The sequence below is a fragment of the Hypanus sabinus genome, chromosome 22 (assembly GCF_030144855.1).
Source record: "Hypanus sabinus isolate sHypSab1 chromosome 22, sHypSab1.hap1, whole genome shotgun sequence".
NCBI lineage: Eukaryota > Metazoa > Chordata > Chondrichthyes > Myliobatiformes > Dasyatidae > Hypanus > Hypanus sabinus.
Window position 1 is genome coordinate 37547094 of NC_082727.1, and position 72089 is coordinate 37619182.

The 72089-nt window shown below is 41.2% G+C and overlaps 1 protein-coding gene across 1 annotated transcript; it reads left to right on the forward strand.

The window, feature by feature from the left end:
• The first annotated feature begins 9288 nt into the window (after positions 1–9288).
• On the forward strand, positions 9289–54238 carry LOC132379533 (5-hydroxytryptamine receptor 7). The gene is made up of 2 exons (XM_059947524.1): positions 9289–10516; positions 44174–54238. The coding sequence occupies exons 1-2, from the start codon at positions 9969–9971 to the stop codon at positions 44925–44927; spliced, it is 1302 nt and encodes a 433-aa protein (XP_059803507.1). The 5' UTR covers positions 9289–9968; the 3' UTR covers positions 44928–54238.
• The last annotated feature ends 17851 nt before the right edge of the window (positions 54239–72089 follow it).

Genomic DNA, 72089 nt, shown 5'->3' on the forward strand with positions numbered 1-72089 from the left:
TTTCTGTAACAGTAGCTCTTTAATCTGCATTGTTATCGCTTCCCTTGTACAACGTCAATGCATTGTTGTAATGAAATGATCTATAGAGATGGCATGCAAATCAAATTTTTTTTTACTTTACCTTACATTAATAAATCAATTTACCAACTTAATCACATTCAGCTATGAGCCATCTGTTCGGGGAACTCAGTGGATCAAACAGCATCGATGTGAGGAAAGGATTGTCACCATTCGGGACAAAACCCTGCAACAGTCCTGATGTAATGGTTCAATCCAAAGCATCAACTCAGTCTCTTGTGTCTCCTAGTTACATGTATCTAGTTATATCACAAGTGTCGCTTCACTCTTCAAGAAGGGAGGGAGGCAAAAAACAGGAAATTATGGTTCACTTAGCCTGGCTTCAGTGGTTGGCAAGATTTTAGAATTCATTGTTATGGACGGGGTTTCAGAATACCTCAAGACACATGATAAAATAGGCCCAAGTCAACATGGTTTCCTTGAAGGGTAATCTTGCCGGACATATTTGTGGAATTATTTGAGGAAATAAAAATTAAAGATTAGATTAGCTTTATTTGTGCAACACACAAAATGCTGGAGGAACTCAGCAGGCCGGGCAGCATCTATGGAAAAGAGTACAGTCGTGGTTTCGGGCCAAGACCCTTCGGCACAACTGGAGAAAAAAGCTGTGGAGTAGATTTAAAAGGTGAGGGGAGGGGAGAGAGAATGAACAAGGTGATAGGTGAAACTTGAAAGGGGAGGGGATGAAGTAAAGAGCTGGAAAGCTGATTGTGAAGGAGATACAGGGCTGAAGAAGCAGGAGTCTCAGAGGAGAGGACAGAAGGTCATGGAAGAAAGAAAAGGGGAGAAAGGAGGAGCACCAGACAGAAGCAATGGGCGGGTGAGGAGATAAGGTGAAAGAGGAAAAGAGTATGGGAATGGTGAAGGGGGGGCATTGCTGCAAGTTCGAGAAATCAATGTTCATGCTATCAAGCTGGAAGTTACCTAGCTGGAATACAAGGTGTTGTTCCTCCAATCTAAGTGTGACTTCATCATGACAGTGGAGGAGGTCATGGATAGACATTTCGGAATGGGATTGGGAAGTGGAATTAAAATGCGTGGCCATTGGGAGATACCGCTTTTTCTGGCAGAAAAAGTTTGTGATCAGCTTTATTTGTCATGTGTTGATTGAAACATATAGAATAATGAGTCACTTGCGTCAAATCAATTCAGCGAGGATTGTGCTGGGTGGTGCACAAGTGTCGCCACGCTTTCATTGTCATGTAGTGTGCTCACAATTCACTAACTCTAACTGTACATCTTTGGAGCATGAGAGGAAACTGGAGCATTGGGAGAACACACACATGGTCTTGGTGTACAAACTCCTTACCGGCAACAGAAACCAAACCCCGATCTTACCAGCAGTGCAATAAAACGTTGCACTAGCTACTACACCACCATCCACCGTGTCACTCTATAACAGGCAGCATAGACAAAGGAGACTTAGTAGAGGTTGTTTACTTGGATTTTCAGAAGGCATCTGATAGATGCTGCACTTGAAACTGCTAAACAAGGTAAGAGCCAAAGGTATTACAGGAATTGTACTAGCATGGATAGAAGATTAGCTTACCAGCAGGACGCAAACAATGGGAATAATTGGGGATTTTTCTGGTTGACTAGTGGTGTTCCACAGGAGCTGGGGTTTGTCATCTACTTTTCATGTTATATGGTATCTTAATGTTCTGGATGACGGAATTGATGGCTATGTGGTCAGGTTTCCAGATAATACAAGGCAAATGGAGGGTCATGAAGTGTTGAGGAAGCAGAGCTCCCACAGAAGAACTTGAACAGATTAGGAGAATGGGCAAAGAAGTGGCAGATGGAATACAATGTGTGTATAGTAGAAGGAATACAGGTGAAAGCCATCTTCCGGACAGAGAGCAAATTCAGAAATCATAGGTGCAAATAGACTTCGGGATGCTGGTGCAGGATTTCCTCAAGGTTGAGTCTGTAGTAAGGAAGGCAAATGCAATGTTTGGACACCATATCTAAGAAAGGATCTGCTGGCATTAGAGCAAATCCAAGGAGGTTTACAAGAACGGCCCCAGGAATGAAACAGTTATCAAGAATCAGAATCCGAATCAGGTTTATTATCACCGTCATGTGCTGTGAAATTTGTTAACTTAGCAGCAGCAGTTCAATGTAATACATAATATAGAAGAAAAAAAATAATGATAATAAATAAATAAGGAAATCAATTACAATATACATATATTGAATAGATTAAAAGTCATGTAAAAGAACAGAAATAATATATATTAAAAAAGTGAGGTCGTGTTCACAGGTTCAATGTCCATTTAGGAATCGGATGGCAGAGGGGAAGAAGCTTTTGCTGAATCACTGAGTGTGTGCCTTCAGGCTTCTGTACCTCCTACCTGATAGTAACAGAGAAAAAAGGGCATGCCCTGGATGCTGGAGGTCCTTAATAATGGACGCTGCCTTTCTGAGACACTGCTCCTGGGTACTTTATAAGCTAGTACCCAAGATGGATTTGACTTAATTTACGACTCTCTGCAGCTTCTTTCGGTCCTGTGCAGTAGCCCCTCCATACCAGACAGTGATGCTGCCTGTCAGAATGCTCTCCACACTACATCTACACTACAGAAGTTTTTGCGTGTATTTGTTGTTGACATACCAAATCCCATCAAACTGCAAATGAAGTACAGTATAGTTACTGTCTTGCCTTCTTTATAACTGCATCAGTATGTTGGGACGAGTTTAGGTCCTCAGAAATCTTGACACCGAGCAACTTGAAACTGCTCATGCTTTCCACTTCTGATTGCTCTAAAAGGATTGGAATGTGCTCCTTCGTCTTACTGTTCCTGAAGTCCACAATCAGCTCTTTCGACTTAATGATGTTGAGTACCAGGTTGCTGCTGTGGCACCACTCCACTAGTTGGTATATCTTGCTCCTATACGCCCTCTCGTCACCATCTGAGATTCTACCAACAATGGTTGTATCATCAGCAAATTTATAGATGGTATTTGAGCTATGCCTAGCCACACAGTCATGGGTATATAGAGAGTAGAGCAGTGGGCTAAGCACACACCCCTGAGGTGTACCAGTGTAATAAAAAAAATTAAAAAATTGAAAAAAAAGAGGTGCACCAGTGTTGATTGTCAGCGAGGATGTTATCACCAATCTGCACAGGTCTTCTGGTTAGGAAGTCGAGGATCCAATTGCAGAGGGAGGTACAGATGCCCAGTTTCTATAACTTCTCAATCAGGATTGAGGGAATTATGGTATTAAATGCTGAACTATAGTTGTTGAACAGCATTTTGTATAAGGAGTGTAAATATAAAAGAATGTTTGCTGGCTCTGAGACTTTACTCACCGGAATTTAGAAGAATAAGGGAGATGGCATTGAAACTTACCAAATACATAAATGCTTATGTAAATAAAGTGGAGGTGGGGAGGATCTTTCCCAAAGTAGAAGAGTCTGGTATCGGAGGAAGCAGCCTCAGAATACAAGGATGTCCCTTTAGGACAGAGATGCGGAGGAATTTCTTTAGTCAGAGAGTGGAGAATCTGTGAAATTCATTGTCAGAGGTGGCTATGGTGGCCAAATTATTTGGTATTTTCAAAATGGAGTCAATAGGTTCTTGATTAATAAGGGTATCGAAGGTTATGGGGATAAGGCAGAAGAATGGGGTTAAGAGGGAAAATAAATCAGATGTCACTGAATGGTGGAGCAGGTGTGGTGGGCTGAATGGCCTAATTCTGTTTCTATTTCTTATGGTCTGATTCCGGCCTGTCGGATCATTTGTATGCTTAATTCCAAGCAGGCATTCCATCTGAGCTCTGTAATGAGAAGAGATCACCAGTCAAACAAAAAAAGAGATTCAAGAATGTGCTCAAAGCCTTTTAGAAAAATTCTCACTGATTCTTAGAAAACTCTGGTTTCTAACAGCATGAACTGGAGAAGAGGCATTCAAGATAGTACTCCTAATTTGATGTCACGCATCAGCATCAGACAGGAGCTCTGTGTAAGCAGTAGAAGGCTCTTACTGTGATCTCATTAATCACCTCAGAAACAGCAATACCATAAGCCATCCTCTGATTTCTAGAGATTGTATACAACTGGCTATGCAGTAGGGAAATTCTAGGCAGCTTCTAGAATAGGTTACATGGTTGGCACAGCATTGGGTCTATAATGTGCTGTAGATTTCTGTTTCTATGTAAATGTAAGAGAAAGACTGGGAGCTACTGTAGTTTCAGTGTCCAAACAAAAATCATTCCAGTCAGAAGATTAGTATTACTGAAGAAGATTCTGAGAGATAAAACCTACCTCCTTTGAAAATGTGATGACAGATTGGAAACAGACAGCATGCCTTTGTGTGTGGGAAATCATGTCTCATAAATTTGACTGAACTTTTTAAAGAGTTGACAAAGATGGTTAGGGCAATAGATATCATCTATATGCATTTAAGCAAGGCATGTGATATCATATATTGCAGGCTGGTCCAGAAGGTTAGAACTCATTGGATCCAAGGTCAGCGAGCCAACTGTATACAAAAATGGCTTTGTGATAGGTGTGATAGTGCAGGGTCGTTCTTCTGTTGGAGGCCTGTGGCGAGTGGCATGCCTTATACGAAACTATGAAAGGGATAGATAATGTGAATGGGATAGGGGAGTCTGAAGCTGGAGGGCATTGGTTTAACGTGAGAGGAAGAAGATTTAACGAAAGTCTGAGGGGCAACTTTTTCACACAGAGGGTGGTGGAGCCTGGTACAATTAGAATATTTAAAAGCTACTTAGTCAGGTACATGGATAGGAAAGGTTTAGAGGGATATGGGCCAAATGCAGACTAACTTGAGTAGGCAACTTATTGGGCATGCACATGTTTGGCCAAATGGCCTGCTTCAGTGCTGCAAAGCTCTATCACTCTCTGAATCTATTCAATAGTAACAGCATCCTGGTCATTTGCAAATTAAAAACTGTCAATTGGTACAATTTGTTTATGATAGTTGGTAAATATCATTAAAAGATGCTACAATACTGCAAATTGGTTTCACATTGCAATGGTTCTCATTAGCCATCTTTTGGCCAAAGCAGAGGTAAAAGTAACAGAAAACCTTTTTTAGCTCTCATATTTGATTCAGTAGTTCTAAATTATTTCATGATTAGATTTTGCTTCTGTCTAGGAAGTTTTATCTTCTACCATGAAAATGTTGTTAGCAAGAATGAATACTAAAAGCCATTGCTGAGCGAACATCCAGCAATCATTTGCTTTTAATAATTTATCTAAGAAGAATATTAAAATTCCAGTAATATGTTTTTTTTACATTCTAGTTGTCCCATTTCTGTTAATATAACATGAGACCAATTCCCAAGTTACCAAATAATAATTTTATATTGACAGGACCAATGATTTTCTGAGAATGAAATTTAGTGTCAGATAATTGTTTACCTTCAGCATATTGATGAAAACACTACTGGAAATGAGTATAAAATCTGATTAGGTAAGACATCTAAGTTTAATAAATGATAGGTACTGAACATGAAAATATTTTTTCAGGAAGTTCACAATGACACTGTTCAGATTCTAAGTAATACTTCTCAGAGCTAAAATCAAGTAGGAAAATGGAAACAGAAACAAAGAAACAACACACACAAAATGCTGGTGGACCACAGCAGGCCAGACAGCATATATAAGGAGAAGCACTGTCGACGTTTCGGGCCAAGACCCTTCGTCAGGACGTCCTGTGGTTAAGAAAGCATACTGTGCAGCAGCTTTGAGTGTCCTATGGACTCGGACCTAAAATCCCTCTGCTCCTCCACACTGCCAAGAGTCTTACCATTAATACTATATTCTGCCATCATATTTGACCTACCAAAATGAACTTACCTGGGTTGAACTCCATCTGCCACTGCTCAGCCCAGTTTTGAATCCTATCAATGTCCCGCTGTAACCTCTGACAACCCTCCATACTATCCACATCACATCTAACCTTTGTGTCATCAGCAAATTTACTAACCCATCCCTCCACTTCCTCATCCAGGTCATTTATAAAAATTACGAAGAGCAGGGGTCCCAGAGCAGATCCTTGAGGAACACCATTGGTGACCGACCTCCATGCAGAATATGACCCATCTACAACCACACTTTGCCTTCTGTGAGCAAGCCAGTTCTGGATCCACAAAGCAATGTCCCCTTGGATCCCATGCCTTCTTACTTTTTCAATAAGCTTTATATTGGGTACCTTGACAAATGCCTTGCTGAAATCCATACACATTACATCTACTACATTACCTTTATCAATGTGTTTAGACACATCCTGAAAAAATTCAATCAGGCTTGTAAGGCATGACCTGCCTTTCACAAAACCATGTTGACTATTCCTAATCATATTATGCCTCTCCAAATGGTCATAAATCCTGCCTCTCAGGATCTTGTCCATCAACTTGCCAACCACTGAAGTAAGACTCACTGGTGTATAATTTCCTGGGCTATCTCTACTCCCTTTCTTGAATAATGGAGCAACATCCACAACCCTCTAATCCTCCAGAACCTCCTCCGTTCCCATTGATGATGCAAAGATCATCACCAGAGGCTCAGCAAGTTCCACGCTCACCTCCCAAAGTTGCCTGGGGTACATCTCGTCAAGTCCCGGAGACTTATCCAACTTGATGCTTTCCAAAAGCTCCAGCACATCCTCTTTCTTAATATCTACATGCTCAAACTTTTCAGTCCACTGTAAGTCATCCCTAAAATGTTTAAAATGTACAGCAGTTTGGGCAGCATCCATAGAGAAAGAAATGAAGTCAATACCTCAGATTGATGACTTTTCATCTGAACATGAAGGAGATGCACAGAAAGGGGAAAAGGAGGAAAGAACAAAAGAAAAATTGAATAAAGATAACAGGTCAGGATCAAACTTGAGACCAAAATGTATTTGGTCTCCCCATCTTGTGAACACTGCACTGTGAGCAGCCAATCAAATATGCTAAATTGAATAAGTGCAACTAAATTGCTACTTTGCGTAAAAAAAAGAAACTTCAAGCCCTGGATAATGGGCATTCAGAAACTGTTGCTGTCAAATTCTATAATTCTCTCTGAAGAAATTACTTAATCTGCAGAATATTTCGACAGTTTTTATTTCTGAATTGCAGCATCCACAGTATTTTACTTTAGTTCCTGTGAATGTCTGATTTTAGATTCTCCTTTTCATTGTAAACTCGACAGGCAGTGGGAACATCAAGAAGCTTGAACAAATGACAGAACCTCTTATAATTTGTTGACTTTGTTGTAATATGTGTAATCTTCAATCTTGATTACTGACTATAATATATTACCTACAGTATGCACAATATTACTTCTCAACTTCAATATTTTTCTTAAGTTATTGATAAGTACATGGGGAGTGAGGTTTCTTTTAATACCCTCTTTATCTGCTCTATCCCATCATGACAATTTGAGTTTTGATTGGGGATTCCTTTGATAAATAGTTTAATCAAGATTAAAGAAGCTGTTCATTGGTTGCTGTACATTTGAAATGAAAACATTTGCTTTTTTACCTAACAGCATTCATGCTGAATGTTTTGAGCAAGCTTGTAATAAATTATAACTTTAACTCATAATATGAGTTTAGTTCCTAAATAGGAACCATGAAATTCTTTCTCAATATCACCCAATCAGACATGAATACTATCTTTTCAAGATTTTGTGAAGACACTTATCATTTAAAAAAAGTTTAATCTTCTGCCCAAAATGGATCAAGACACGCCACCACGATGCTTACAAGTTTTCAGCTATTGGTGATTTTGATGGGTGGAGTTCCAATCTGCCTGAATATAATTTCTGCTTATTAAGAAAACACAAGGCAACAAGGACAGTGGCCTATGGAATCACATATTTTTTTTTATGCAGCGGAAGTGCACCATGGTGTGGTCTGGTGTGGAGGACTTCAGTAATGACGAGACATTGGATAGGCTGTGTTTCTCCCCGCCGCCCGAGCAGAAGTGGCTGAGCTGCAGCGTGATAGAATTAAATAAAATGATGAGAGCCATAGGTAAAGCAGACAGTGAAAATCTAACTACCCACCTTGTTAGACTGTTCAAAAAAAAACCTCCTGATGAAGGGTTTCGGCCCGAAACGTCGTTACTACCTCCTCCCATAGATGCTGTCTGGCCTGCTGAGTTCTGCCAGCATTTTGTGTTTTTATTTATTTCCAGCATCTGCAGATTCACTCGTGTTGTCATCGTTTTAAAGTGAGAGGTGGAAGATTTAAAGGGGACCTTAGCGATCAGTTTTCTTTTTGGGAATATGGTGGAATCAGAGACGTTTAAGAGACATTTAGACTGGCACGTTAAAAAGGCAAAGCATGGAATAAGTTCTCAGTGGGGCAAATAAGATTAATGGAGGGCAAAAAGATCAACACAGACCTAACATGGCCGAAGGGTTTGTTTCTCTGCTGCACATTTTTTTTTAAACTACCTGCATTATCAGCAGGGATCCATTGCATATCCCCGTGCTTATCTAGTTGGCATTTCTCCTTCCCAGTGTGGTAATGGCATGTGCGCGCACCTACAACCAAGAGAGAACTTCAGTCCCAGAAAACAGGTTTTCCTTATTCCGGCGAATCTCCAGTTAACCCATGTACTGATCCGGCTGGGTAATCAGACCAGAGGCCCTGCCCTGCAGAGAAACAGGTTGTCCGTCATTGCAACAGGGAATTCACTTCACTGTGAGCATTCTCCTCCCAGATGAAAGACTAAAGCTCTGATTCAGATTCATATATCAGATGTACATCGAAACACACGGTGAAACATGCCGTTTGCATTAACAACCAACACAACATATGGATGTGCTGGGAGCAGCCACAAATCCCGGCATTAAAGTTAATTTTTGTACTCTTCCATTATCGTATAAAACAGCGACTGTGCAAGAATAAAACGAGCGCTTAAAACAGGTGAAATAAAAAAGTTTCGGAGTGAAAGAACAAATTAAACAAATCGATAAGGAAACAACATTAGCCTTCAGAAGCAGAGTGCTCAATCATATAGAAAGTAACTACTGTAATTCTGTGTTGCGGTTTGTCTGTGGGATTAATTGTGAGCTCACACTTGCCATGTAGGAACAGCGGAAATAGAGGCAAGACGGGTTTGATTACCCGGCTGAATCAATACGCGGATGAACTGGAGACACACCGAACCAAATATATATATTCGCCTAACCTTACACCCTGCCACGTCAGACTGCCGGTGTATAAATCACACTGGCGTTAGAAATTGTCCCCCAGCCCCCGTGTACGAACTGAGCTGAGAGCTCCATTAAAAAAAAACTAGCTACAACAACAACAAAAAAGACATCGACGGGGAGATTTAAAACTACATGTCTGAAGTCATTTTGGTGGCGCTTTATGGGACAGATCTACCTATGCACCTCAAGGTACAGAAAACAGGGAAGGGGTTCAGGAGTTAAGCCCAGAATGAGTTAAATGGTTAAAACGAGTTTGACCCATGCAGAACGTAACACCATTGAGGGAATTCCCAAGGATGTGCAGCGAGGAGAAATAATCGGTGAGTTTTAAATCTAACTTCCGTGTGAAGAACCGCTCGCTGTTCTCCAGCATCGAGGATCTGTTGATCCTCCTCGGACTGCATGGCGCGCCAGAGGCAGGCTCCGGTTTTGTTCAAAGCTGCTCACCTTTGGAGAGAATCTGCGCAATGCCAGCGAACGAGGGGAAGCGGGCGAGTTTCCCCACCGGCGCGCCCCAAGTAGGCGGATCCGCAGAACCCGCGCGGGCTCTCCAACTAGCACAACGTCCTGCAAAAAGTAACTGGGAAACAAGCTAATCTATCGAATGATTGAAGCCGCGAAGGCAGGCACGGCCAATTAATCACCAGTCTGGATTCGCTCTGCACATTGTGTGAACATCTTCGACAGCAAAGGTTCGGCGCCGACCAAATGCTGTGGGCACTGTCGGACCTGGTGATGGACATTAACGGCAGCTATACCAGCAAGTTCCGCTGGCACACCGTTGGGGGAGCCCTAAAAGAGCTGAACACCCCTCTGACGATCCCTGGCTCGCTGAACCCCAAGATCTTACACATTGCCCAGCAGCCCACTCCAAGTGCTCGACCCATCGCTGACACCTCCCCGAGGCAGAATGACACCAAGTGCGGAGCGGAGATCCTGCCCTATGGCGAAACGGAGAAGGTGATCATTGGGATCGTTCTGTCCATCATCACCTTACTCACCATCTCTGGCAACTGTCTCATTATGATCTCGGTGTGTTTCGTGAAGAAGCTACGTCAGCCTTCTAACTATCTCATCGTGTCTCTGGCCCTGGCCGATCTGTCCGTGGCCCTGGCGGTGATGCCCTTTGTTATCGTTACCGACCTGATCGGAGGCCAGTGGATATTTGGGCAAGTTTTTTGCAACGTCTTCATTGCGATGGATGTGATGTGCTGCACCGCTTCCATCATGACGCTGTGTGTCATAAGTATAGACAGGTGAGCTCTTCACATACCTGCCCCGCAATCGTGTGTATCCGCCACTGAGCGGGAATGCAAGAGTTGCCCCCGAAACCCAATGCGATTCAATTACCACGAAACGGCCGGCCGTCTAATAGTAATTACCCGCTCATCAGAAATTAATATGATTTCAATGCGCAGTAATGCGAACTTATCCAGTTTTAAAATTACTCTGTGATGTTTCCCGAACTGTTTCGTTGTGTAGGTGTGTTTGAAATAAATCCTCTCAAGAATGTCGTTGTAAATCGAGTACAACTCTTCAGATCAAATAAAGGGATAGGATGATAATAATTTTGAGAAGGCGAATGAAAGCGTGGTTCTGGACTTCATTCAGACCATGTATAAATCTCGCTTTAGCTTGTCGTTTAAGAGGGTCTTCGAGACGCAGAGAACCGCGGGTATACTCAGTCAATAGGATGGAGAAAGGGAGGGAGAGTCCAGCCTGTATTGACACGTCTGCCACAGTCTGTAAAGCATCTTCACGGCCGCAGTTGGTACACACTATTGACGCCCCTTGTTGTCACTGTGACCGTGCGGTGCCCCTGTTAGTGTTTATTTGATTTGATCTTCAAGTAGGATGAAGCTTTTATAAACACACACACTCATTTTTCTACTACCTATGAGTCTAGAAAGCAGAGTGTGTCCATACCCGATGTGGAGGAATCCACGTCCCATCCGGCGCAGAGGCTCTGTTGTCAGTTACGGTCCCCCGCAGCTGGAGAAGGAGGCAAGATGCTGATAACTGGATGTCTGATTGCTCACGTATGTGAGCTTGAGCGTCAAATTCTGCCCGTTTGCAAAATAGCACCCGTTTCCATTAGGGTTACAGTACTATGAGGTGCTATTTTGTGGGAAAATAATGTACCAATGCATAACCTCGGCGGACCTACGAAGGGTAGAAAATGCACATTGTGTGTTGCAATTTCAGATCCTAGAGCAAACAGACGCGAAATGGAAAATGTTATTCACATTTCCCATCCCTTTATGCTTCTTTAAGTAGGCATTGAAAGAACTTGTGCATGAATTCAACAACTTGCTTTTAAAATCCAACAGTCCAATTGCATTATTTTTGTTACACCGATTTAAAACGGTCAATGGCAAATAGCTTCAGACTCACTGAACTTAATTTGAAACTATCGCAAGAGGTTCTCTTATAACGAATCTTATTCCAGATATGTCGTCCAATTGCACATTAATTTGGATTACGTGGATGATTTTGCGATGCGGTGTGACCAGGCTTAAAAAACAAATAAACTCGGTTGAATGCTTTCGCGTTAACGTAACAATTCCTTGCGAATTAACTCGCCAGTTCTATTTATCCCGGGATACAGGTATGGGAAACACCTTTTTCTTCTTTACAAAAATTGAAATAGAGATGAAATGATGGCAGATCACTAATTGCGTCATCTCTGCAAGAAGTGCTGCAGTACGCAAACCTGGCTGCTGATTCCATTTGTAATTTAGCTTAAAACGATCAATTCCTAATCATTTTAATAGAATTTGCAGACCATGATCAACTCATGCACACGTTCACCAGGATACTTTGGCAATTGAAATGCTTAATGGAATCCATAAGACATGCATAAACTAACCACAGCTGTTGACAATATGACCATGATCTTTCAAAACAGATTAGGAAGTAATTCCTGACGCCTAGACTTTCAATTAAAACTGAGACCTAAAGGTTTCAGGGAAGCATTGGTCATGGAGAGATGGAGCTGATGCAGAAGTTCAACTGGCAGAATAAATTCAAGAGGCTGCATGGAACAGCATGGAAACTAGTCCTTTGGCCCAACTGGTCCCAGCCAACTAAATTGCCAGACTGAGCATGTGCTACATGTCTGGGTTTGGTCCATATCCCTCTAAACCCTTCCTATCCATATTACAGTCCATATACCTTTTAAGTATCATGATTGTACACATCTCAAGCACTTTCTCTAAAAGCTCTTTCCAGACACTCACCACCCACAAGTTGTCACTTAGGTCTCTTTTAAATCTTGCCCTTCCCAACCTAAACCTATGCACTCTAGTTTTGGACTCCCTTACCCTGAGAAAAAGACTTTGTTATTCATCTTATCTATGCCCCTGGTGGTTTTATCAACCTCTGTAAAGTGACCCCTCTATGCTCCAGTAAATAAAGCTTCAGGCTATCAAGTCCCTCCTTTAAACCAAATCCTCCTGTCCCAGTAACAGTGTCTTAAATCTCATTTGTACCATCTTTACTTCAGAGGCATAAACACTGTACTCCAAATGGGGCCTTACCAACATCTTGTTACTCAATATTCTGAGCAAGTGTGCCAAACGCCTTCTTCACCACCCTGTCTCAAGGAACTATGTACCAGCACCTCCAGGTCTCTCTGTTCTATAACATGTCCCAGGACTCTACTATTTACTATGTAAGTCCTGCCCTGATTTATTTTACTACAATGCAACCTTACATTTATCTGAGATAAACTAAATCTGCCTTTTCTTGGCCCACTGCCCTATTTGAATACGATTAGGCTATCAAGTTCGTGTAGTGGTGAATGTTACAGCTCAGGGTTTCAGAGTTCAGAGTTCAAACCCAGTATCCCTTGTAAGGATTCTGTACGTCCTCCCTGTGGAATGTAAAGGTTTTCACCAGGAGCTCTGGTTTTCTCCCACAGTCCAAAGACATACCAAGCAGGTTAACTGGTAAGTATAAAATTGTCCTCTGATTAGTTTAGGGGTTAAATCCAGGTTGTCGGGGGCTGCTAGGGAAATGCTGTTTAAAATGCCAGGGGGGCCTACTCTGTACTGTCCAACTAAATAAAAACAATATCCCATTGTAATCTTAGATGACCATCTCCACTGTCCATTCTACCATTACTTTTTCTCTTATGTTTACAATGCCCACAAATACATTGGCCAATAATGACTTACCAACTGGTTTTTGGTGATGTGAAAGTTCATTTATCATCTCTCTGTTAAAGCAACAGAAACTCATGTATGAAAAATAACAAACATAGATGTAAATTGTAGTGTTTTACTGCTTCTCTTTTAACTCTGGATACAAAATGTTTGATCAGCTTATACCAACGATAGTCACTTAGAATGATATAGAAATATATTCTTGTAATTTGTCAGCTGAAGTTACATGAGACCACAGGCATCCCCTGAGCAATTATCATCAACATACTGATCATGGTATCCAAAAACTATTACTATCTTTGGAAATAAATTCTAACGATATCAGGCAAGGTACAATGGGGGTGCGAGATATTCTTGGTTAACTTTTTAGTACTAGTTAAAGATATCAGGAGTCCAAGAGATTTTGTTGTAACGGACTTATTATGACTTCTGAATCTTTGGAGTACTATTACAGAAATATGTTAAGCGGCCATGTAATATCATTGGAGCCATAGAGAGCTGGGAAAGGAGAAAAAGTAAATAATTCATAGAAACACAACAAAAGTGGGGTAAGGAAGGTATCTGACTGAAGTATCATATATGTTTACTGAGGTATAATACACTTCTTAGGATTCTAGCAGATGCAGGTATTTTCTTCTTTGACACAGTTAATGTTAGAGACTTGCAAATAACTCTGAGAAAATCTTTATTATCATTAAAATTCGATCTGTGGAAACACTTATTCCCATTCACACCATTGATGCTGTTGTTTTTTATTTTATCACCTATTTCCAAATAACTGGATTTCACCCTTATTTGGAGCATTAAAGGAGTGTTCTACATTTGTTGTAATGCCCAATCATAGGAGCCCTCAAAAATGCCAAAATTTATAAAACCCATTAATGAAAATTAAGATGGTTTTCGCTGAGCCCTAATTGCTGGGTTACAACATACCTTGTGCATTCTCCCTGGCAGTTGCTGCAGACATAGCTGCCTCCTTTATGGCTTGGGTGCATGACAAGTCAGTCAAAGCTCTTAGGAATAATCTCCATAGCATCCAGAGAAGGTGTGGATAGGGCAGGTGGGCACGTGTGTGTGATCACACAGATGCTGCAATTATCCTCCTGTGCATCATGCCTCCACATAGCCCAGGATCATTATTCAGGCATAGTATAGAAGACCACAGACCATAAGATATAGGAGCAGAATTAGGCCATTTGGCCCATTGAGTCTGCTCCACCATTTCATAATGGTTGATCCATTTTCACTCTTAGCCTCAATCTCCTGCCTTCTCCCTGTATCGTAATTGGTCAGGGCATGAAGGGATATTGGTAGAAGGCAGGAGATTGGGATTGAGAGAAAAATTGGATCAGCCATGATGAAATGGCAGAACAGGCTTGATGGGCCAAATGGCCTAATTCTGTTCCTATATCCTACGATTCTATGGTCTTATCGTATGATTTCATGTTCTGACTAATCAAGTATCTATCAACCTTTGCCTTAAATATACCCAGTGACTTCATCTCCACAGCCACATTTGGCAAGAAATTCCACAGATCCGTGACTCTCTGGCTAAAGAAATTCTTATTCATCTCGATTCTAAAAGGATTATTCTGAGGCTGTGTCCTCTGGTCTTAGACTCCCCACCATAGGAAGCATGCTCTCCCACATCCACTCTATTGAGGCCTTTCAGTATTTGATAGGTTTCAATGAGGTCATCCCTCATTCATCTGAATTTCAGTGAGTACAGACCTACAGCCATCACATGCTCTTTATATGCCGAGCCTTTCAATCCAGGAATCATTTTTGTGAGCCTGTGTTGAACCCTCTCCAATGCCAGCACATCTTTTCTTTGGACGTTAGGCCCAAAACTGTCAATAGTACTCCAACTGCGGTCTCACCAGTACATCATAAAGCCTCAGTAGTACATCCCCTTGCTTTTATATTCTCATCCTCTTGAAATGAAATCTAACATTGCCTTTCCTCACCACCGACTCAACTTGAAAATTAACCTTTAGGGAATCCTGCAGAAGGACTCCTAAGTCCCTTTGCACTTCAGAATTTTGGATTTTCCATTTAGAAATAGTCTACACTTTTATTTCTTCTAAAAAAGTGCATGACCATACATTTCCCGACACTATATTCCATCAGCCATTTATTTGCCCATTCTCCTAATCTTCTAAATTCTACTACTTCCTGAATACGACCTGCCACTCCACCTATCTTGGTAGTATCCATAAACTTTACCATAAAGTCATCAATTCTGTCATCCAGGTCATTGACATATAATGTAAAAAGATTAATTTACGGACAAATTTTAAAGTCTGTGTGAGGTATAAGTGAATAGTGTTGGGAACTCCAGCAAACATTTTAAAATAGCAATGTAACAGTATTTGAATCAGCATTTCTCTGTTGATGGGTTCACTGAGAGTAAAATTGAAGGATATAGATGCACATTATTACTTTCTCTTGGCAAGTGAATGACTCAATAAGGTGAAATAGTCCATTTTCTCAATAGGCGGGATATCTATTTGGAACGGGCACAATCACATTAAATAGATGTTATGTGTAATTTGCTTGTAACAAATGGGAGCTGCGCTCCAACTCTTAGGCTAACCTTCCTATAGGTTAGGTAGGCAGGTTTTTGTGTCATTCAGAAGGCTATTTTATAACAACAGGTAAATATTTATCTATACTTCAAGCAAAGACATTTATCAAGGTAACAACAGATCAAGGCATTGACATTTGAGTTTTTGCTTCAATATTAATCCATGGATATAATTGTGGGAATAATGGCAGTCCCACATTATCGGTTTGGTTCCACTTGACTTCCTTGCTATTTCTGTATTTAAATGGATCCCTTCAGTTCAATTTGACATGCTAACATCAGTTGAAAGTGTCTAAATATGATATATTACTAATTGTTAATGTCTATTTATTTCTTTTTCAGTTGCTGTTCATTTTGTTAGCTTGTCCAAGCTGTTTTTGATGATCCATCCAATAATGCAATGGGGGTTTATTAATCTCAAAGAATATAAAAAATTGAATTGCTCAGTTTCACAAGCAGTGGTAAACTGTGTGATATTGTGTTTAATTTTCATTCCCTAGCAGCTTCTGTGATTGGTTTCAAAATATTAAAGATTTGACAGTCAGAAATTAGAAAGGGAAGGGGCTTTCTCCTGATAGGGTTAGACTTCAAAAGATTCAAGATATCTTCAATGGATTCTATATTGCATATTGCATATAGTGAATATGGAAATAGATCATTGCTGGAAAATTGTCCATAATTCTATTCAGAATGGTTAGGATTTACCTTATTAGACAGGAGCAATTCCAAGCTTTTTAGGCACTGTAGTCAAAATGTGGAAGTCCTAGACCTACTGGTTAATAGTACGTGCCCTGTCATAATTTACAACCCTATTGATTTCAATAGGGACTGCAGATCCAGGGAAAAATAAGCAGTGGAGTTATTAATTAATTTAGTCTTTTAATATTATCAATTATTTTCAAATAAATAAATTATTATTTATTATTGCAAATAATTTTGCAATTATTTGCAATTTTATTGATTTTATGAAGCATTATTAATTTAGCATTTGAAAAAATATTTTTAGGTAACATAATGCACCTCACAGTCCAATTGCAGTCAAAGCTCTCTGAGGATATTAAGGGTGGAAGTTTCTTGTTGTTTCAGTAGAGGCCCTGCCACCATTAGAGTTTAGCATGCTTTGAACAAACAAATCTAGCCTTCACACTATCAAGGTGTGGACTGATTCCAGGGACCTTATGCAGTCAATAAGGCAAAAAGCCTTTAGCTCAAGGCTTTCCAATCCCTGACTGGACATAATTTACACATCTTTTAGAATTGCATTTTGAGATTCAGCCTATAAATATCTGTACCCAGTACTAATGTTCAAGAATCTAATTAAGATTTCACTTACAATTTAAAAATTGACTCCATATCTGACTCTGCGTTTTAGCTCAGTGACCTTGAAACATTTTGAACTTAACGGAAGAATGAAACTGAGATTTTTTTTCAGCAAAGTACAATCAATAGGTATACAGGAGGTACCTAATAAAGTGGCCACTGAGTTTGTGGTCATGGTAGCCCATCTGCTTGAAAGTTTAACACATTGTGCATTTAGAGATGCTCCTCTGTATCTGCACACCATTGTTGTAGCATATGATTATTTAAATTACTGTTGCCTTCCTGTTAGTTTGAACCAGTCTGGCCATTCTCCTCTGACCTCTCTCATTAACAAGGCGTTTTTGCCCACAGAGCTGCCACTCACTTGACGTTGTTTGTCTTTCGCACCATTCTCCGTAAGTTCTTGAACCAGAGGGGATAACTTCTCTCAACTTCATTAGCCCCATCACCGAACTGTTCCCACAACCTATGGACTCACGTTCAAGAACTCTTCATCTTATGTTCTCAATGGTTATTGCTTGTTTATTCACTTGTTTGTCTGTTAATGTATTTATCTATTTATTTATTTTTCTTTTCCTCTTCCTTTTTGTATTTGCAGTTCGTTGCTTTTTTCCCCACATTGTTTGTCCGTCCTTTAGTGTGCAGTCTTTCATTGATTCTATTGTGTTTCTTGTATTTACTGTGATTGCCCGCAAGAAAACGAATCTCAGGGTTACATATGGTGACATATGCGTACTTCGATAATAAGATTACTTTGAATTTTGTTGTGTGCCCAGATCAGCAGTTTCTGAGATACTCAAAAACTGTCACATCTGACTCCGACAATCCTGCTTTTATGCTTTGATTTGCTGCCACATGATTGGCTGGTTAGTTATTTGCATTAATAGAGCAGGTGTACAGGTACGCCTATCAAAGTGGAGTTTTAAAAAATCAGAAGTTGCATTAGGAGAAACATTTTCATGTCATGATTGGTTGGAATTTAGACTGCACCTCTGAACTAAAGAAGTAGTTTCAGTGTATGTTTCGATATACACGTAATAAATAAACTTGAATCTTGAATCTTGTACAATTTAAAAGTGTGTTTGAAGGGAAAATATTTGCAGGGTTACGGAGGAAGGAGGTTCTGCACAGACCGGCTAATGGCACAATCTTCCTGTGACTTTTCCCACAGCTGTAGTAAACTTCTGATAGGAAGTATTTCGATATACTCACATGCTGTGTAAGAAAGCATGAGCCAAAGCTGAACATTGGCTCATGCTTTTGAGGTGGAGTTGTATTTGGGTTTTTGGTTACTTGGGAAGATTTTGTATAAATGTATCGCCCTCAGTGATCCAACGCTCCCTCCAAGCACACCTTACCGTCTATGATATGAAAGCAGTCCTTGTCCTTCATTTTCAGGGTGAGCAAACATGTCAATCACCACAATTGATCCAGGTGATTTTCCTTGTTGCCTGCATAAAGTACCTGGGATCACCCCACACATAAGGTGTGAAGACCAAGATGTGATGCACTTTGTCAGATGGTCACTATTACTAAAATACTAATGGATCAAAGAGCAGAGGCTTCTGAACTAAAAAAAAAGTCAGGTACATTTACTTGCAATCGATATAATTTACAATGCAGTACTAAAAAAATAAATTTAAGAACTGTAGAAATAGTGAAAACATATAAAATGTAACTTTTGAAAAAAATATCACGATTGATTATAAGACCATAGGAGCTAACTGGGCCGTTGTGTCTGCTTAGCTATTCGATCATTGCTGATTTATTTTCACTCTCAACCCCATCCTCCTGCCTTCTCTCCAAAACCTTTGATGCCCTTACTAATCACAAATCTCCTGTAAATATATCCAGTGACTTGGACTCCATCACTGTCTGCAGTGATTCCACAGATTCTGGCAAAAGAAATTCCTCCTCATCTCCATTCTAAAGGGATGACCTTCTTTTCTATGACTGTGCCTGCTAGTCCCAGACTCTCCCACTACTGGAAATATCTTATCCATGTCCACTATGTTTTGTCCTTCCAGTATTCAGTAGGATTCAATGAGATTCCTTCTTCTGAGCTCCAGCAAGTACCGGCCCAGAGCTTTTAAATGCTCTTTATGCATTAACTCTTTCATTCTCAGGATCATTCTCTCAAACTTCCTCCAAATCATCTCCAATGCCAGTAATCCTTCCATAGATATTCACCAAAAAATGCTCACAATGTTCCAACTGTGGTCTAATCAATGCCTTATAAAGCCTCCACATTACGCCCTAGCTTTTATATTCTAGTTCTCTCAAAATGAATGCTAACTTTGCATTTGCCTTCCTTACCACTGACTCAATTTGCAAGTTAAACTTTAGGGAATCCTGGATTAAAACTCTCAAGTCCCTTTGCACATCTGCTTTTTGAATTCAGTCACTATTTATAAAATAGCCTGCACGTTTATTTCTTCTTCTCATATGTACCATGATACTTCCTTATACTATATTCCATCTGCCACTTCTTTGCCCAGTCTCCAAATCTGTCTAAGTCCTTCTGCAGAATCCCTGCTTGCTCAACATTTGCTGCCACTCCACCTATCTCTGTATCATCCACAAATGTGACTACAAAGCCATCAACTGCATCATTCAGATTATTCATATATTATGTGAAAAGTTGCAGACCCAACATCAACCCCTGCAGAATATACCCATCTGAAAAGGCCTCCCTATTCACACTCTCGGCCTTCCGTCAGTTAGTCAATCTATAGTCCATGCTAGTGTCTTTCTGACAATACCACTGTCTTCTATCTCGTTTAGCTGTTTCATGTGCAGCACTTTGTCAAAAGTCTTCTAAAAATACAAGTAAAAACAGTTATTGACTTACCTTTGTCTATCTTGCCTATCATTTTCTCAAAGAATTCCAACAGTTTTGTCAGGCATGATTTCCCTTAAGGAAACCTTGCTGAATTTGGTTTATTGTATTGTGTGGCTAAAAATACCCCAAAACCACATCCTTATTAATAGACTCCAATATTTTACACTGAAGTCAGGATAACTGGTCTATAACTGCCTGAGTTTTGCCTATCTTAAACTGGGTAGTGACTTATGTGATTGTCTGTCCTCTGAAACTACTCCAGAATCTAGTGATCCCCTAATACCTCCACAATTGCTTCAGCTACCTCCTTCAAAGCCCTAGGGTGTAGTTGACCTATTTACTTTCAGACCTTTCAGCTTGCCAAGCACCTTTGGGTTATATAGGAGGAGATCTTTGTAGATTAGATCAAATGATGCTTCTTGATACAGTACATTTAATTTGTCTTGGCTTCTCATGAAATATCTCCTGCCAGTCTGCAATTGTTGAGAACTTTCAGTCAGGAACTGAATTATGGGCTCACTGCTGATCAGCTGCCTGCTTCAGAAATATATTTTGACTGTTTCAAGCTTGAGCCTTTGCATTTTAAATAAAATCAAACAAAGAATTACTTTGATTATTTAAGTTATTATTCAAACCACATTTCATTGACTAATTAATTAATGGATCTCAATTCCAATATTTATGGATTCAGCTTTTGTACTCAAGCTCACACTCCAATTACAGAAAAAATACCTATCAATCAACAATAAAATATCATAAATGTATTAAACTAAAACAACCTAAAAGTTTTTAAAAAGTAATAGATTGGGTAGCATCTGTGGCAAGAGAAATTAAGTTAATGTTTCTGGTAAGATGATTGTTTTCTCATAATTGTAAAATGTACAGCTTGTAAACAACTATAATACAATAATCCTTCAACAAATATTCTATGAGTTTCATTTGATTGGCAACTCTGTGTTAGTGGAGGCTGTGACTGACAAAATGCCAAAAGGAATGTTGCAACAGAAGTAAATGAAGCATGTATCATAAGAAATGGGCCTAAATGAGCAAACAGGAGGGAAAAGATGGCAATCTGGCATGAAACGGTTCATGTGGGCCAAAAATATGGTAACAGAGAGGGAACTAGGCTCCAGGGGCTGCAAGCGTGTGGGTTATCCCTCTGTGGTGAACTACATATACCTGTCTGGACACGCCCCCCTCCCCCCCCCCCCCGCCCCCCGTGACTGCTCCTGTGGCTCCTCCCACAGACTCCGGTATAAAGGCGATTGAGGCCTGAGCCCGGCCCTCAGTCTCCAGGATGTAGCATGGTGGTCAATTGCTGCTTGTTCTTTCTGCCAGTCAATAAAAGATGATATCTCGCCTCACGTCTCAGAGAGTTATTGGTGGTGCATAACCCTCTAGCCATGTACTGATAGGAAAACCCCACCCCAGGTTCTCACATACTTCCTGTACAACCTATGTCTCTGCTGCAGCCCTCCTCTATTTCCAGTTCCAACTTTGCAAAAGGGAGAGATATTTAAGACCTAAATTGCTAAACTTTATGTTGCCAAAAAAATAAATATATTTGTTTATTAATGTAAGTCTAAAACCACCCCCACGTCCTAAATTTAACCCTTAAGAATGTAGCATGTGTATAATCACAAACAAGAGAAAATCTGCAGATGCTACAAATCTGAGCAACACACACAAAATGTTGGAGGAACTCAACGGGACCTGCTGAAGGATTTCGGCTCAAAGCATTGACTGTATTTTTTTCCATAGATGCTGCCTGGCCTGCTGAGTTCCTACAACATTTTGTGTGTGTTCCAATATATAATAGATGAATTTGTTACAGATACACAATAAAAGATGGCTTACAGTAGGGATTAATTCAACTATTTGGTATTAAAATGCCATTAATCTTTAGAGATTTTCTGTCTCTATGAACTGAGCAAGAAGCTGGGAGGAAACATAAAGAAGCCAAGGCAGATTTTGATAGCGATAGGCAACTTAGGCAAAAAAATTTATCTATTTAGGATGTGTTGCATTTGGATTTTATTTTGCCAGATAGCTGTAATGATAACTCACAATTCCAGTCAAAATCAAAACAAATTTATTTTGTTTCTTTCAAATGTTGGAAGAATTAGAAATTGCCAAATTCCACAGCAGAGTGTGATAGATGTAATACTATCACAATGTGAAGCAAGAAATAATTTTCTTTTCAAAGTTCCTGAAGAAATATCAATGTGTTTAGCTAGCACACAAAACCTACTTCATTTTGTGTAGGAAGCAATGTAACCCCTAAGTTCGGTGGGCTGCATTAGTCTAGGGAAAGATACTCTCTGGCCTGCCAAATTTGTGAAATCTCGTTTGTGTGGATGCTGCGTGATGTTTTCCCCTGTTACAAATCAGTACCACGCAATAACAAGCAGTACACCATATGCAATTATACAATTTAGCTTTACAATTCTTAATTTGACTAGAGAGTTAGTAAAGAAAACATAAAGAAAAGGGCCCATTTTAAGGAAACAGTCTAATATGTACATTGGAGCTCACAATTTTCCTGTCCGTTCATTCTCCATCGATTTCCCCCAGCATCATTGACTCCAGACCCCATTCCACCTCTACCCAGTCCTGCAGTCTATGATCTCTCCCTTCTAGCATCTTCTCTCTGCATCTTCTACCGAATGAATCCTTTACTCTCAGCACACAAGAAGGTAAAACTTTCCCTTCATTGGATGGCGCACATTCCAAAGCCCGCCTTATCTCTAGTCATAACCCAAATACTGCTGCTACAGAGAAACTATTACATCAACAGTGAAACCTTTCCCAGGGCGTTACACATAGAACTAGGAAACTTGAAGGAATGTAACTCGATATTAGGGCACTGATGTTCTTCTGGGACTGGTGTCAGTTGTAACCATGTGACCACTCCTTGTTCATGTTACAAAGACATTGGAAGTATAACAACATGTGAAAGAGAAGGAAAACACACACTTATTCAATCAGACGCTGACAGATGAGATGAATATTTAAGACATTTGGACTGCAATTCCTTTATAAAGCATTTACAATTTTTCCTATAATTGCTACCATTCAATACCTTTCTCTTCTAAAATGGCATTCATTTTATTACTGGATACTTCTCCAGGAAGTTCCCAATTACACTGCTGGAGAAATTCACTGGACTGTGAATGCAGCCATGTTGAGGCGATAATAATTCTGCAAACGCCATTTGTCCTAACAAATATTTAAGGTATAGTTATATTATAGTTAGAGTTATTTGAATTGAATTGTTCTCAGCTGTTACAAAGTTCTCCTAACTGGCTTCTAATGTGTAAAAGATGTGTTCTCCTAACTGACTTCCAACACACTTCACATCTTGTTCCGATATCACCCCTGTGCTTCCAGATGAAATTCCTCCATCATGTTGCCACTCTCTATTTCTGTCGTTATCAGGCTCACAATTCTCTGAGATGTCCTGGCTCTCCAGGTCTAATCTCTTCTATTCTGACAGCAATGCCTTTAGCTGCTCATGGCTTAATCTTTGAGATTCCATCACCCCTTGATCTCTCTTTTTTCCTTCCACTTCTCCATTAAGCCACACTCCTGAAAACCCAACTCTTAAAAAAAAATTGCCATGTAACTTAATGCCTGCTTACATTGCACAGTGTCAAATTCTACAAAATATTACTGAATAAATTTTTATTATACTAAGGCTACTATACAAAATTAAGCCATTGTAGTGTAAATCCCTTTGCAGCTAGGAGTTGCCCATTCTAAACATTTTTAAATTTTCCAGGGAAAATTTGCAATTGTAAAAATGTTTTTGAATGGTTTGGTTATAGCTGTTGCGAAATAGTAAAGAAAGTTAATCTGGAGAGTAGGGGAATATTTGAATAATTCTGCTCGAGCTCATTCACAGAAGCCATGCATTCTTCTGTTGGCAACCACAATGCAAGCTCGTGAATTGATCTCGATGAGATTCTTAACTACGTACAGCTATTTCCTGATGGTTTACTTCTCACTGGTCTGTTAGATTTTAGCTACTGTGGTGTATATACTGAAGGAGATGACTTTGACCCTGGCATTGGAAGGTAACACAGTCTTCAGACTCACACTACCAGCTACTGAGCACAGTAATGCCACACTGTAGTAGAGTGTTCTCACACTACAGACTTTTTCACTTTTCTATTTGAATGCCCTGCAGTACGTTGCTGCCATAAAGAGTTCACTCATATTTAGAAAGCTCATTTTTGCTCTGACGTACCATGAGAAAGTCTGCAGAGATGCTGGAAATCCAAAGCAAAACACACAAAACGCTGGAGGAACTCAGCAAGCCAAGCAACATCTCTGGAAGTGAATAAACAGTCGACGTTTTGGGCCAAGACTGTACTAAAGAAAGTTCTCGGCCCGAAACATTGACTGTTTATGCATTTCCGATGATCTCACTGGTCCCTGAACTCCTCCATCCTGATCAAAAAAGCGCAACAGCATCTTTATTTCCTGCAGAGCATTGAGAAAGCTCACCTCTGTCCCAGGATACTGACAGACATTTACCGCTGTACCACTGAGAGCATACTCACCAACTGCATCTCAGTGTGGTATGGCAATTGTCCTGTATTGGACCACAAAGCACTCCAGCGGGTGGTGAAAGCTGCCCAGCGGATTATCAGCACCCAATTGCCCACCATTGAGAACATTTACCATAAACGCTGCCCGGGCAGTGTGAAAAGCATTCTCAAGGATACATCTCACCCTAACCATGGACTTTTACTCTCCTCCCATCCGGTAGGCACTACAGGAGCCTCCGCTCCTGCACCAGCAGGCACAGGAAGAGTTTCTTCCCTAATTCTGTGACCCTGCTGAACCTCACATCACAGCACTAAGTAGTATTGCACCCATATTGTACTGACTCAGTACTTTTATATTTGTGTGCTGTAGCACTTACTTTTTATTCGCAGCTATTTTGTAAATAACACAACACTATTCTTTTGCACTTCTGGTTAGATGCTAACTGCATTTCATTGGCTTTGTATCTGTACTCGGCACAATGACAATAAAGTTGAATCTAATCTAATATCCATAGGTGCTGTCTGACCTGCTGATTCTTCCAGCATTTTGTGTGTGATTTTTGCTCTATTCAAGGAAAAATCAGAGAAACAGGCCTTCACTTGCACAGAGATCATGCAGGTGCATAGGTAAAAACCTCCTGTTATGTAAAATTCTTTGATTCTATTTACAATGCAAACTATAGTGAATATTTCTCACTGCAGTTTACAGTATTGAGGATTTTTTTCATTTAAAAAAGCAAAAATTTGACATCAAGTGTTAAGTCTGCTGTAGTAGGTACAAGGTCTGTCACACAACATACTGCATGTATAATGGGGAATAGCAATGATTTATTACCAGCACTGACAAGAGATAGGAGATTTAGTGCTGCACAGCCGGTTACCGTATGGAGTAGCTGAGGGAAACAGACAGATGGAAGTAAGGGAAATCTAGGTAAAGGGTAATGTAACAGAGTAATACATAGATATATCTGGGTGAAATAGTGTGAAAGGTCAATCTTTTGGAGCACTGATCAGCTAAGCTGAATTAAATGTTTTGGTACCATATGCCCACGCAATGAATTTTGCTTCCAGCTCTTCATTTGCTGACATTAAGATCCTGCAACCTGACCTGCCTCCCCAACACCCTTCACAAAGTTTTAGTCAGAAGTGTTACTGATCTTATTTCATCTAAGACTATGAGATCATAAGGCACAGGAGCAGAATTAGGCCATCTGGCCCATTGAGTCTGCTCCACCATTCAAACATGGCTGATCCTTTTTTTCTATCTTCTCCTCAACCCCAGTTCCCAGCCTTCTCCCTGTAACCTTTGACGCCATGTGCAATCAAGAACCTATCAACCTCTGCCTTAAATAGACCCAACAACTTGGCCTCCACAGCTGCATGTGGCAGCAAATTCCCCAAGTTCACCACCCTTTGGCTAAAGAAATTTCTCCACATCTCTGTTTTGAAAGGAAGTTCCTCTATCCTGAGGCTATGCCCACTTGTCCTAGACTCCTAGACCATGGAAAACATCCTTTTTACATATAATCTGTCTAGGCCTTTCAACATTCGAGAGGTTTTAATGATCCCCTCATCCTTCTGAATTCCGGTAAGTACAGACCCAGAGCCATCAAACGTTCCTTGTATGATAACCCTTTCATTCCTGGAATCATCCTTGTGAACCTCCTCTGGACCCTCTCCAATGCCAGCGCATCTTTTCTAAAATGAGGGACCCAAAGCTGGTCACAGTACACCAGGTGAGGCCTCAGCAGTGCCTTATAAAGACTCAGCATCACATCCTTGCTCTTGTATTCTAGACCTCTTAAAAAGAATGCAAACATGGCATTTGCCTTCCTCACCACTGACTCAATCTGCAAGTTAACCTTCAGGGTGTTCTGCACAAGGGCTCCCAAGTCCCTCTGCATCCCAGATTCCTGGATTTTCTCCCCATTTAGAAAATAGTCCACACGTTTATTTCTACTACCAAAGTGCATGACCATGCATTTTCTAACATTGTATTTCATTTTCCACTTTCTTGCCCATTCTCCTAATCTGCCTAAATCCTTCTGCATCCTACCTGTTTCTTCAACACTACCTGCCCCACCACCAATCTTCGTATCGTCTGCAAACTTGACAACAGAGCCATCTATTCCATCATTTAAGTTATTTATATACAGCGTAAAAAGAAGTGGATCTAACACCAACCCCTGCAGAATCACACTAGTCACTGGCAGCCAACCAGAAAAGGATCCTTTTATTACCACTCACTGCCACCAACCAATCAGCCAGTGCTCTAACCATGTTAGTAACTTCCCTGTAATACCATGGGCTCTTAACTTGGTAAGCAGCCTCATGTGTGGCACCTTGTCAAAGGCCTTCTGAAAGTCCCCTTTATCTATCCTACATGTAATCTCCTCAAGGAAATCCAACAGGTTTGTCAGGCAGGATTTTCCCTGGAGGAAACCATGCTGACTTTGTATTATCTTATCCAGTGTCACCAAGTACTCATCCTTAACAATTGACTCCAACACCTTCCCAACCACTGAGGTCAGGCTAACTGGTCTATAATTTCCTTTCTGCTGCCTTCCTCCTTTCTTAAAGATTGGAGTAACATTTGCAATTTTCTGGTCCTCTGGCACCATGCCAGAGTCCACTGATTTTTGAAAGATCATTTCTAATGCCACCATAATCTCTAACACTACCTCTTTCAGAACCTTAGGGTGCAGTTCCTGTAGTCCGGGTGACTTATGTACCTTCAGGTCTTCCGGCTTTTTGAGCACCTTCTCCCTTGTTATAGTAACTGCACCCACTCCTCTTCCTTCACACACCACAACATCAGGCACACTTCTAGTGTCTTCCACAGTGAAGACTGACGCAAAATACTCAGTTCATCAGCCGTCTTCTTGTCCCCCGTTATTATTTCTCCTGCCTCATTTTCTAGTGGTCCTATATCCACTCTCATTTCTCTTTTATTTTTAATATACTTGAAAAAATTTTTACTATCCACTTTGATATTGTTTGCTAGCTTGCTTTCATATTTCATCTTTTCCCTTCTAACGATTTTTAAGTTGCTCTCTGTAGGTTTTTAAAAACTTCCCAATTCTCTATCTTCCCACTAATTTTTGCTTTGTTGTATGCCCTTTCTTTTGCTTTTACAATATCTTTGACTTGCCTTGTCAGCCACAGTTGTACTATATAGATCTGGCTCAAACTCATCTTCTCTAATTACTGGCTCTGCAGATTATAGGTTATTCTGTATTTTCAAAAGGTTTAGTGAAGGCAAGAAACTAATCCATATGAAGCCATCAGAAAACGTAATTAGTGATTTCTCACCTGAGTGATATTCAAAGTTTATCTTTCACCTCATATAATTTCTGACACATACAAGCCTATTACAATATGACAAGGTTTTATTCTTATGAAATCACAATTGTAACAGTGCAGATTCCCATTTCAGTGGCATAATTGAGAGTTACCAGCTGGAATCTGGAGCCATCAATTATTATATGTTACATACATGATAATGAAGCATTTATAATGATTTTTACGCTTGAAAGCTATATACTATTTGTTTCTAAATAATTACTTATTTCAGAGTATTTTCCATTTCTTTATTCTGCCATATGCAGCAGTTCAGAATTGTAAAAATGATTGTGCACATATGCAAAGGCTTAGATTGGAACCATAAAACCATAAGACCATGGGACCATAAGCTAGAGGAACAGAATTAAGCATTTTGGCCCAACAAGTCTGCCCTGCCATTTCATCATGGCTGATCTATTTTCCCTCTCAGCACCAATCTCCTGCCTTCTCTCCATATCCCTTCATGCCCTGACTAATCATCTATCAGGGAGAGCGAAGTGCAGAAACAAATATCACTGTGATGATTATACGCTCCAGTATCAATTGTTTGGTGACAATAAAGTATTTGTATTTTTTTTTGTATCTATCGACCTCTCCCTTAAATATAACTAAAAACTTGGCCTCCACAGCTGCCTGACTAATGAAGAATCTATCCACTTCTGTCTTAAATATACATAAAGACTTAGCCTCCATAGCTGCCCGTGACAATGGATTCCACAGATCTGCCACTCTCTGGCTAAAGAAATTCCTCCTCATCTCCATTCTAAAAGGATGCCCCTCTGTTCTGAGGCTATGTACTCTGGTCCTCGACTGTCCCACAATAGGAAAGACCCTCTCTACTCTAATGAGTTTTTAAAAAAGCCTGCAAATCTAAAATAGTACTGGGAAATAATAAAAATGCTCTTCAGGTCAGAAAAGAGACAGCCAATACGTTTTAGGGTTGATGGCAAAAACTGTCATTCTGTTTTTTGCTGCACAGATGCTGTCTGAGATCTGAGTGCTTCCAATGTTTTCAGTTTCTTAAATTTTATAATACAAATCAATTGGAGGAACATAACATAATAATGAAGAGATTTGGATCTACACAAAAATTGTGTTAATATTGTGCTTAATGTTGGAAGAAGCATTCCAAAAATGACCCACGGAGAAAATAAAGTAAATGTGAAAATCAGTCAATCAGTTTGATGACTTCAATGCTGAATCACAGTCATTTTCCTTTTGATATTACTGTTATAAAAGTCACATATTACTAACTCTAATAACACATCTAACCTTTAAAAATTGGTTCCTAAAAGCCAGGTTGATTACACATAATCATTTACTGGGTCCTTGCTTTTTACTAGTTTCTCATTCTAAGTTTAATTTTCAGCGGAGTTTAAATAACTTTTCCAAAAAAAACAAAAATAGCTGTTATAGTCAGTGTCCAAACTTGATTTATTTTCTTTGTTTATTAAGTAATAATTTATTGCCATCATCTCAACAATACCCTCTCTCCTCTGGCTTCAAAGCTGCCATAAACTATTTAATTTCCTCCTCAATATACACTTAAGTACAGGGTGTACCCAATAAAGTGGCCACTGAGTGTATATTCACAGTCTTCTGCCGCTGTGGCCCATCCACGTCAGGGTTTGACATGTTGTGTGTTCAGAGTTGCTCTGGAGTCTGTGTGTGTCAAAATCCTAGGAGATCAGCAGCTTCTGAGATACTCAAACCACCCCATCTGACACCAACAACCAACAGTCAAAGTCACTTAGGTCATATTTCTTTCTCATTCTCATGTTTCGTCTGAACAACAACTGAACCTCTTGACCATGTCTACATGCTTTTATGCATTGTGTTGCTGCCACATGGTAGGCTGATGAAGTATTTGTATTAATGAGCAGTTATATAGAGGCACCTAATAAAATAGCCACTGAGTGTAAATCTTCTGCCTTACAGGTATTCCCTCAGTTTTGCTATTTCACTTGTTTGCCACTGCCTTCTGTATGTCTACTCCTTTCATATTCTCTGCTCACTTTGCTCACCTGGCCTATTTTCCATAATCCCATCAAATCTTAGCTGGCTATTCAGTATTTCTGCAGGTATAATCTGATCATCACCTTCCATTGATGCCTTTTTATCAATAGAACCAATATTAACTCGGACTCTGGTTGCTATGTGTCTATGGTGCTGCTGCAAGCCAGATGTTTATTGCACCTGTGCATACTTGTACTTGAGGATGACAGTAAACTCAAAATGTTACTTTGGTTATCCTATGGTGTGACCTTTCTCTGTGCTTTTTTCAGTCTGAAGAAAGGCAGCTGTAATGTTGATTTTGAAACAAAACTTAAAAGTGACTAACTGTCTGGGCCACTCATTGCCAGATCTGAGGAGACTACAGGAAGCAATAGCAAGGCTCGGTCTTCTCTGCTAAAAGATCTCAGTGTACAATGGTCATCCTGAATGCAAACATAACTTAGGTTGATTCTACGTGAAATCAGTTTATCAGTTGTTGAGAACATCATTTGGACATTTAAACATAAGAGATTCAGCAGATGCTGAAAATCCAGAGTAACACACATACAAAATGAATAGGTGAAACATTGATTTCACTAACATCCAATAATTTCTCCCTTCTCAACCTCTGCTCTTTTTCCATTCCCCATTCTGGCTCCCCTCTGGCCCCTTCTCTTCTCACCTGCCTATCACCTCCCTCTGGCGACACACCCATTAACCTTCCCCATTACTTAGCTGCACCTATCACCTTCCAGCTTATATTCCTTCCCTTCCCCTCATGTTCTTATTCTGACTTTTTAACCCTTTCCTGTCCCAATCAGGGGTCTCAGCCCAAAACATCCACTATTTTTCCTCTCCATTGATGCTGCATGACCTGCCAAGTTCTTCCAGCATTTTATGTGTGTCACTCATTCACACTTTTGTTACATTGAGGCTAGAGTACTCCAGTTCTCACGTGATTGGCCTCTCGTCTACTATCACTTAAATGTCAGCATCTTTGGTGGTCTAATCCTAACTTGCACCAAGTCCTGCTCAAATATCACCACTGCACACACTAAACAGAAATGATTCCAGCTTAACAAGTTTTATTTTATAATTACCATCGTTGCTTTCAAAACCTGCTACAATCTTACCCCCTACTTTTGAAATCTCATCTATAATGGAAATACACCTGTGAATCCTGACTACAGACAGACAGACAGACATACTTTATTGATCCGGAAATAAAATGAAATAACATGCATAGAATCCAGAGTAATCTCGGAAACAAAAAACATGGATTCATTAGTGCCTGATTTCATGCTCATATTTTATATAAAACATGTATGCATATATGTGGATGTGAAAGAGACACCCGGATGGGGCATGGCCTCTCAAGTGCCAGGGTCAGGAATGGCTCAGTTCAGGTCCGCAGCATTCTAAAGGGAGAAGGTGATCAGCTGGAAGTTGTGATACATATTGGTGCCAACAACACAGGTAGGAGAAGGGATGAGGTCCTGAAGAGAGAATATAGGGAGTTAGAAAGCTCAGAAGCAGGACCTCAAGGGTAGTAATCTCTGGATTACTGTCTGTGCCATATGTCAGTGAGGGTAGGAACAGGATGATTCAGCAGATGAATGCTTGGCTGAAGAACTGCTGTAAGGGACAGAGTTTCAGATTTTTGGATCATTTGGGTCTCTTCTGGTGAAGGTATGACCTGTACAAAAAGGATGGGTTACACCTGACCCCGAGGGGGACCAATATCCTTGTGGGCAGGTTTGTTACAGCTGTTGGGGAGGGTTTAAGCTGAGTTGGCAGTGAGATGGGAAGTAGAGTGATAGGGCTAAGGATAGGGCAGTTGGTATACAAGCAGATGAGACTGTGAGGAAGGATGGGTGGATGACAGGGGAAACTGCAGTTAGTGGGAAGAGTTGCTGTGTAGCATGAGGACAAAATGGCATCAAATCAGTTGAAAGATGTGGCATAGGTTTGGAAGATGTTGAATCCTTGTGTGTTGAGTTAAGAAACTGCAAGGGTAAAATAACCCTGATGGCAGTTACAGTATATACAGGCCTCCCAATAGTAGCTGGGACGTGGACCACAGAGTACAAGGAAAATAGAAAGAGCATGTCAAAAGCGTAATGTTATGATAGTCATAGGAGATTTTAACATGTAGGTCAATTGGGAAAATGAGGTTGGTAATGGATCTCAAGAGAGTGAGTTTGTTGAATGTCTATGAGATGGCTTTTTAGAGCATTATGTCATTGAGCCTACTAGGCAATCAGCTATAGTGGATTGGGTGTTATGTAATGAACCGGAGATGATTAGGGAGCTTAAGATAAAATAACCCTTAGGAGGCAGTGATCAAGTTCAACTTAAAATTTGGTAGTGAGAATGTAAAGTCTGACATAGCAGTATTTCAGTGAAGTAAAGGAAATTACAGCGGTATGAGAAAGAAATTGGCCAAAGTAAATTGGAAGGAGATGCTGGCAGGGATGAAGGCAGGGTAGCAATGGCTTGAGTTCTGGAAAAATGAGGAAATTGCAGGATAGAGGTACTCCAAATACAAAGAAATACTCAAATGGCAAAATAACAAAACCGTGGCTGACAAGGGAAGTCAAAGCTAATGGAAAAGCAAAAGAGAGGGCATACAACAAAGCAAAAATTAGCAGGAAGATAGAAAATTTTGAAGCTTTTAAAAACCCGCAGAGAGCAACTAAAAGAATCATTAGGAGGAAGAAGATGAAATATGAAAGCAAGTTGGCAAACATCAAAGTGGATAGTAAAAGCTTTTTCAAGTATGTAAAAATTAATAGAGATGAGAGAGGTTATAGGACTGCTAGAAAATGAGGCTGGCTAAGTAATAACGGGGGATAAAGAGATGGCAGATGAACAGAATGAATATTTTGCATCAGTCTTCACTGTGGAAGACACTGGCAGTGTGCCAGATGTTGCAGGTTGTGAGGGAACAGAAGTGAGTGCAATTACAATTACAAGGAAGAAGGTGCTCAAAAAGCTGAAAGACCTAACTTATATGTCACCTGGACCAGATTAACTGCACCCTAGGTTTCTGAAAGAGGTAACAGTAGAGACTGTGGAAGCATTAATAATAATCTTTCAAAAGTAATTGGACTCTGGCATGGTGCCAGAGGACTGGAAGATGGCAAATGTCACTCCACTCTTCAAGAAAGGAGGAAGGCAGCAGAAAGGAAACTACAGACCAGTTAGCTTGAACTCTGTGGTTAAGAAGATGTTGCAGTCAATTGTTAAGGATGAGGTTATGGAGTACTTGGTGACACAGGACAAGACAGGATAAAGTCAACCTGGTTTCCTTAAGGGAAAATTTTGCCTGACTAAATTTTTGAAATTCTTTGAGGAGATTACAAGCAGGATAGGTAAAGGGAATGCAGTTCATATGTATATTTGGACTTTCAGAAGACCTTTGGCAAGGTGCTACACATGAGGCTGCTTCCCAAGTTAAGAACATTACTGGCATGGTTAGAGCATTGGTTGATTGGTAGGAGGCATCGAGTGTGAATAAAAGGATCCTTTTCTGTTTGGCTGCCAGTGACTAGTAGTATTCTGCAGGGGCCTGTGTTGGGACCACTTCTTTTTATGCTGTATATCAATGATTGAGATGATGAAATAGATGGCTGTGTTTGCTAAGTTTGCAGATGATAGGAAGATTGATGGAGGGGCAGGTAGTGTTGAGGAAACAGGTAGGCTGAAGAAGGACCTAGCCAGATTAGGAGAATGGACAAGGAAGTGGCAAATGAAATACAATGTTGGAAAATGCATGGTCATGCACTTTGGTAGTAGAAATAAATGTGCAGAGTATTTTCTAAACAAGGAGAAAATCAAAAAATCTGAAATGCACAGGGCCTTGGGAGTCCTCGAGCACAGCACCCTAAAGGTCAACTTGCAGGTAGAATCGATGGTGAGGAAGGCAAATGCAATGTTAGCATTCATCCAAGAGATCTAGAATACAGGAGTAAGGATGTGATGCTGAGGCTTGAGTACTGTGAATGATTTTGGGCTCCTCATCCGAGAAAAGATGAGCTGGCATTGGAGAGAGTTCAGAGGAGGTTCACAAGGATGATTCCGGGAATGAAGGGTTATCATATGAGGAACGTTTGGTGGATCTGGGTCTGTATTTGCTGGAATTTAGAAGGATGGGGGGGGGGATTTCATTGAAACCTTTTGTATGTTGAAAGCCCTAGACTGAGTAGTTGTGGAAAGGATTTGCCATGGTGGGAGTCTAGGACAAAAGGACACTGCCTCAGGATAGAGGGGCATCTGTTTCAAACAGAGATGCAGAGAAATTTCTTGAGTCAGATAGTGGTGAAGTTGTGGAATCTGTTGCCACATGCAGCTGTGGAGGCCAGGTAGTTGGGTATATTTTAGGCAGAGATTGATAGGTTCTTGATTGGACACAGCATCAAAGGTTAAGGGGAGAAGGGCAAGGAGTGGGGCTGAGGAGGAGATAAAAGGATCAGCTATGACTGAATGGCGGAGCAGACTCGATGGGCTAGATGGCCTAATTCTGTTTCTCTGCCTTGTGGTCCAAAATCTAAAAGGGTGACAAGTACAGTACTGAAGGTGTTAGACTGAATGCATATAGAATACAGAATAAAGTAGATGATCTTGTAGCGCAGTTAGAGATGGCAGGTAAGGCATTGAGAGCATTGCATTGCTGAGTAATAACTAAAAGCAGGTCATATTTGGGAGCTTAACATCCAATGATACACATTGAATCAAAAGAACAGGCAGGTAAGCAGAGGGGGTAGGATGGCTCTGATAGTAAAAATTAAAATCAAACTCTTCGAAAGAGGTGGCATAGGATTGGAAGATGTAGAATCCTTGTGGGTAGAGTTAAGAAACTGCAAGGGTAAAAAGAGTCTGGTGGGAGTTATATACAGGCCTCCAAACAGTTGCCAGGATGTGGGATACAAATAACAGTGGGAGATAGAAAAGCTTTGTAAAAAGACCAATATTGCAAGAACAAGGATAGATTGGGAAAATCGAGTTGGTGCTGTATCCCAAGAGAGGTAACTTGTAGAATGCCCATGAGATGTCTTTTAAGAGCAGTTAATGGTTGAGTCCACTAGGAGAGAGACAACTTTGGATATCCTGTTCAGTACCGAACCAGATTTGATTAGGGGGACAGTAGTCATAATATAATAGAATTCACTTGCACTTTGAGAGGGAGAAGTTAAGCTGAGATGTCGGTATTACAGTGAAGTACAGGGCAGTACAGAGGCATGAGAGAAGAGATGGCCAAATTTGATTGGAAGGTAGCAGGGATGACAGCAGAAAAGCCATGGCTGGAATTTTTTGGAGCAAATCAGAGGGTGCAGGATAGATACATCCCGAAGAAGAATGTCACAACCGTATATTCTGCCATGCAGTCTACATGCCCACGCAGGTGGGCTTCGGAACAGGTTGGGCAATCACACTCATGTGTCTGCATGTTCCAGCTAAGTAGTTGTTCATTCTGGTGGCACTTAACACCCTTCTTTAAGTTCTATACTTGTTGAGACTTGACCAAAAGCTCAGAAATGTTTATTGTTGCAATGTTTTTAAGTTACAAAACTTAACAGTTATGCTCCCTGCTTACCCTCATCCTTATCCAGGAAAGAAGATGACTGTTTTGATTGACACTGTAAAGGAAGGGTATTAAATATTTAGTTATTGCTGCCATCAACAGTGTTGGCATTAACATTCATTTTGAGTGTTTTAGTTAGCGGCCTCTTGTCCTGGTGTTTATTATTTTTATTTTTCCTCAAATTTTACAACAATTATTATTAACATCAGTGAACTATGGACTTAGTTTATTTTCTCTCTCTCTCTCTCTCTCTTATCTGCAACTGTGGCTGACAAGGGAAGTTAAAGAGAGAATAAAAGTAAAAGAGGGCTATTAGAAAGAAACAAAAAATTGTGGGATGCAAGAGGATTGGGAAGCTTTTAAAAATCAACATCTGAAAAAGACATAAGCAGAGAAAAGCTGATGTATGAAGGCATGTTTGCCAATAATATAAAAGAGGATGCGTAAAGGTTTTTTGCAGATATATAAAGAATAAAGGAGCGGCAAGAGTGGATATTCAACCTGGAGAAGTTGTAATGGGGGTGGGGAGAACAAAGAAATGGTGAACAAACTTAATAAGCATTTTGCATCAGTCTTCACTTTGGAAGACACTAGCAGTAAGCCAGAAATTTGAAGGTACTGAGGGGAGAAGGAGGCGGGAAGAGTGAGTGCAGTTGCTATTACTAAGGAGAAGGTGCTTGTGGAAGCTGGCAGGTCTGAAGGTAGAGAATTCACCTGGACAAGATGGACTATAGCCCAGGTTTCAGAAAGAGTTCACTGAAGATGTTGTTCAGGCATTAGTAGTGATCTTTCAAGAATCGCATTTTGGAATGGTTCCAGAGGATTAGAAAATTGCTAATGTCAGTCTAATCTTTAAGAACAGAAGGGAACAGAAGGAAGGAAATTATAAGCCAGTTAGCTTTACTTCAGTGGTTGGGAGATGTTGGAGTCCAGAATTAAAGATGAGAATTTGGGAATCTTGGAGGCACATGTTAAAATAGACTAAAGCCAACACGGAATACACACAAAATGCTGGTGGAACGCAGCAGGCCAGGAGGAGAAATCTTGCCTGACAAATTTGTTGGATTTCTTTGAAGGAATAACATGCAGGATACAAAGTCAGATGATGTTGTTTACTTGGATTTTCAGAATGCCTTTGACAAGGTGCTGCACACGAAGCTGCTCAGCAAGAGCCCACAGTATTACAGGAGAGATATGAGCATAGATAGAAGACCCACTGATTGACAGGAGGCAAAGAGTGGGAATAAAAGGGGCCTCTTCTTATTTGCTGCTGGTAACTAGTGGAGTTCTACAGAGGTCAGTGTTAGGACAACTTCTTTTCCTGTTATTGGTCAATGATTTAATGGCATTATGGGCAATTTTGCTGAATACAAAGATGGTTGGAGGGGCAGATAGTATTGAGGAAGCACGAAGTCTTCAGAAGGACATAGAAATTAGGAGAATGGGCAAGGAGGTGACAGATAGAATATAGTGTAGGGAAATATGTATAATGCACTTTTATAGAAGGAATAAAGACATAGACTATTTTCTAAGTAGGGAGAAAATTTAAGAATCAGAGTTGCACAGGAAATTTGGAGTCCTTGTGCAGGATTCCCTGAAGGTTAACTTGCAGGTTGAGTCAATGGTAAGGAAGGCAAATGCAATGGTAACATTCACTTTGAGAGGATGTAATGCTGAGTCTTCATAAGACATTAATCAGATTGCACATGGAGTATGCTGAGCAATTATGAGCCCCTTATCTAAGAAGGGACGTGCTGGCATTGGACATGGTCCAGAAGATGTTCATGAGAATGATTGTGGGAATGGAAGTGTTAATATATGAGGAAGAGTTCATTACTCTGGACCCGTACTCACTGGAGTTTAGAAGGATGATGAGGGAACTCATTGAAGCCTATTGAATATTGAAAGGGCAAAAAAAGTGGATGTGGCGAGGATGTTTCCTATAGTTGGTGAGGGTGGGACCAGAGGACACAACCTCAGAATAGAAGGACATCCAGTTAGAACAGAAATGAGGAGGAATGTGTTTAGCCTGAGTGGAGTGAATCTGTAGAATTCATTGCACAAACATCCATGGAGAATAAGTCTTTGGGTACATTTAAAGCAGATGCTGATTAGTCAGGACATCGAAGGTTATGGGGAGAAGGCAAGAGGATGGGGCTGAGAGAGATAATGAATCAACCATGTTGGAATGGCAGAGCAAACTTGATGGGCCAAATAACCTAATTCTGCTCCAATAATCATATGGTTTTATAAAAACCAATTAATCTGGATGAAGTCCATTCATGATCATTTCCAGACAAAATTATGTCCATTGAAAAACTGGCCAGCGCACTTCTGTTTGAAATATGTCATAAACCCTTAGAAGATTTCTTAGCCTTCTTTGTGTTCCAAATGTTATTATGAGCCAAGAATTGCATTTTTGTCTTTTATCAACCTAATATAGAGTATCTTTTTGGGATGCAGTCTATGGCCATTGTGGACTCATAGTACAACCAGGGGTACACTAACACTCGCAAAATGCTCGAGGAATACAGCAAGCAGTAGCAGACCATTTAAAGGGGCATTCTGCTCTTGTCTGCACACCAGACTAATCAGCTTTAGAGCTAACACAGGCTGCTAAAGCAATGTTTACAATTTGAGCTACAAGTAAGTTACAATGAATATTTTCTGCAACATTTCACTGCAGAGATACTCATGTAATATTGCCCAAATGATGAAAATGCTACCAGCAACCCATTGCAGGCAGTGCTGTTGTGGCATTACGGTAATTACCCCTTTAGAGGGTGTTGGAGACGTCAAAGCTGGTAGTGAATTCCTGTTCATCTGCAGAAAACATTTTCCCAGAAAATCTACAAAGATGCCATAGCATATCTGGTCTAGAACTTGGCTACCCAGCTTGAGTCTGACTTAGTTGCATGCAGCTCTCAGATTGGGCAATAAATTGATTGTAAGTTGCTGGGTTGCAGTGAGTTCAGGCCTCTTTACGAATAAGTATACTAAGGCTCAGTAGTTGACCCTGTCTACACAACTCAAGCCTGATGGGACTGGATTGCAAAGTGTTAAATTTAGGTCATGTCTGATATTGAACAAGGCATGTCCTTGAGTTCAAGGTTGGATCAAATTGGCTGTAATTGGGTCAGGTTCGATTCAGATTTTAATTTAACAGTCAAACCTGGATAGATCTCCAAACTGGTCCTCTCTAATGAGTAATATCTCCACAGCTCAGATTTCCATGTCTGTCATCACAGTGTTGTAACATGTTTTGGAAAAACCTAACATTAATGTGGACTGCTGTCTCTGCAGAGATCTAGGTCCCCCTAGAACATTAACTTCCTCATCAAACATGCAACAAAGAACATAGAATACAGAACTAATCAACAAAGTACAATGTTCCACCAAACGTTTAATGTATACAAAGATCGCCCTAACCCTTCTCTCCCAAATACCACGTAACTATCTAAACAAATGTCTCTAATGATTCTGCCTCTACCACCACCTCCAGTAGTGTGTTCCAGGCACTTCTCACTCTCTATGTAAAAAACCTGCCCCACATATTACCCCTATACTTCCTTCCAATCACCTTAATTTATGCTCTTCTATTAGCCATTGCTACCTAGGGATAAAGGTATTGCCTATCCACTCAATCCATGCCTCTTATCATCTATCTAGTCACGTCTCATCCCCCTTCACTCCAAAGAGAAAACCTCTATCTCGCTCAGCCTTTCCTAGGACATGCTGCCTAATTCAGGCGGCATCATGGTAAATCTCCTCTGCACCCTCTCTAAAACTTCCATCCTATAATGAGGTGACCAAAATTGAACACAATACTCGAAGTGTGGTCTAACCAGAAGTTTACTGAGCTGCTCTTGATCTCCACACTACTAAGAATCCTGACATTGACCTTGCACTCTGCCTTCAAGTTTGACTTTTCAAAGTGTTTCATTTCACACATCGAGTTTGCCCATAATGACGCCTGTTGAATATCTGGGGTAGTTTCATCAATGAGTATTCAGGTTTGGACCAGCAGAAGGTTATCCTGAATGGCATGTTTCTGGGAAGTGTTCATCCAAAGGGATTTGGAACTGGTAAGTGTTAAGGAATGGATCATGGAGGCAAGGTCTAGCTTCTGCTTCCTTGACTGGTCACACCAATTCACAGTCCTATCACGGGCAAGCTGCAGAATCATTGTGGATGACATTATTTTTATGGAGGATGAGATACCAAAGCCTCCAGCAGACGAGTCACACCCAACATTAAATGTATAGGACGTACAAAGTGAATGGTGCTGGGGGATGAGCAGGATATGGATTCAGAACCTGAAAGACATGTAACATAGAATGAAGAGTGATTTATGGTGATAGAGAGCAGCACCAAGATCCTCATTTTCCAGCAGCAAACACAGTCCTGCATCAGAACCGGAGAAGAAAGGGGAAGATGCCTGAATGAGAAATGTGCTGGGAGGATAGAGTGAAGGTAGCTGTGCAAGGAGTAGGGAAGATGAGGGTGAGGGCATTTCAATGGTGGTTGAAGCAAACTCTGTTCTGTGAAGAAGATGGACACCTCAGGTGTTATAGAATGGAAAAGCTAACTAGAGGAGTGGTGTCGCAGCAACAACCTTGCACTCAACAACAGTAAGACGAAAAAGCTGATTGTGGACTTCAGGAAGGGTAAGACAAAGGAACACGTGCCAATCCTCACAGAGGGATCAGAAGTGGAGAGAGCGAGCAGTTTTAAGTTCCTGGGTGTCAAGATCTCTGAGGACCTAACCTGGTCCGAACATATCAATGCAGTTATAAAAAAGGCAAGACAGCAACTGTACTTCATTAGGAGTTCAAAGAGATTTGGTATGTCAACAAATACACTCAAAAACTTCTATAGATGTAACATGGAGAGCATTCTGACAGGCTACATCACTGTCTGATATGGGGAGGGTCTATTGCATAGGACCGAAAGAAGCTGCAGAGGGTGGTAAATTTAGTCAGCTCCATCTACAGAGTACCCAGGATATCTTCAAGGAGCAACGTCTCAGAAAGGCAGTGTTAATTTTTAAGGACCTCCAGCACCCTGGGTTTTTCTCACTGTTACCATCAGGTAGAAGGTACAGAAGCCTGAAGGCACACACTCAACAATTTAAGAACAGCTTCTTCCCCTCTGTCATCTGATTCCTAAATGAACATTGAAGCCATGAACTGCAATACATATAGACTGCAATTTATTTATTTATTTATTTATTTATTTACTTACTACTTTCCTCTTCTTCTATATTATGTATTGCATTGAAGTGCAGCTGCTAGGTTAACAAATTTCACTTCACATGCTGTTGATAATAAACCCGATTCGGATTCATAGCTCATCCTGAGGACAGATGCGATGGAGATGGAGGAAATGATAAAAGTGAATGGTGTTTTTACAAGTGACGTGGTGGGAAGTGATATAGTCAAGAGTCAAGATAGCTGTGAGAGTCAGTAGGTTTATAAAAGATATCAGTCGATGGTGTGTCTCCGAAGATAGAGACAGAGAGATCAGGAAAGGGGAGAGAGGTATCAGAGAGAGACACTTAAATTTGATGAAACACACACAAAATGCTGGTGGAACGCAGCAGGCCAAGCAGCATCTATAGGAAGAAGCACTGTCGACGTTTCGGGCCAAGACCCTTTGTCAGGACTAACTGAAAGGAAAGATAGTAAGAGATTTGAAAGTAGTGAGGGGAGGGGGAAATGCAAAATGATAGGAGAAGACCAGAGGGGGTGGGGTGAATATGAGAGCCAGAAAGGTGACTGGCAAAAGGGATACAGAGCTGGAGAAGAGAAAGGATCATGGGACGGGAGGCCTTGGGAGAAAGAAAGGGGAAGAGCAGCACCAGAGGGTGATGGAGAACAGGCAGAGAGAGAGAAAAAAAGGAGGGGGGAAAAACCAAATATATCAGGGATGGGGCAAGAAGGGGAGGAGGGGCATTAACAGAAGTTAGAGAAGTCAATGTTCTTGCCATCAGGTTAGAGGCTACCCAGACGGTATATAAGGTGTTCCTCCAACCTGAGTGTGGCTTCATCTTGACAGTAGAGGAGGCCATGGATAGACATATCAGAATGGGAATGGGACGTGGAATTAAAATGTGTGGCCACTGGGAGATCCTGTTTTTTCTGGTGAACCAAGCGTAGGTGTTCAGCGAAACGGTCTCCCAGTCTGCGTCGGGTCTCACCAATATATAAAAGGCCACACCGGGAGCACCAGACGCAGTATACCACACCAGCCGATTCACAGGTGAAGTGTTGCCTCACCTGGAAGGACTGTCTGGGGCCCTGAATGGTGGTAAGGGAGGAAGTGTAAGGGCAAGTGTAGAACTTGTTTCGCTTGCAAGGATAAGTGCCAGGAGAGAGATCAGTGGGAAAGGGTGGGGGGGGGGGGAACGAGTGGACAAGGGAGTCACGTAGGGAGTGATCCCTGGGGAAAGCAGAAAGGGGGGGAGGGAAAGATGTGCTTGGAGATCCCGTTGGAGGTGGCGGAAGTTACGGAGAATTATATGTTGGACCTGGAGGCTGGTGGGGTGGTAGGTGAGGACAAGGGGAACCCTATCCCGAGTGGGGTGGTGGGCGGATGGGGTGAGGGCAGATGTGCTGGAAATGGGAGAGATGCGTTTGAGAGCAGAGTTGATGGTGGAAGAAGGGAAGCCCCTTTGTTTAAAAAAGGAAGACATCTCCCTCTTCTGGAATGAAAAGCCTCATCCTGAGAGCAGATGCAGTGGAGAAGGAGGATGCAAGAAGGGGATGGCAATTTTACAAGAGACAGGGTGGGAAGAGGAATAGTCCAGGTAGCTGTAAGAGTCTGTAGGGTTATAGTAGATATCAGTAGATAAGCCGTCTCCAGAGATGGAGACAGAAAGATCAAGAAAGTGGAGGGAGGTGTCAGAAGTGGACAAGGTAAATTTGAGGGCTGGGTGAAAGTTGAGGCAAAGTTAATGAAGTCAATGAGCTCAGCATGCGTGGAGGAGGCAGCACCAATGCAGTCATCGATGTAGTGAAGGAAAAGAGAGGGACGGATACCCCTATAGGCTTGGAACATGAATTGTCCCACAAAGCCAACAAAAATGCAGGCATAGTTGGGACCCATGTGGGTGCCCATGGCTACACCTTTGGTTTGGAGGAAGTGGGAGGAGCCAAAGGAGAAATTATTGAGAGTAAGAACTAATTTGGCTAGACAGAGGAGAGTGGTGGTAGAGGGGAATTGGTTAGGTCTGGAATCCAAGAAGAAGCGGAGAGCTTTGAGACCTTCCTGGTGGGGGATGGAGGTATATAGGGACTGGACATCCACGGTGAAAATAAGGCATTGGGGGCCAGGGAACTTAAAATCATTGAAAAAATTCAAAGTGTGAGAAGTGTCACAAACATAGGTGGGAAGAGATTGAACAAGGGGGGATAAAACAGTGTCAAGGTATGCAGAAATGAGTTCGGTGGGGCAGGAGCAAGCTGAGACAATAGATCTACCTGGACACTTAGGTTTGTGGATCTTGGGTAGGAGGTAGAAACGGGAAGTGCGGGGTGTGGGAACTATGAGGTTGTTGGCAGTGGATGGGAGATCCCCAGAGCTGATAAGGTTGGTGATGGTATGGGAGGCAGTGGCCTGGTGCTCCTTAGTGGGGTCATGATCAAGGGGTAAGTAAGAGGAGGTATCAGAGAGTAGTCGCTGTGCCTTGGTCAGGTAGAGGTCAGTACGCCAGACTACAATAGCACCCCCCTTATCAGCGGGTTTTATAGTGTTGGGATTGGTGCAGAGAAAGTGGAGAGCGCAGCATTCGGAAGGAGTGCGGTTGGAATTGGAACACGGTGTGGTGAAGTCGAGACAGTTGATGTCCCGTCGGCAACTGATGGCAGGGTGGAAGGTGGAGGCAAAGTTGGTGAAATTGATGAGCTCAGCATGGGAGAAGGAAGCAGCACCAATGCAGTGGTTGATGTTGAATAGAGAGAGTTGGAGAGTGTTACCAAATGCAGGCTTGGAACATGGACTGTTCCATTTTATCATTTCTGAATTGGATTTTTTAAAATGTTTGTCATGTGCATTGAAATACATTGAAAAGCTTGTCTTGCATACTGTTCATAGAGATCAAATCGTTACACAATAATGGTTTATCATGGTCTCTTTAAAGATATGAAAAACTTTGATCCTGCTTTGTTGTCATATTGGTTATATTATTTTGCATTGCTGTGTATATAACTTTATGTTTCATGCCTGTTTTATTTGGCAACTATATCTATGAAGTGCATTGGCAGTATTCACCATCTACTGTTGCAATACATACACAGTTTCCTCAGTATATACAAATAGTTGAGACCCTTAGGTGACACCTGATTTATTTGATAGATTTTTATGAGCAAAAATGCTCTGGATTAATTGCAGTTTATTTTCAGACTGTCTGAAAGCATGCCACATCCATGAAAAGTAATTGCTGTTCTAATGCCAGAAACACAGTAGACAAAGTGTACGTCACATGAATGGGCTTTGCCAATCACCGATTTTCTTTTTATTGCAGGTACTTGGGGATAACAAGACCATTGACGTATCCAGTCAGACAGAGTGGGAAAGGCATGGCCAAAATGATCCTTTGTGTATGGCTTCTGGCTGCATCTGTCACACTACCACCTCTCTTCGGCTGGGCCAAGAATATCAACGATGACAAGGTTTGCCTGATCAGCCAAGACTTTGGTTACACCATTTACTCTACGGCAGTGGCATTCTATATTCCCATGTCAGTCATGCTTCTCATGTATCATCAGATTTTCAAGGCCGCCAAGAAGTGTGCTGCCAAGCACACCTTTACTGGATTCCCTCGGCCTGGAGATATGAACATGGTTGAGGCAGATCACAGAGGGTTTAAGCCACGCAAAGAGTCAGAGGAATGTACTAACTTTACCCGTCTTCTCAAAAATGAGCGTAAGAACATGTCAATCTTCAAAAGGGAACAGAAAGCCGCGACCACTCTTGGCATTGTAGTTGGAGCATTCACTTTATGTTGGTTACCATTCTTCATACTTTCCACAGCAAGACCTTTTATCTGTGGCACCAAGTGCAGCTGTATACCATTTTGGTTGGAAAGAACGATCTTGTGGTTTGGATATGCAAATTCACTCCTAAATCCTTTTATATATGCGTTATTCAACCGGGACCTGCGGACAACCTATCACAATCTGTTGAGGTGCAGATACAGGAATATTAATCGTAAGCTCTCTGCTGCAGGCATGCACGAGGCTCTGAAGCTAGCAGAGAGACCAGAACTGGTACTGTAGGCAGAGCATGCTCTCTGACACAGAAATACCTCAGGAAGAAAAGAATTCTCTTTGAAAACTATTGTTGCTGTAAAATGGGCTCTTAGGCTGGAAATACCTTATTCTTCGGATATCCTTCATGCATCAGGGACACTGGACTGCATCTACAAACAGTTCGGATGAGTACAGGTGGCAGTGGGACATACAGGCTCCTTCCCTTTGATGTTTTGGTACCTTTTTGTATGCATGTTGTGAAGTGGATTATCTCAGCAAACTGGAGTTTAGGATGTCAAAGATCACCTTGCATTTTGGAAGTATTGCTGGGTAGAGTACACTCTTATTGGCACCTGACATTGCTTATATTAACGTTTCTCCTGGGTCTTCAAAACACTTTTTATCACAATGCATAACCTTCCCTTGTGATGCTTCCATCCAAACCCCCAACCGACTTTTCCCCTAATCTGCACCGCTGCCAACCTACCCCATCCCTTTTAATCTACTGGGATAATGTGCAAAAGAGACCATCAGATTTCTTCGACAAGAAAATTTGCTAAATGCCAAGAAAATACATTGGGTTTCCCACTGCTTCTATTGGCTTCCCACACTGACATTTGAACCTAAGTAGGCCCCTCAGTTTGGCACACTGTTTACAGAACTGAAAGCATGCAGGTCCACGTGGACATATGGATTAGGAACCAAACTTTATGTGGCTTTTTGTCCTTTTGTCACAGAAGGTCACAGGATTTCCACAGCTGTGTCAGCTCTTCATCCCTTTATTTTGAAAAGTGACAATTACCCAATTCCTGGTGTCTGACTGCACATCTTTTCCTAGTTTAGAAGCCAGCAAAAGAACAAGTTCAGTTTTCATTTCTTTGCTTCCTATCACAAACTCAAGTCATGTTAAGGTGCTTCATCACCAGTGGGATAACTTTTGAAGTGTTCCCATTGTTACACTGATGGCAATTTTCACCCATCAGGTTCACACATACAATAAAATTATAATCATAAGACAGTCCAGAGCAACACATACAAAATTCTGGAGGAACTCAGCATATCAGGCAGCATTTATGGAAATAAATAAACAGTTGATATTTCAAGCTGAGACTCTTCATCAGGACTGGAAACAAAGGGGTACGAGGCCATAATGTAAATTATAATGTTTAAATTATCTAATTTTTAAACAGTTAAAGATTGTAAACAATGGCACTGAAAACTGAGGAACTGACGCAAGATTATTTTGAAAAAAATGTGGGGTAAAGAGTTGTGGAGGTACTGGGACCTTCCATTAGCAGACAGCAGGACGTTCTTCAAAATTCATTCCTTTGTCCAAATGATTAGGGCCTTGCCACTTTGGAGAGGAAATACAGCATATTAGTCAGGTAACTGCATACTAAACATGCTGTAACAAATAGACTTGTGATTACAAGAGGTTCCTGAGAGAAGCTAAATAATCTATTGCAACACACATGAAATGCTGGAGAAACTTAGTATCTACAGAAATGAATAAACAGTCGATATTTTGAGCTGAGACCAAAACGTCAACTGTTGCTTTGGATTCCTAGTGTCTGTAGAATTTCTTGTGTAAATAACCTTTTTCCTACTGAGCCACCAAAGGCTGTAAAATGTTGCAACAGTCCATGACCCACAGCACGTCAACAGATGAAATGCGCCAATCATATATTTCTAATACTGATCCATTATTTGTTTAATTGTTATTGCAGATTCAATGCCAGTGGAAATGAAAATCAAAAACAAAGGTGCATGACAAGCATCTGAATTGACTTTACCCACGTGCATTTCTATTGTCAATTACCCAAGTAGTACCCTTTCACACTTCAAGAGGAGCTGAGCATCCTTAAGATAACTGGAAGTTGGCCAGTTTGGGGGGCAGAGCACAGGAAAGTTGTCTCCAACTTCATATCCTGCAGAAGACCAGCTGGTACCTAGTTACCTCAGCCGAAACCTGTTCAGCTGAACGGGTCTCCCCAGGGAACTTCACTGAGGGATGGGTTGAACATCATTCAGAGAAGATCCTGAGAAAATAGAGTTGATTTAAAAATTTTCTTTGTGGAAAGAAACCATAGGCTGTGGAGAATGGCCCGAGTACATACCCTGAGAACTGGAGATCAAGTGCTTTATATTGACAGAAGGTAGATGCCGAAATGTTAAGGAATTCATCCACTTGTTCTGGCTCTCACTATTGTTCCCAGTATTGTGGAACCCTGACCCTGTCAAGCAGTTCTACCATACTGGGCTCACAGTCAATTCTGTCTGGTATATCATGACTTTGACACCCCAAATTGACCACCCTCTTTCTGTAGTCAATCAAAAACTAGTTCCATGATAGCCCAGCCTAATCACTGAGGACCCAGTACTAATCCTACCTTCTGCTCTTCCCTTCTTCATCACCCAAGGCATCTCTCCACAGAGATCATCCTCACACTCTCTGTGCATGACCTGTGGCTATCAACTGTGAACTACCTGACAAGTTTAGGTCAGCAATGTCTTACGAAAGTAAGGCCTGTGCAGAACCCATGGACAGAATTAACTCTAAGGCAACTGGGAGCTGTAGTGGGCCTATTGGCACCTGAATAGAGCACACCTGCTGATACCATTTAAAATGGATTTGGAGCCAAATATCCAAGGCCTGGTGAAATGCATCAGGTTTGACAATGGGATCATCTGGGAGTGTAAGGATGGAGCTGGGAAATTCAGATTATATCTGTGGAAATGTGAGAAACAGGGTCTAACCTTTGGATGTGGCTGATGCCTTATTTGTGCCCAAGTTACAACCTGCCCCAATGGGCTGAATGACATCCTCTGTCCTCAGACACTCATCAGGTCTTCCCTCATCTCCATGAGCCACTCTATGAAGGTGCTGACTGTAGTATCCTAACTCTGCAGAAACTGCCAGAGATCTCGTGCTATTCATTAGCCGGGTCCTTCAGCACAAAATGCACAGGCAATCTCTGTATAAAAACTTACAACAACCTCAGGCACTGGAGAATTGAGGAGCACTTACACAAAGTCTGAACTTCCCGAAGCTCTTTAATATCATTTTTTAAAGTTATAGTTACTCCAACAATGTAAGGAATGGGGCAGCCATTTCCACTTATTGGGGTTTCACAAACGTAATGAACAGAAAGAATCATTTTCTTTATGCACTTATCAAATCAATTTGGCCTGAACAAAAGTTTGTTTTAAGTGCTGGATCATAAGGTAGGTGAGGAAATGTACAAGTGAATTTCAGAAGTGATGTGAGTTCATCAACCTGAAGCATTAACTCAAGGGTTCCCATCCTTTTTTTATGCCATAGACCAATACCATTAAGCAAGGATTCTGCGGACCCTGCATTAACTGTTTCTCTTTCCACAGGTGCTGCCTGATCTGCTGAGTATTTCTAGAATTCCCTGTTTAAATTTTGGGTTTAATACTGTTGAGGCTATCAGAGCATTTTTTTTTTGTTTACTGTGTTGTTTTGAATGAACCAGTTTGCATTTACATTCAAACAAACGTTCTCCTTGATGCACCATCAATAACTCACTCTGAGACGTAAAGGCGAGATATCGGCTTTTATTGACTGGAAGAAGGAACAAGCAGTGGTTGACCACCATACTACATCCTGGAGACTGAGAGGCCGGGCTCAGGCCTCAATCGCCTTTATACAGGGGTCAGTGGGAGGAGCCACAGGAGCAGTCAGCAGAGGGGGGGGGGGGGCATGTCCAGACAGGTATATGTAGTTCACCACACTCCTGTTCCTGAATCAAAACTTGACACAGTCTCATATAAGCTACTCCATGTACTGTTCAAACCTCTGGACTGTGGAATGTAAAGCTCGTCTCATCAGTTTTTCAGCACTTTAAAAAGCTTTCCAGACCAACTTCTAAGCTTCTCAAGGGGCCCACTAATTGTCTGTATTATTAGTTGAGCTAGCAATGCCAGTGAAGTGCTTGCTGGAGTTGTGGATCAACCTTACTCGATTTGGCGTTGGGAGAGTTTGGTTCTTAAGACTCAAGTTGAAGTTTCTTCTTGATCTTAAATCTTCAGTTTATCGATCAATTAACTAAAAATCTTAAGTTGTGACACAGAGATGTGTACAGACTCTTTGTCTTAATTACAGAAGTGCTCGGTGAATCTAGAAAGAGAACCCTACAATGAAAGAACCCTTAACAATGTCTAGGTTTCAGTTTCAGGTAAGGGGCATTATTCAACCATTTCACTGATTGAGAAGCAGGTCAGGAGGCCAGTTCAAATTATTCCACTCATTCAATAGATCTTACTTTGGTTCTGCTTAATTAGAGTTCAGTTAATAGTATCTGCAACGAACTGTCAACACACTTACTGAACAATAAGTTTAATGTCCAGCTTATTCACATACAATGGCTTTGAAAAATTACAAAGTTCATAAGTTCAAAGTACTCTGAGATTCATTTTCTTGCAACTATTCACAGTTGAATAAAGAAACACAATTGAATCAATGAAAAACTACACACAAAATCAAGACTACCAAACAACCAATGTGAAAAACAAGACAAATTGTGCAAATACAAAAAACAAATAATAATAATAATAAATAACACTGGTAATATGAGTTGTAGAGTCCTTGAAAATGAATGCATAAGCTGTAAATTCTGGTTGGAATTTTATTGTTCTCTAGTATTATGTTAAGTGCTTAGTTTTGTAAGTGAGTCTTGGATGAAGGTGTTGTGTGTTCATTGCAGGCTTTAGCTCTTTCACCAAATGACTTCTAATGGTGCTAAATTATGATCCTACCTCTCCTTCTCCTCCAAATTCCAAGAAGGTTTGTCTAGTTTGGTTAGGAGTCTGAGCAAGTCATTTCTGTGTGGAATTAAATAGTCATCTCTGTGCAATTGCCTGGGAAATTATTTTGATGGAATGGTGAAAACAGGTGCCAAATAATTTCAGCACTAGTATAGCAGGCATCGTGAGCATCCATGTTCAGAGAATATTTTTGGTCCTAATTGTTATAATTTGAACTTGCCTGGGCCTGGAGAAAGATTATTGCAGGCTTAAAATTAAATGGATGATAAGAATAATTGTTTTTCTGGAATATTCCCATGTGATCTTTAGGTCATATGGAGAACTGAGCAGGTAATAGATAGGAGCTACAGGGAAGTAGTCACCCCTAAGTTGCAGGAGGCAGGAAAATGGGTGACTGTCAGGAGAGGAAAGGGAAATAGGCAGCTAGTGCTGAGTACCCCTGTGACCGTCCCCTTCAATAGACAGTATACTGCTTTGGATACTGCTAAGGGGACGACCTGATGAGGCTGGGAGCGGCATTGACCAGGTCTCTGGTGCTGTGGCTCAGAAGAGGACGGCAGTAGTGAGAGGGGAATCTATAGTTAGAGAAGTAGACACAAAATTCTGTGGATGCGATAGAGACCCCAGATAGTATGTTGCCTCCAAGGTGCCAGGGTCAGAGACATCTCAGATTGGGTCCATGATATTCTAAAGGCAGAGGGTGAGCAGCCAGAAGTCCTGGTGCATATTGACACTGCTGTCATAGGTAGGAAGAGTGAGGAGGTCCTGAAGAGAGGGCGCTAGGTAGAAAGCTGAAAAGTCCAAGATGGCAGTCGTTGGATTACTACCTATGCCACATGCTAATGAGGTTAAGAATAGGATGATTTAGCAGATGACTGCAAGGCTGAGACGCTGATGCAGGAGGCAAGGTTTTAGATTTCTGTGTCATTGGTATCTCTTCTGGGGAATGTACGACCTGTACAAGTGGAAAGATTACACCTGAACCCAAAAGGGATCAATGTCCTTGCGGGCTGGTGTGCTAGAGCTGTTGGAGAGGGTTTGAACTAATTCGGCAAGGGGATGGGAACCAGAGTGATGGGGCTGATACGGAGACTATAAGGAAATGATGACAAAATTACAGTCAGTGGGATGAGTTGCAGTGCAGAAGGGGGAAAAAATCAATATGAGTGTTGGATACAGGACTGAAGGTGTTATATTTGAATGCACTTTACATGGAACAAAGGAAATGATCTTGTAGCGCAGTTAGAGATTGGCCAAAATGGCGTTGTGGACAGGCAGTTAGGCAAAGGAGATGTGGCGGCTCAGTTGGTAAAACATTAAAACAAATACTTAGAAAGAGGTGACACAGGATTGGAAGATATAGAATCGTTGTGGGTCGTGTTAAGAAACTGCAAGGCTAAAAAGACCCAGGTAGGAATTATATACAGGCCTCTGAACAGTAGCAAAGATGTAGGATAAAATTACAAACAGAAAAAGCTTGTCAAAAGAGCAATGTTATGATAGTCATGGAGGACTAGAAGAGTACATTAGCAGGGATGACAGCACAGCAGCAATGGGTGGAATTTCTGGGAGCAATTTGGAAGATCCGGGATAGATATATCCCAAAGAAGAAGAAGTATTCTAAAGGCAGGATGACACAACCATGGGTGCCAAGAGAAGTCAAAGGTAGCATTAAAACAAAATAGAGGTTATGAAATAGAGCAAAAGAATTAGTGAGAACTTAGAGGATTGGGAAACTTTTAAAAACCAACAGAAGACAACTAAGAAAGCCAAAGCATCAGCTATCCAACAATATCAAAGAAGCTTCCATAAGTTTTTTCATATATGTAAATTTTAAAAGAGAGTCAAGAGTAGATATTGAACCGCTGGAAAAAGATACTGGTGAGGTAGTAGTGGGAGACAAGGAAATGGCAGACAAACTAAGTAAGTATTTTGCATCACACTAGCAGTGTGCCGGAGGATCCAGAGTGTCAGAGGGCAGAAGAGAGTGCAGTGAGTGCAGTTGCTATTACTAGGGAGAAGGTGCTTAGGAAGCTGAAAGCACCAATGGTAGACAAGTCATCTCGACCAGATGGTATACACCGCAGAGTTCTCAAAGAGGTGGCTTAAGAGATTGTGGCGGCATTAGGAATAATCTTTCAAGAATCACTTGATTTTGGGATGGTTCTGGAGGACTGGAAAATTGCAAGTGTCACTATATGTTTCTAGAAGGGAGGAAGGTATAAGAAAGGAAATCATAGCCTGATCTCAGTGGTTGGGAAGGTGTTGGTGTGGTTTTGGGGTGCTTGGAGGCGCATGGTAAAACAGGCCAAAGTCAGCATGGTTTCCTTAATGAAAAATCTTACCTGACAAATCCGGTTAGAATTATTTGAGGAAATATCAAACAGGATAGACAAGGGAAAAAATAGGTGAATGTTGTGTATTTGGATTTTTCAGAAGGTGACACACATGAAGCTGCTTAATAAGATAAGTCCATGGTACTACAGGAAATATACTAGCATGGATAGAGCATTGGCTGTTTGGCAGGAAACAAACAGTGGGAATGAGGGAACTTTCTGATTGGATGGCTGCGATTAGTGGTGTCTTGCGGGGATCGCTGTTAGGACCTCTTCTTTTAACGTAGTGTGTGAATGATTTTAACGTAGTGTGTGAATGATTTGGATGAAGGAATTGTTGGCTTTGTGGCCAAGTTTTCAGATGGTATGAATATAGGTGGTGGGGCAGGTAGTGTTGAGGAAGCAGAGGGCTTGCAGAAGGACAGATTAGGAGAATGGACAAAGAAGTGTCAATTGGAATACAGTGTGAGGAAATGCATGGTCATGCACTTTGATAGAAGGAGTAAAAGCATAAACTATTTTCTGAATGGGGAGAAAGTACAAAAACTGAGGTGCAAGGGGACTTTGGTATCCTTGTGTTGGATTCTCTAAAGGTTAAGTTGCAGGTTGAGTCTGCGGTGAATAAGGCAAATGCAATGTTAGCATTCATGTCAAGAAGACTAGAATATAAAAGCAAGGATATAAGGCTGAGGCTTTACATTGCACTGGTGAGCACACTCTTGGAGTATCGTGAACAGTTTTGGATCCCTTATTTAAGCAAGGATGTGCTGACATTGGAGAGGATTCAGAGGAAGATCTGAGAATGATGTATGAGGAACGATTGATGGCTCTGGACCTTTGACTTTCTGGAATTTAAAATCTCATTGAAACAAATTGAACACTGAAAGGCCTGGATAAAGTGAATGTGGAGAGGATGGCTGCTATGGTAGGGGAGTCCAGGACCAGAGGGCACAGCCTCAAAATACAGTGACATCACTTTAGAGCAGAGGTAAGGAGCAATTTCACTAGCCAGTGGCTAGTGAACCTGTGGAATTTGTTGCCATAGGTGGCTGTGGAGTCCAGGTCACTGGAAGTATTAAGGCAGAGTTTGATAGGTTCTTCATTGGTTAGGACATGAAAGGTTATTGCGAGAAGGTAGGAGAATGCAGTTGAGAGGGAAATAATGAAATGGTGGAGCAGACTCGATGGGCTGAATGGCCCCTATATCTTATGGTCTTATGATCTTTATATATGGGCTCTTTACTTCCAATTATTCTTGAGGTGAGTAGTGGCTGGCATGCTGTTAGATGACTCAGGGCTATCCATTCTCAAGCGAGGTCCTGGTGGGGAAGGTATAGAGAGGGAGGGATATCTAGTACAGGGCCAGAAAGGAGACCATGAAAGCAGAAATAGTCCTACCATGGCTATCATGCCTTCCTCCATTCCTTCTGCAGATAGAAAATATCTTCATAGTTGCTAATGACTAAGCTGTCCCTCTGTCTGTGACACATGTATGGTATTCAATAGGCTGGACGAGCACTGCAGTGTCTCTGTTTGAATGAATTCCTTTATGGACCTCTAGAATAAATGCTGGTTTAATGTTAGTGAAACCTTGTTCCAGAAAGCCTTTCAATATTCCCTGCATTTGAGACACCTTTGAAAAGGTGATACTTTATGTAAGTGATGAGTATCCCTTTAAATGGAAGTTGAAATCAACATGACCACCATACCCAGAAGCAGAGCAACCATATAACCATATAATAATTACAGCACGGAAACAGGCCATTTCGGCCCTTCTAGTCCGTGCCGAAACACGCACAAAATGCTGGGGATCTCAGCATGGCAAACAGCATTCACAGAGAGGAATAGTGAACACTTCAGGCCAAGAACTTTCATCCAGTCTTCACCTGATGCTACCTGACCTGCTGAGTTCCTCGAGCAATTTTGGACATGCTGCTCCAGATTTCCAGCTCCTGCAAAATCTCCTGTGTTTATAGTTGTCGTGGGACTAACCGAAATACTTACCATCAACTGTCCTGTAGCCTCTTTAGAATAAGCACCACCAAATGCATTTAAATGGCAGTGAGGAGATAAATAAGCAACATGCTGTCTCCTCCAATGTTTTGGCTTCATATCCCATCCGGTGCACCTCTTTATCTTTTTAATAGTTAAAGTAATTGGTAAAAATTCATCCTCTTGGGCTTACAGAAAGGGGGAGTAGGAGAGCTCATGTAATATACTCCTCACATATCGCAGCATGTTACAATTTTATGGGCTTTCTTAAACTCCTGCAAATTACTGCCACATGCAGCAGACGCTCAACATTCAAGGCTATAGAAATCATGACAAACAGCTAATCCTGTTTATAATGCGGACAGAGGTTCCATGTACCGAGATACGTTACTTTGTATTGTTCTTGTGCTATGCTTCCTGTCATGTAAGCTGTATGAAACATAAGCACCAAACGAATAATGTGTATACCTAAGCTTTTGTCCTCTCTGTCTGAAGTATATGTATATATTTCATCGATGTATTGTAATTTTTTAGATGGAAAATTTTCTGATTGCCAAGTGTTTGAACTCCATTACAAATTGTGTTGAAAGGAACTAAACAAACCTCTACTACAGTCCCCATTCAAAATTCCTGCTTTGAGCATCGTGGAATTGATGGGAGACAGATTCATAAAAAAATGCATTCTGTTACATCACTTTGGCCTAATTACATCAAAGCCATTACTAGATGTTCATATCTGCATTTGTAATTGTAGTTACACAGGAGTTATCGTGAGAGATTCCAATTTAAATGAAGTGTCTTTCTTGGTAATAATCCATTAAACAAACTACTGGAAGAGAAGCTGCTGTTCTTTAAATTGCCTATTATCACTTCAGATAACATATTGCAGTGAAGCTTGAGATAAGCATTCATCTTCAGCATTGAACAAAATTGCTTGGTGCTCTGGAGGTCCCTGTGATTGAATCTTGGCCTGACTCATGACACAATCACTGTGATTATACAGCAATCTACTCAGAGCTAGCTAATTCTAGATAGGATCAAGAAGCAGGTGGGAATGAGTAAGGTTTCTGTTACTACTTTTCTGATATTTTATTCCAGTAAATGCAGAGAGCATGTAGATTAAAAGAAACCATGATTTGGTTGTAAAGATTGCCGACAAAATGTGGCATCTGCAATATAATTGAACTGTTGCTTACCTAACTAAGATTCAAACACCAAGGCAGATCTGTCAGCTTTAGGGTTTGACATGTTTGAATTATTTTATGTGTTTCTTGTCACATGGGTAGCCATCCAAAACGATTAGTGTGAGAGACACCTTATAGAGAAAAGATAAAGGGCAAAAAGGGTTTCCCATATGAGAGTCTTCAAAGAGCAACCTAGGTGCTAAAGACAAATGTTTGGCAGCTCCTGCTGGAACTATAAATATTAAAAACTGTTTCAGGCCTGTGCAATATACCACTTATGCAAATGTGAAGTAGCTTATATAAATCTTGCAATGCTGCCCTGAAACATTAGATTTTGTTTATTTGTGTATGTCACTGAATAGTTATGTGCAGCTTTTTTTACATGTCCTTTCGTTATTCAATTGTCATTGGATTGAATGTTTCATCGGTTGGTGTCCTGTTGGTTCGGTTTAATTCCCCACTTTTTACAAAGGTTAAATAGAGCAGAATGGGAGTAGACCTGGAATAATTAACTGACTTGTATCAGTAAAGTGCAATCGTCCTGCTTACAAACTCACGCACATTAGTAAACATGTATTTGCATTAATAAAGGAACATTACACCATATTTTATAACAAAGAATATAATATGCAGGGAGAGGCTGTAACAGCAAACACATTATTGTCTGTTCAGTGCAGGCTCATGTAGTTTTTCTGTATTTCATAGGTATCTGGTGAAGACAGATATCAGAGTTGTATTCTGTGTATGTACTTTGACAACAAAATATAGGAACATAGAAAACCTACAGCACAAAAAAACCTACAGGCCCTTTGGCCCACAAAGCTGTGCTTGGAAATTACCTAGTGTTACCCATAGCCCTCTGTTTTACTAAGCTCCATGTACCTGTCCAGGAGTCTCTTAAAATACCCTATTGTATCCACCTCCATCACCGTTGCTGACAGCCCATTCCATGCACTCGCCACTCTGTATAAAAAACTTACCCCTGACATCTCCCTGTACCTATTTCCAAGCACCTTAAGACTGTGCCCTCTCCTGTTAGCCATTTCAGCATTAGAAAAAAGTCTCTGACTATCCACATGATCAATGCCTCTCATCATCTTATACACCACTATCAGGTCACCTGTCATCCTGTCATTCTCATCCTCTAAGGAGAAAAGGCTGAATTCACTCAACCTATTCTCATAAGGCATGCTCCCCAATCCAGGCAACATCCTTATAAATCTCTTCTACACCCTTTCTATGGTTTCCACATCCTTCCTGTAGTGAGATGACCAGAACTGAGCTCAGTACTGCAAGTGGGGTCTGACCAGGGTCCTATATAGCTGAAAAATTACCTCTCGGCTCCTAAACTCAATCCCACGATTGATGAAAACTAATGCAGCATATGCCTTCTTAACCACAGAGTCAACCTGTGCAGCTGCTGGGACCCCAAGATCCCTCTGATCATCCACACTGCCAAGAGTCTTACCATTAATACTATATTTTGCCATCATATTTGGCCTACCTAAAGTGAACCTTTAAACCTTTGAACAAGAGAAATGGCAGAGATAGAAAGAAGGGCTGGATTGTTAAATTCATTGAAGAGTTAGGACAACCATACCAAAATAAAACTCAAAGCACGACATGTTTGAATCAGAATGAGGATTTTTTTGTCACTGACATAAGTCACTAAAATTTGACAGTAGTACAGAACAGGCACACAAATTACTGTAAGTTACGATAAAAATAAATATATAAATATAAAATAGTGTTCATAAGAAATCTGATGGCAGAGGGGAACAAGCTGTTCCAAAAATGTTGAGTGAGTGTTTTCAAGTTTTTGCACCTTTTCTTTAATGGTGGTTGTGAGAAGAGGGCATGTCCCAGATGGTGAGTGTGCTTCAGATGGATGTTATCTTCTTGAGGAACCACTTTGGAAGATGTCCTTGTTAACGAGAAGTCTTACATCCGTGATGGAGATGGTTAAGTCTACACTCTCTAAAGCCTTTTAGGATCCTGTGCAGTGGCACCTCCATACCAGACAGTGATGCAATCAGTCAGAATATTTGCATTAGTACATGTAGAAATTTGCTACAGTCTTTGGTGACATAACAAGTCATACCAATTTTGAAATTTTAGATCGTAACAGAAAATGTATTTTTGATATTTCATATACATTCTGTAATTTGAAACCAAATGACTGAAGCCTGAGAGGCAGAGTGTAAAATGGGCCAAGATCCTGGGTTAGCCATCCATTTTGCAAAAATTTACCATGATGTGTAAAAACTGAACTTCTGATTCTTTCAATACAATCAGAATCTGAATCAAGTCAGACAGATGCCACCTTTTTGAAACATCTGGGGATGCTGGGGATCCATCGAGAACTGATGCCCAAGAGGCAGACAGAAAAGAGATGGTGAAATCATTTTAAATTAAATGCCACCGTGTATATTCAGACTTCTATCATCAAAGCTGTGAATTACAACAGGTAAGGATGTATGGAGTGTCAAGGGAGGGGTAGCACCTCTGATGGTGGGGGGCCTGCTGTGCCCTTTACAGGGCAGCTTATCCGCCTTTGGTCCCCACCTGGCGCTCAGCTCTCACCTGCGGCTCCAAGTAGCTGTAACACGCGCAGTGGCCACACCCCAGTAAACGGGCAGATGGGCCAAACCAGGTGAGGGTAGCCAATGGGTCTTTGACCCTCGGTGAGGTAGGGGATCTGCCTGTCTCAGCGTGTGAAGTCTGGCCTTGGCAGACTGAGCGGAGGAGACCAACTAATGGTCCAACGGTCAAGAAGGCAGGCCAGCAGGCGTTGGTGGTGCGCTAAGAGCACGACAAGGCACGTCATCCACTGCAAGAGGTGGTGATCTCTTTAAACTTACCTGGCAGTAAGCAAAGGCAAGCCACTGCTGCAACCTGCCAAGTACATGATTTCCCAATGTGTCAGAGCGGCGTGGAGGGAAATCGTCCACCAACTGGAAATTCCAGATGTGGCCTAACGATGACGACGAAGGATGTTTACAGTCTCGAGAGTTCAGCAAGTGATTACCGAGACTGCTGAGGCATTATCCTGGGGGTATGGCAGGAGCTCCATAGTGTTCAGATCAGTTCTCCTCCCTCAGGATGCCAACAGTCATGGCCTTACCACAGTCTTTTCATCAGTTTGTGTGCATTACCCAACTTGAAATGGTGTAGTCTTCAGCTGGGCTTCTTGATTTGAAGTCTAAGGCCATTTGAATTTCATTGACTGAGAGCAGCATTGCAAAAAGACATTGGCATAGAGACTGGGAATGTGGTAATTGCCTTTGGCTGCCTGCTTAGCTTTAGAACTGCTGATTCTTATGTCCACTCATGGTGCAAGATTGCACAGCCAGCCATCAGGACTGCATGCGTAGCAGTAGCTTTGTTTTAGCCATCCAATCCAACTTGTTTTGTGTTGGACTATGGTTTCTATTGACCACATGGGTATGAGTTGTCCATTAGAATCGTGAGCTCATGCTGTCAACTGCTCAGCAGCCACTCTTTGGTTGAACTTGTTGGGTCAGATAGAAGCAGCAAAGTGGACTGCTAACCTAGGAAATGGTCACTGCCGTATCATCCCTTGAACTCGTTCCACAATTAAGTAACTTCACGACCAAGCCTGTGCTTCATTCGCCAGATTGTACGGACATCTTAATGTCTCAAAAATTTGATTCATTGAGCCTTTAAAAATGTAGTTACTGAAGATCCACATCCTTTGTAGTTGAGATTACCAACAATTTAAACTCCTCTGTTTAAATAAATTTCTCCTCATCTCAGTCATCACTGACCCTGATTTATCCTAAGATTTTTCAACCAAAGGAAAATCTTCAAATCTACCCCAACAAGTTCCCTCAGCATCTTTTGTCTGAATAAGATAATCTATGTTTCTTTGAAGAAATAGACTTTCTTTTGAAGAACAATGAATATAGACAGACCTTTCTTATTGTTTGCTCACACCCTTTTCACAAGATCCTCATCCTTTGGATCATTGACTGAACAGCTAATTCAGACTCCAGTACAAAAACAAAGACATCATGATTACTGGTTAAAACTGAGCATGAATCTACATGGTGCCCTATATGTGACAATAGACAATAGACAATAGGTGCAGAAGTAGACCATTCGGCCCTTCGAGCCTGCACCGCCATTCTGAGATCATGGCTGATCATCTACTATCAATACCCGGTTCCTGCCATCCCCATATCCCTTGATTCCCCTATCCATAAGATACCTATCTAGCTCCTTCTTGAAAGCATCCAGAGAACTGGCCTCCACTGCTTTCCAAGGCAGTGCATACCACACCCCCACAACTCTCTGGGAGAATGTAGTAATGCATCCACCGACTTTGGGGAGATTTTCCTTCTAGTCAGCTGTTTTGCATTTCTAATTTCATATGTGGCACTTTCAAAACAAAGTATTTGCAGCCAAAGTCACTTGGTAGCACATCAAAGCCGACATTCTTAGTTCATTAGGAACAGGAATGATCTACTTGGCCCCTTAACCCTGCTCTACAAATCAATAAGATTATAGCTAACCTGGTTACAATGTGAACCCTGCATTTTCATGGCAATATTTCACCCCTTATTTTTTTCTCAACTTCTGCCTTTAAAACATTCAAAGCTATGATTCCATCGTTTTTTGCAAGATTTCTAAAGACTCATCAATTTCTTCGCTGTCATAAATAAATAACCTCTTATTTTTCAATTATGATCTCAAGTTCTAGATTGCTCTACAAGAGGAAATATCACCTTCACATAGTCTTAAAGTCATACTGAATGGAAACAGGTCCTTCACACCAATTGGTCCTTGCTGACCAAAATTCCCATCTGAGTTTGTACCATTTTTCAATGTCCATGCTACATCCCCCTAAACAGCACCAACCCATATACCTCTCCAAGTATCTTTGAAATGTCATTAATATAACTGCCCAACCACTTCCTCAGACAGCTCATTCCACACACAGATTACCCTCTGAGTGAAAAGGTGCCCCTCAGGTTCCTATTAAATAGCTCCTCTTTCACCTTAAACTTCTAATTCTTAATTCCCCAACCCTGGGGAAAAGACTGTAGATATTGACTCCATTTATGCTTCTTACGACTTTACAGGAGCACCACTCATTCCTAAGCACCAGGTAGAAAAAGTTCCAACCTGCTCAAATTCTTTCCATAAGTCAGTCCTTTAAGTCTTGTCAAATCCCTTGTAAATATGCTGTGCATTCTTTCCAACTCAATGGCATCTTTCCTAGATTAGGGTGACCAAAACCGAATAAAATATTCCAAATTATACTACTGCAACAGAATATCAAATTTCTATATTCAATGCCCTGACTAATGAGAGTATATATGCTAAAACCAGTCTTCACCAGGATGAGAAAGTCTGCCAATGCTAGAAATCCGAATGTAGGGCTCTCAGTACCATTAACTGTGGTGTTAACTGTTCAGGCTAACAAAATGGCTTCTCTGTAATGTTACTTGTGCTGTAATGGGTTTCTGTAGCTGGAATGTTTGGGTTATAACTGCAGATAAGGGGGGAACTAACCACTGCAGAATTGTTATGCTATCTTGTATGTGTGAGCTGAGCGGGAGTTTGCGGTCTTTATCGGGAGGCGAGCGAGGAGGACGGACATGTGAGCAGTGGACAGCGGTTCCAGGGCAGCAAATACTGGACGTCGGAGGTTCAGAAGGTGGCCAAAGGCTCGGAAGGTTGTTGTGGATGGAACAGGAGGCGTGAGCTCCAACGTATTAAAATATTATGTTCACAAACTGATAAATTTACTGACTTGGCACCTTTAGGTTATCTGTTTCTACTAACCCATCACTAAGAAATAACTATAAAGTTGTAGTTATTTACTCGCCTTTGGTGATTGTCTGATACTTGTGTTGTGAGCGTGTACTGGGGGGGGGGGCATTATACTGTATTTACACCAAAGTATTGCACTGTTGGCGGGGCAACGGTGGTTCACCCTAGGCAAATTGGGGGCACAGATGTTACACAAACAACACAAGCAAAATCCAGGCAGCATCTATGGATAAGAGGGCAGTCGAGGTTTTAGGCCCAAATCCTCCATCAGGACTGGAATAAAAGATGAGAAGTTGGGGGCAATGGCGGAAGAAGTACAAGGTGGTAAGTGATAGTGAAACCGGGAGATAGGGAGGGAAACTAATAGGCGAAAGAGATAAAGGGCTGGAGAAAGAGGAATATGATAGAAGAGGGTAGAAACCATAGAAGAAAAGGAAGGGAGGAGCACCAGAGGGAGGTGATGGGCAGATAAGGACGTGTGGTGAGAGAGGGAATGGGAGTGGGAATGGTGAAAGAGGGGACTCTTACCAGGAGTTCAAGAAGTTGATGTTCATGTCATCAGGTTGGAGGCTACCCAGACAGAATATAAGGTGTAGCTCCTCGAGCCTGAGTGTGGCCTCATCGTGGCAGTAGGGGAGGCCATAGGCTAACATTTCAGAATGGGGTTGGGAAGTAGAATTGAAGTGGGTGGCCACCAAGGAATCCTATTTCTGGCAGACAGAACATAGGTGCTGGACAAAGTAGTCTCCCAATCTATGTTGGGTCTCACCGATATACAGGAGGTCACACCAGGAGCACCGGATACAGTTGATGACCCCAACAGACTCACAGGTGAAGTGTCACCTGGAAGGGCTGTTTGGGAACCTGAATGGTAGTGAAGGAGGTGTTGTAGGGGCAGGGGTAGCACTTGTTCTGCTTGCAGTCCTCACCAGCTTGACTATTAGCTTTATTCTACCAGTCTAGGCTCCTCCAGCTCCCATATATTACATATGCCTACTGCAACTCTTCTAAACTCCAATGGATGCATCAAGCTTGTCCATTCCTTCCTCGTCAGAGAATCAGTCAATCGTGATTGCTGATTGTTATTTTTCAGTACACGAGTGTAAATGAAAGAGAAATGCTTGTTACTCCTGTTCTGATGCAGCATAAAAACACATAGACAATAAAAAAACAAATAGATTTAAATATAAAATCAATCCTATAAAGCACATTATACAAGGAACTTTGATAAGCATGGACTGTACATAAAGTGACAGTAGGTGATGTGTATGCAGTGGTGGTGGGGTGGGTTAGTGGGTGGGTCTGTTGATCAACCAGATGGCTTGTGGAGTAGTAACTGTTCTTGAGTCTAGTGGTGCTGTGTGCCACATCCACTTCAGCTATTACTGCTAGTCAACCCTTTCTATTCTACTTCCTAAGAAAAATATCTTAAATTTCGGGGCCAATGCTGAGCACAGTAATGCAAGTTTCACCAGTGGCCTATAGAACTGAAGCATAAACCTCTCTACTTCTGTATTTAATTCTCAATAACACTCTGTTAAATTTCCTCCTTGCTTGATGTATCTGAGTTCTTGCCATTTGCACATCAGGCACAAAAAGACCCAAACAGGAGAAAGTCTGCGGATGCTGAAAATCAAAGTAACACACACAAAATGCTGGAGGAACTGAGCAGGCCAGGCAGCAGCATTGGAAATGAATAAATAGTCATCATTTCAGGCCGAGACCCTTCACCAAGACTCATCAGGTCCTGAAGAAGGGTCTTAGCCTGAAACATTGACTGTACTCTTTTCCATAGATGCTGCCTGACCTGCTGAGTTCCTCCAGCATTTTGTGTGCGTTACCAGGAGACCCAGTTTCCTCTGCATCTCAGAGCTCTGTAATCCCTCACTATCTTGAAAACATCTCTAGTTTTCCTGTCAAATTGAACAATGTCACATTTTCTCATACAGTATTATGTAATATTTGCCAAAGCCTTGTCCATCTACCTATGTCCGCTGTAGCATCTTTATGTCCTCTCACAATTTACTTCCCCTGAGTCATCAACAAGCTTAGCAACCACACATTGGTTGTTTTGTCCCTGTCATTTATATGAGTTGTAAAAGATCTGGCAAACCACTCATTATATCTCACTAACAACTCTTTCAGTGAAGAGATGCAGAAGTATGGGGGCACTACCTGGAAAGCTGCCCACCAAATCACACCATACAGACTTGGAAATACATGCTGTTCACTGCTGGGTTAGAATACTGGATCTCTGTCTCTCTAACAGCACTGTTGACCTCAGTGTCCGCAGCTGTTCAAAAAGGAAGCTTATTTCTACTTCTCACTTAAATGCTGTCTCAGCCTGAAAAACCAATATCCCTTGAAAGGATATAAAAATTAATATAAAAACTAACCTTTCTTACTTAGCTGCGTTGATCAGACCCAAAAGACCCAAACCAATTTGAATGCCCAGGAAATGGGGTAATCAGTGTACACGCACAACAAAGTAACTTAAGAGTAATTTATTATTGCAAAACAGAAAGCAGAAATGAGCTACACCAATCACATAGTAAGTTATAAAGATTTCCACAAAGATTTCAGGAGTCACCATTCTCAGCCTCCACTTGATTGTCGCTGTTGTTGGGGCGCTTTGAATTCCAACTCATGAAATCACCCTGGGACCGTCCTAGGCACCTATTAATCATGATCCTTAGTCTAGGTGAAGTCCCAACCTTCAAGCAAAGGTTGCCACAATAAATAAGGGTTCAATCCACAGGCATTGAGAGACACGCAGATGCAGATACATTCCTTGGCAACAAACACAAAATGCCGGAGGAATACAGCAGGCCAGGCAACATTTATAGTAAAGAATAAACAGTTGACGTTTCAGGCCTGTTGTGCCCTGATGAAGGGTCTTGTCCTAAAACATTAAATATTTATTCCTTTCTATAGATGCTGCCTGGCCTAATTAATTCCTCCAGGATTTTGCATTTGATTCCAGCACCTGCAGATTTTTTTGTGTTCAGATAAATTCTTAGGACTTTTGCTCTCATGCCATTAGTGCCTCAGGCTAAGGAAGAATCAAGAGGATATCAGTAAACATTTAACAAACCTATGTACAACCGCTTTTAACAAACATTTAACAAATGTACAGTGCCTAACTTGTACAGACAGTTTATGTGTTGCAGGTTGACAGAGTGCTAAAGTGTCACTTGGAATTGTTCAGACTTCATGTAATGTTTTTACTAAATTCAATAGCCACAACACAACCTCACCTCTGCATGACTGAGCAATTCAAAGACACATAGGACTCTTCCTTTGGCTTAAAATGCATATTAATATCCCTTGAATGATTGACAGCTAATACTATCATGAAACATTATACAAATCCAATTAGTAACCTTAAGGATCTCTTAAAATATATGTCCTCATCCTTAAAGAGTGCTAATGTCATCTTCTTGATAATTAAATCACAATGTGTAAGATTTACGGACATTACACTGCGATCAAGATTGCAAAAGTCAGATTACAATGGAATTGGCACTTGTTGGACGTATAAGGTCAACCATTTTAGGTTTACAACTTCCTCTCACACCTATAGGACCCTATTTAGCACAATTCTCACATGATGTACATTTTCACGAAACAGTAATATTCTTACAAATCACAAGGTTATCAGTGGCTTGTCAGGTCTCAACAGAAGTACAATATCCGACAAAACACAAGGCAAGCATTAAAGCAGAACAAGGCCACAGAACAAAAGCAGGGAGCTGGTTAGAAAACATCTCTTAGTCAGTTTACCCTTATCCACACACACAGGATGTCTGTTGTCATACCATCACCCCGTGAGTATTTCCTTGTCAGTACGCAATATGTCACAAAAACTTTACCCCCAATGTAGAACTGAATCAGCTCTCAGTTGTGCCATCAGGAACAAAAGAAATAAATTGTCTCGTCATCAAAAAGGGAGTGCCTCCTTTCAATGGGCGGTTGTTCAAATTATGCAAAGTATGAGAACGGACAGGTAACCATCCAGAGCAGTTAGGGCAGGAATAAGTAAATGAATTTGCTGTTTTAATAGGCAATTTATTTGTTCAATCAGACCACTGCCCTAGGTAATAGGGGACACAGAAGACCCACCGTACACTGTTAGAGACAGCCCACCCTTGTACACTGGAACCCATGAAGTCTGAACCATTATCAATTGAATTTCAAGCCAATGGCCATATGCAGAACAAGATGTTCCAGTCCCCAAATGGAACCATCCTGATTAGATTTAGCAGTAGTGTTTGCCATCAAAAGACCAGAATAAGTGTCTGCCATGATGAGGAGGTAATGGAATCGCTTCTGTAAAGGAAGAAGACAAACATATGCTATTTGCCAAATCTGAGCAGGTGCACACCCATGGTGAATAGTAGCCAAGGGTCATTTTAACAGCTTTCAACCCTTAATTTCTAAACATAGCCCATAATTCCCTACCACTGTACAAGCTACATCAGTGGGAAGGAATAATCCCCACTGCCTAGGCCACTCCACGGTACCCTGTTCCCCCAAATGACCAGAAGATTCACGGCAAGTGGCAATAACAGTATTTGAGGCTGACAGATAGATGTCATTGTGTCAACACAAGCGAGTGACATGCGATGATTAGTTCCAAATGTCCCTCCATAACTCTGTTCCCCATAACGGACGTCCTGTAACAGTATAAGACCACGAGGTGTACTGGGGCAACCAGACAGTAAGTCCATTAGCAACAGCCCAGGAATTGGTGTAAACATGAACTTCTTTGGTTTCATGCATATTGACAGTACGCACTGCCATAAGCTCTGCATATTGACTTGACCTGACAGAGCCTTCCTTCTTCTGAACTTGTTGGGTGAGAGGGTTAAGGGCTGCCGTCCCCCAACAATGACGACCATTCTTCCATATTGCAGAGCCTCCAGTGAACCAGGTGTTTTGCTGCTAAGCAGGAGTCAGAAGATCCAAGGAACTCCCCCACATAGCAGGCGAGACTTCCACCAGAGTAACTTCAGCTGTGGGTAACACAGCCTGAGGGCACTCAGCAAGCGGTTCCTGTGTCTTTGAAGCTCCTTCAGAAAAATGACACTTGCACTTGACAATTGAACTCTGGTGTGCATGCCTTACCTTGTGGGTGAGTCTGTCAGAGAGTACCTGTCCCATCCTAGGGTGGAGGGAGATGAGAGAATCTCCTAGCTGTGTTTCAGACTCCACTAAAGTCCAGTAACAGGCAAGAAGCAATGTGTCTGTTGGCAGCATCAGAAAGCTTCGGGACCAGAAACCCAGAGGCATATTCATTACTTCATCCTTATGTCCTTCTGCCACAGGCTCCAGACAGCCACATCATCTTTAACAGAAACTTGCACTTCGAAGGGGAGGCCTTTTTGATGAAGAGACAGGGGTAAGGCTGCAGAGACAGCCTCCTTTTCAGCCTCAAAAGCCGATTGTTGCTTGGGGCCCTATACAAAACTAAGTTTCTTACTGGTCACAGAGTACAGAGGTCGAAGGAGCATAGTCAAATGGGGTATATGGTGACGCCAGTATCCCAAAAGTCCAACAATGGGTTTCTTGTTTTGTTGTAGGGGTTACTATGTATAGGATCTTATTTCTGAACTTATCTGGAATTATCCAATCGCCCTTAGTCAGTTATATTCCCAGAAAATTAACAGTCATAGCTTGGGCCCTGTATTTTATTGGGATTAATTTCTTGTTCCACCAATGAAAGTGATCAATCAAAGTATTAAGGGTCCCAGAGGATCCCCGCAGTAGCACGTCATCTATATAGTGAGTTACTTCAATGCTGGGGGATAGGTCACATTCAGGCAGGTATTGTGCCACATGATGGCAAACAGCAGGACTATGGACATATTCCTGCTCACAGCGCCAAAATGTAATGGCTAGGTTGATCAGACCTAAGAGACCCAAACCAATTCGAGTGACCAGAAGAAATGGTAATAAGCATTCCAGCACAAGAATATAACTTAAGCTAATTTATTATAATAAAACAGAAAGCACAAATAAACCACACTAAATACTACATAGTAAGTTGCAAAGATTTCCACAAATATCTCAGGGCTCACAATTCTCAGCCACCACTTGATTGTCACCGTTGTTGGGGGAATTCTGAATTCTGACTCGTGAAATCACCCTGGGTCCATCCTAAGCACCTAATGATCATGATACTTTGATCTAGGTGGAGTCCCAAGAACCATGCAAAATGTGCCTCAATAAATAAGGGTTCAATCAATGAGCATTGAGTGACAGGAGAAACAAATAAGCTTTTTGGTCTTTTGTTCTCATGCAGATAGTGCCTGAGGCTAAGGAAGAATCCAGATGCCATTAGCAAACAATTAACAAACCTAAAGCTATTCTTGGTTGGTGTAACTATAACAAAACCCTATTTCCCTTGGGATCAATAAAGTATGTCTGTCTGTCTGTCTGTCAAAAAAACACAACAGGTCAGGCAGCATCTATGGAAAGGAATAACAGTCAATGTTTCGGACCAAGATCCTTTATCAGGACTCCAGGATCCGGTATCTGCAGATTTTCTTGTGTTTTATGATTTAACAAACCTGTATTGTAAGAATACAACTGCTATTAACAAACATTTAACAAGCCTACAGTGTTTAATTTGTACAGACAGTTTAAATTCTGTAATCTCACAAAGAGCTAAAGTTTCAGTGGAATTGTTCAGACTTTCATATAATATTCTAACAAAAGTTAATACACCACGACACTTACTCAACAATAAACAAAACAAAAATGTTGCTCTATCTCAGTATCTACCACGGAAGAAACTCACAGCTTTTAATTTCATTCCCTCTCTCCTATCTATCTACCCCCTCACTGGCTTTGCCTATCACCTGCCAGCTTGTACCCCTTTCCCTCTTACCCTGGTTTATAATACCTTTACCACCCCCACCACCCCCCCACTTTCCAGTCCTGATGAAAGTTTTTTTTTAAATGTGGACTATTTTTTGTTTCAACTTCAGGTGTTTGAGAGGCTTTCTGGGGTCTTCTGCTGTGATTCACACTTCCCTTCCTCTTCTATCTCCCATACAACTTCTTTCACCAGCTTGACTATCTCCTCATGCCTTCCGCTCTTCCACCCACTCAAACTGTTCCCCAAGCTATGCCGAGGTGTGGGGGCATCCGGTTTATTCCATATAGTAAAGACAGGAGACTTCTGCAGCTTGAAAGAGCAGTGCCCAATATACTTGTACAATTGTACCGACAGTCAATGAGTAACTAACCTGCAAGCAGTTAATGATTCTCCCTATCTCAACACTTCAAGGTTATATCAATTTATTGAAATTCTGTTGATATCAGCAACCACAGGTGGATAAGTGGGAAATAAAGTTGACCACTCCCTATAGCCAGAGTGGTGATCTCAGAATGTTTGCTCCATATTTACTGTCATTGTCAATTGGTGCTCATTTAAAGGCTGATTTATACTTCTGCATAGTAGCTGACACTGCAGCCTTCGTACGTGGCCTGCGCCGTTGTGAGCTTGTGCGTTGGTGTGTCTGCGTCACTCTGCAATTCATTGCCAAAATGCTAGATGGTGGTTGGGTTTCTAATGGTGACCGAGCGCATCATGTTGGAGTTGGAGCTAATAAATGTTGAAGAAGGGTTACTTCTATTGAAATTACTGCAACGCGGAAAAGAGAGAAGACGTCGGAGGAGATGGAGTGTACGACCACTGAACGGATTGAGGCAGAGGGAGGATGAATTTTCTGTGCTTGTCCGCCCACTGAGAGACATGGACGAGGAGATGCATTTCAAATATTTTTGGATGTCAGTAGGTAGATTTGACGATTTGGTTCATCGTCTCCAACCATTTACTTCCGACAAATCACAGTTGTTGCGGTCTGCGTCACCGCAAAGCGCTGTTACATTTTTGGAGAGGTGCACGTCAGGCTATGGTGAAGGGTAGGGTGTAGAGTACAGCATAGATTACGTGGCTACGCCATACCTACAGTGTTCATTTGACGCAGAAGTGTAAATCAGCCTTAAGGTTGGTGATCTTTCATTCGTTTTACTGTGTCTGGCTGAGTGCAGCACTGAGCAGTTAACCACCAGTGCACTCTGGCAACGCGCAGTGTAGTCTGGTGGCTGGAACCTTTACCAAAGTGGGTATCGGGTGGCGGATGTGACCTTGATAATCATGTTGCTAAACTTCTTTCTAAATGTTCCTCCTCTTCCTCCAGGATACCCACAACTGAAAAGCTTGCTGACACTTCTTCAGAATGCTAGTGGAGAAAAATAAATCAAAGCTTCATGGTTAAAAGCAGGAAGTTAAATTATGAAGTTGTTGCAACCCAGGAGAAAGAAGAACAAATCGACAGAGAAGTAGTTTTCAATAAATTCATCCATAATAACCATAAAAATTGGCTTACCCTTTAACTTACCCCTTGATGCATTCGGTCTGATCTAGTCTCTGGGTTAAATTGGAAATGGAATTAAAATTGGCTTATTATTGTCACATATACTGAGGTACGATGAACAGCTTGTCATGCCTTGGTCATGAATTTCAAATGATTATACACTGCATTGAGGTAGTACAAGGGAAAACAGTAACAGAGTGCAAAATAAAGTGCAATAGCTACAGAGAAAGTGCAGTGTAGGCAGACAATAGGTGCAAAATCATAACTAAGTAGATTATTAGTTCAAGAATCCATCTTATTGTACTAGGGAACCTTTCAATAGTCTTATAACAGCAGGTTAGAAGCTGTCCTTATGCCTGGCTGTGTGCGCTTTCAGGCTTTTGTATTTTTTGCTCAATGGAAGAGGGAGAAGAGGGAATGTCTGGTGTGGGTGGGGGCTGTTGATGGCTGCTATATTGAGGTAGCGAGAAAGAGACTGAGTCTGGTTTCTGTGATGAGCTGAGCTGTGTGCGCTCTCTACAGTTTCTTGCTGCCAGATAGAACCCTTAAAAGGTACATCAATAAAAATCGGCAAGTGTCAATGGGGACATGCCAAATTTCTGTAGCTTCCTAATGAAGTACAGGATTGTTGAACTTTCTTGGCCGTGGCATTCATATGGTTGGACCGGGACAGGCTATTGCTGATGTTCAGTCCTAGGAACCAAATAACTCTCAACTCTCTCAAACTCAACACTGTTGCTAAAGATAGGGGCATGAGCACTGCCCACCTTCCTGAAGTCAATGTATAGCTCTTTTTGTTTTGTTGATGTTGAGGGAAAGGTTGTTATGATACTATGTTACTAAGCTGTCTATCTCCTTCCTGTACTCTGACTCATCGACATTTGAGATACAACTCACTACAGTGGTATCATCTTCAAACTTATAGATGGATCATGCAGAATCATGGTGAGACTTTGTAAAGATGAGATCACTGTGTCTTTCGTGCCTCATTTAGATTACACCAGTGTGGGGGTCTTTGGGCATTGGCTGTAATTCAGAAGATTCAGCCGGAAGACAATTTGGTAGAGAACCAGCAAAGCAAATATCTCTGTACCATTTTATTTTCCTGTCCTTCAAAGCCCACCGAAAAAGTCCAGCAGTAAATGTCAGACAGTCAGCTCCAAAATCCAAACTGAATGAGACTTAATTAATAGTTGATCTGATAAATAGTTAGGAGATGCCCGCATGTCTCCTGAACATAGTTTCACAATACTCATCAACAATTCAGTTCATGACACAAAGATCTTTGGTTAGTGATGTAGTAGTGACTTAAACCATATTTAATAAGCATGAGCAGAATAAAATGAAAGAATGTAAGCAGACATAGAAACAGGCAGGAAATATTGGGGAAGAGGCAATGGATGAAAATCACTAAATCAGAATTAAATGTTCTGTTGAGTTCTGAGAGAGATATCAAAAGAATTAATTTGTTATATAGTTGCAAGTTGTCATTTTTAATTTGATGCCCAAACCATTTACGGAAAAGAAAGGTTGTAAATCGTATGTTACCATAGAGAGAAAGCGCCAGCTGAACATGAAAGATCTGCTACCACTGGGAAGTGAGTTTTGAGTGTGTTCTGGTTCAAGTCCCCAAAGTACAAGCCAACAACATTCAGATATAACCTGAATGCAATAAAGTGTTCAAGAAATGCCCCCAGGAGAGAAGGAATATCAATTTAAATATGCGAAACATCATTAAGAGCAAATTTAAATGCGGGTTTTCAACTTAATGGAAGTTACAGATTTTTTTTGAGCTCTTGGAATAATTACATTCCATCTTGATGGGAGTACAACAGTGATGGTCGCAGCCTGAGTTATTCACTATTTATCTGACAATCAACATTTCAGTTTCGCGGGAGATGTTCTGACTGATTCTGGCCAATCTTTTATTTCATAAGTTGTTCTGAATCCCTACAAACCATCAAGAAAAGTTACCTTTTGCCAGTATTATAACTTAAGCTGGAGTATTTAAGATTTTCCCACCTTCTTTCTGCAATTGGACAATCTCCATGGACACTAACCAATGGGACCCCGAAGATGAGTGCTGAGGACAACCAAGGGGGTGACAGGAATATCAAGAAGCTGCCCCTATTCTTCCTAGATTGGTGCTCAATGCAAGGGTACAACTCCCACAAAGTCAAACACAGCACACAAGGTCTACAAGCAGTGATCTGGTTTCCAAAACATGTTAAAAATCAATGCATAAGGAGGATCAAACTATCACAGGTTATGACGGGGAATTCTCAAATTAGGATTCATCTTAAAAGTAATGATTGAGTGGGCAAGCAACTACTTATAAGAATTCAACTGGCTATGACAGGGTTCCATTCTGGAAGTTGTGGTAAGGCAAGTGTTACAGACAGCATCCAGGTAAGGATAGCTGGAGGCAGTTGTGGTCAAATCAGACTTCTGAAGTTAAAAGAGACACCTCGGTTACTACAAACATGGTAGGCTGCAGCTGTGTGCGTTCAAGCCAGCCAAGTGAGGTCTCTGCACTGAGATATTTGTAGAAACTTCCTAAAACATAGCATACATTTACACAATAGGGGATGCCAGAGACAGATGAGTTTGGGACAATGGGAGGATGTGAAACATACCCAGCAGCAAAGGGACAACCACTTCACTAAATTCAAAATATCAATGGTTGTCAGCTTGAAGTTTTGA

Excerpts from the sequence above, each read along its gene's own strand:
- LOC132379533 (XM_059947524.1), top strand. The coding sequence starts at position 9,969 with ATGCTGTGGGCACTGTCGGACCTGGTGATGGACATTAACGGCAGCTAT. Across the intron at positions 10,517-44,173 it reads TGTGTCATAAGTATAGACAG|GTACTTGGGGATAACAAGAC; the intron begins GTGAGCTCTTCA and ends TTTTTATTGCAG.